Source organism: Falco rusticolus, chromosome 18, assembly GCF_015220075.1.
Source record: "Falco rusticolus isolate bFalRus1 chromosome 18, bFalRus1.pri, whole genome shotgun sequence".
Taxonomy (NCBI): Eukaryota; Metazoa; Chordata; class Aves; order Falconiformes; family Falconidae; genus Falco; species Falco rusticolus.
The window spans coordinates 5,927,688-5,995,412 of NC_051204.1; the positions used below are offsets into that span (position 1 = coordinate 5,927,688).

The following is a 67,725-nucleotide window of genomic DNA, read 5'->3' on the forward strand; positions in this document are numbered from 1 at the left end:
AGGTTTCCTTTTAATCTGCACCTCCTCTGTCACTGAACATCTTGTGAATTTCTTGTGGTTTGTTAGGTTAAGCTTCTCTAACAGTAAATAGAAAACTGTTCTGATGTCAGTATGTAGGACTAATTCCTTGAAAACTCAGATGAAGGAGAATCCACAGGTGGATTAAAGTGTTGGTTAATGTTGGTATAAAATGTGCAACTCTCATGTCTATGTATAATTGCATCTTTCTACCACTTTTTTCCTTGTATAGAATAAAGTTGCGTTCAGAGGTGGTGGTCTCTGCTGGAGTGGTGCAGATGCTGGCAGGAGGCAGAATGATGTATTCAGTACCGTAATGACAGGCTCTGGCTTGCTGAATGGTTGCTACAAATCACAGGTTCAGTTGATTGTAAATTATTTTTTTTATATCTGTGTAAGAGTTTGGGTTGCTTGTAAACAAAATGGTCAAAAAAAATTTCTAACACATTTGCTTATACTGGTGAACAGAACCCTGTTTGATTTATTCATAATAAATCTCCATCGTTGTAGTGTTCATCAGAGAGAGCAGTGACTTTTTTTAATACAGTTGCAGATGAAGCAATGTGGTGTTTTGTAAAATAGTATTTCACTATGTTCTTTGTTCTCCTGTTAGCGTAAACAATTGTAGACAAAGTGAGGAACAAACAACTATTTTCAGGAAAACTGGGAAGTCGGTAAGAAGGAGAAGCTTAAGTATTGCAACAGATATTTCTACAGCATACTACAGACATAGAGTCCAAACATTCATATAAACCAGCCTGTTGAGCAGGGGGTTCTTAGTCTGACCCATAGAAAATGCCATGACAGTTAAGTACCTCAGATCTCTCTTTTCATTTTTGCCTTTCATAGCCATAAACTTTCGCTGAAGCAGAAGACTCAAATGAAAACACATTCCCAATACCTTCAGGAATAGACCTGTTACTTTATCCAAGACTCTTGGGGCTTTGTTCTTCTGTGTCCTTCAGTCTGGCAACCGGGCATCTTTTTTTTCTTTTTTTTTTTTTTTTTTTTTTTTTTGCTTACAGAAGTATTTTACAGATGTGAGGAACTGAGGCATGAAGCAGAGACACCTGTCCATAGTGCGGCAGAAAGCCTTACTGGGAATAAAACCTGGTTTTGTGTGTCACTCTCTGTAGTTGCTAAACTACTTGGCTCCATAAAGGCGTGTATCATGTGTCTTTAACATGTGAAGACTATTGATTTTTTCACTTGCTGAGAAAGCATGTCATGTTTAAACCAAACTAGCAAATGCTCCTTTTACTTAAACTGAGTAAAAGACCTTTCCTCTAGGAAAGGACTGGCTCTAAGTTTTCTTCAGTAGCTGAAATACCTTGTAATGATTGGGAGGGAGGGGATGTCTCCTGACTCCTGTTGGTATCATCTACTAGAAACTGGTGTAGACGTTTTAGACTGACACGTGGCCTGAAATTTTTACTCCTACTCATATATGCACTGGGTAGTAATCACCAGCTTGAAGTTACCCATAGCATTGTGTCAGAAGTATGTGGCCAGCTTGCATCTCATGCTCTGGTTACTCTCTGAGTGAACTGGGTTACAACCACATAGAATGATGAAATAACAATTTGATGTGTTTAATATTAAAATGAATGCATTTATTGTACATAAAACACAGAATGAAGAAAATGTAGAGCTACCTCAGACCTACGATTCTTCCCTTTCAACATCAGAGTACTCTGCAGCTATGGACACTTCCCTTTTATATGCACCGTGGTCTGCGTGCGGAGATGATACCAAGCAGCCTGCTGCTTCTCAGATTAATATGAAGTCCAGGTAGTCATCTGTGAGAGAGAATGTGTGTGTTGATGGAGTAGATGGGTTATATTTTTAAAGTTAACTTACAAAATATTTTGATTGAAATAATTGTTCTAATTAACAATTAATTTTCAGGATTCAGCCTGAAAGGAATGATTATGGCAGTGAAACAGATTTATATGGACTTGTGTCTAACATCTTGGAAGAACAAGATAAATCGCAGCCATATTGTGTTGAGGGGTGAGTGTGTTCCCATTGCAGGCACTGCTGGTATTCTCTGACAAAAACTACCCTCGCTGGTCTTGGTATCTGTGTTCTGTTAGTCATCGTTGCATCTGCTGCTGGCAAGTCCTTGTGCTCTTTATGGTTTTCCTTCCTTCCTCCTAATCTTCTAATATTTCGCTTGTCATACTTCAAAGCTTTGACCTAGGTACTCACATTATGTGGTAGCTTCTGGCTTTCTGGTATTTACAGAACTTCTTAATTGGCATTTTTAAATAAGTCCTTAACAGGCATTGGGGAAATGCTATATTCAAATAAATCTCCTCGAATATATGCCTTGGCCTAGTTGGGGTTTTTTTTGTTTTGGTTTTTTTTTTTTAGATCAAGATTTAATTCAGACTTTAGGTTTCTTTCTTAATTAATTTCAATTCACAGAATGAATACACAAAATCATACTCTTTTCACACTTGCCTGAACTGGCAGGAGAGAAGAATTCCATGCAAAATTAATGTTTCTCAATGTTAATGCTACCTAAGCAATATTTGCATATCTAAATGTCAGGTTTAGTATGCCTATGTTCTGGCATCAGAGGAAGCTATTATATAGTTATAATAACTTGACATGGATTCAGATCCAGCATCCCCGAGGTACTTGGAGAGCTCACGGTCTTTTGCTTGGATCTGAGTATTCTAGTTCTAAGAAATAATAAAGGGAACCCAGTTCTCAAGGTTCCCAAGCTAGGCACCACTCTTCTGTCTTCCCAAACCACAGCAGTGATTTCTGTACGTGTGATGGGTTATGTGGCTAAGTGAGGCAGAACTTTAGAGATAGTCAGTCTTGATCAAGAGGTAGCTTACTTATGGCTTTGCTTCAGACAGTTAAGGTTGGATTTCTGTTTTCAGTGCTGCCAGATTTGGCAGTGACTGTAACGACTTCCAGGCGTAATTCCATTTTTCACTTAGTCTGTTTACAGTTTTCCTTGACAGTCAGTGATAGATTGTCCTGCGTTAGTTCATAGTAATTAGTGGAAGGAAAGGAAATGTGCCAAGATGCTTATTCTTGATTTACCTGCAGGAAGCAGTGTAAGCCAGCGTAAACACAGGCAATTCTGAAGCAACAAGCAAGATGATAGAAGTGTGTTCTCTGGAGTGCTAAGACATGGCTTTGAAAGGTTGTGGGTAGTATGGGAAGTATGGTTATCTTAACTCGTTGCTTAACCGGGAGTATTTTGATGGTGATGGGCAGTAAATCCCAACAGGGTTGACTGACCATAATTCGGTATGTACACATCACTTGCAGCTTGAAGGCATTGTATGTAGCTCCTAAGGTTATATGGGTGGGTTCAGACAAGACAGTGTTTTCTCATCTAGTTCAGGGAAACTGCAAAGGTGATAGCAGTGGATACAAGTTGGTATAAGACATCTTTGAATCAATTGAAAGAAATGATTAGGGAAGAACTGGGTTCTTAAACCTTTTTCTGCATTTGGGGGTGGAGGAGGAGCACCACAGATGAGAATCTTAAGTGTGTACTTCTTGTTTTTTCAAGGAGTTGCCCTTCCAACTTGAAGCCAGTATGGCCCATGAACGCAACCAGAATCGCAGACCACCACGACCTGTTGCCAGAAACTAAAAGACCAGTTGTTGGAGTTGTCTCACAGCCGGGCTTTTATAGCCACAACAACGAATCCATATCTGCTACTGAAAAACAGTACTTGCAAAGCAGTAATCTCGCATCACAGCAAAAAGTAGATGAACATTACCATGGTTTTACAGGCATAGACCTTGAAGAGCAGTGTTTATATCCTTCTAGAAATGAACATGCCAACTGTTGCAACATGCAGACTAGTGAGAATATTAAGATGACAGCCCTCTATCAGAACTACCCATATATAAAAAACACCTTTACACCCCAGTCTGGGTATTCAGAAGTAATCAAAGACTTGGGAGCCGATGCTTATCTGTACAGAAGGGAGGTGTGTCCCAAAGGAGCAGATGTGCAGTTGCACCAAAAGCAGGCAGAAATGTTTCTTCCACAGTTTCACAGATACAATGAAAACGCAGATTATAGTAGATACACTGAATATTCTCATGCCAGTAAAGTGAAGCCTAACAAGAGCACCAATTGTAGCCTCCAAGCAAATAAAAAATTAGTAAATGGAACCACTGAGGCTCTGGACACAGAACCCTATATTAAATTACTTCAAGTTAAATCAGGAACTCAGAAAAAAATAGAAGATACAATTTCAGATCAGCAGAACTTTGCATTTCCCAAGGCTGTAGGACTTCTACCAGAAAAACAATTTGCAAATGAAGCTTCATTCTGCACTGATTTTGGGCAAAAATCTGATTATGAATTAAAATCTTTTGCAGCGTGTCCAGGGAATAGTGACTATGCCAGTGGTGTAGAAAGGCAGCAGTTTTCCAAGTCTGATCGTCTGAATTCTGAGCGCTGTGTGTCACTTCCATTGTTACCAAACACAGCAAACCCTTCAGCAGGGACTAATTTAAGGCCAGCTTGGGTGAACATTAAAACCACTGCTTCTGTCCCATTTCAGAATCCAAGTCCTTTGTTGAAACTGAATAATTTACCTGCTTTTCCAAAAAGTTCCAGTCATTCTAATGATTTTCAGTTACCATCTTCAGATTTCCCTTTAAATAGTAATTTATTTCACAAGTATTGTCAAGGTAATCCTTCATTTTTTCCAAGTCTTGATTTTGGTTCTAACACTACAGAAAGAGCTCAGTCTGCTGCTTGCATGGAAGCACTAGTTAGGAGTGGTGAAGACAATCTCATGGAGTATTTAAGTGAAAAGAAATTCAAGCAGATGAATGGATTCTGTGACAATTACTCAGCTCAGCAGTTTGGGATCATTGGAAATACGAACAAACACCATTTCCAATTGAAGCCACAGAATGAACATTATGATCTGGAAGGACAAAAACACCCAGATGGGTTGTTGCAGAACATGTACCAAGATTTAATGGAGTCTCAGGGTCCATTTAATCTCAGGCAGGGGAGTGGAGATAGTAACACCATCAATCCTGTCACTTGCCTACAGGCTCAAAGCTTTTCCAACAATTATGCGATGGGTGACTTTAGACATAATCAGCACCTTGGCTCAAGTGCATTCCCCTTGAGATCAGCTCACCTATTTGGCCATTCCATTGTCCCTCAGATGGAGCCTCACAACTTGGTCTGCCACGATTTACAACGTTTCTACCCTTACCTTAATGATAAGATACATGGTGACAATTTGTTTTCTGCTTTTGTACCAACATTTAGATTTCAAAGACAGGTTAAATCCCGTAGTGGGCCTGCCAGTGAGCTTCATGTTAGACTAGAAGAATGTTATGAACAGTGGAGAGCATTGGAGAAAGAAAGAAAGAAGGTAAAAAAAAATAAATAAAATAAACCAAGTTAATATGCCATATCACAGATTTGATGTAGGTCTCATTGTACTTGGTACAGTTAGAGATTGTGGGTAATTCTCACTGTTACAAGTTGAAATGCTAAAGAGAGTTTGCTTCCCTGTATGTTTGGGACTGAAAAAAAGTTTTGAAGGTTTGTGGCCTAGTTGGGAGCATAACCAGTGTTGCACTTAATGCCTGAATTCAGTGACTTTTTCAGTCTCTTGTGTTGGGATTCAGGAAGGTGTTGTAGGACTAATAAAGCCATGTTACACTTTTTTAAAATTATTTTTTAAATACAATAAATGCAGTGCATCTGGAAACATTGAAAACAAATCCAGTAATTATATTTTGAATTGGGACCAAACTTCAATCATGTCAAGAATTAAATTTCTTAGGTCCTACACTTTTTAGTTCTTCCAATGAGTTCTTCTCACTTTGTTTCTCTGAAGTTTTAAACCTAAGATGTATTTGAAGGGGCTCTTCCCCACTCCCTGCCCCAAATCTGAGGCTGATATTGAAAGGAACTAAAAGATTCAGGTAGCTGTGTATGAAGCCCTAATTAAAGCAATTGCCCTTTCTCCACATGAGCAAAGTGTTTCAGACTACCCTTGCTGAATGTAAAAGCAGTCTTAATTTCACCAGTTCAGATAATTTTTGAATTTCAGTACCAGTTAGAGCCATGACTTTCTCTGAGGGAAGCTTGACAAAAAGTTACCTGGAAATAGCAGGGCTGGGCAGTTTGGCTGACAGCTCCTCTGTGGAAGCTCTGTTGAGCCAGTCCGCCGACAGAAACTTGGCTGTGAGGAGCTGTAACACAGGGAGGTTTGCCACAGTGTTCCCTGACAGAAGCTGGTGGCTGCTTTGAATAGAGAGGTCGGGGGGAAAATGAGCTTGGCTTGAGGAGGAGAGAGTAGTATCTAGGCTTGCATAGAAAAATGAAAAAGAGAAGGAGCTGGCACATGCGTGGCAGGGGGATGTAGGTGGAGAAAATTAAGCTGCAGCTTTATGTGGACCACCACAAAACAATCGAATAAATGTAATTTTGAAACATATTTAGCTAGCTATATATTGTTAACAGGTGTTCCAGAGTGACATAGCAATGGGGTGAGAGAGATGGAATTTGAAATCGTGCAGTCAGGTATCACAGTAATTTTCTGATGGCTAAATAAAGTGTGATTTCATTTTAACAAAACAAAAGCTTTCTGTAGTTCAACTAATCTATACAAAGTTTAGGTTAATTGCTGACTTAATTTAATTTTGTGGGTGAGGTCCACATCTGTTTGCTTATTCTTTTTTGCCCTGGAATTCTGACTTGCCTCTATTTTATTTACAGGCAAAATTGTTACAGGCTGTAGTCAGAGTGTGAGAAGACATAGCACTTCTGAAACACATTATGTTGGCATAATTACTTTAGCTGAACTGCTTTGAGTAAAGTGGTTGTTCACTTAGAACAGGTGATTGTCTTACCAAATGGTTAAATTCTAAATGCTTGAATCCTCATTATCTGCTTTAAAAATAAAATCCAAAACCCTAAGGGAAAGAAGTTGTATGTCTTGAGGCTTTTTCTTGTTTCTGTAATAAAGCGCACATTGCGGCTTACATTTTTAGGGAGTTACTCTTTTGTTTTCCTGCAGACTGAATCAACTCTTGCTAAGAATTTCCAAGGGAAAAAGGTTTCCAGTGCTAACAACACTCCGATTCCAAGGCTGACATCAAACCCATCAAGAGTTGATCGCTTAATTGTGGACCAGCTACGTGAACAAGCCAGAGTGAGTTGTAGGACTAAAAAAAAAAATAAAAATCTACTGAACTTAGCACACAAAACTTAGAGTACAGTATAAGATACATAAGATCAGAGCAGCTTTTCCCAAAATAGCTTTGTTCTTAAGTGCTATGCAGGGAATAATATTTCAGCAGTCCCTGCTAGAATCTCTACAGCTCCAGGTTCACTGCTGCTGTTACCAGGGAACCCACCGAGTGGCTGAGGCTCACATTTATATCCGCACATGCCAGGAGGATGTGATTTCTAGTACAAGAGTGTGCATGAGATGCCAGAATCCAGTCATCTAGCCTAACTGTGTGCACAGCTCTAAGGTGTGCCTGCATTTTGAGCTCTTCTGTTTTGAGCAGCTCAGCAGAGAAATGTTCGCTATAGATTTGTAGATGCTGTATTAGAGGAGGCATTTGTGGGGGAAAAGCAATTAATGTTTGTAAGACTTCGATATATGTTTGCTTGAGAGTCTTGTTTTTTTTTTTTAATGCAGAATGGTTATTTGATGCAACTTCAGCCTGATTTTTATATATTACTGGTTTGCTGCTTAAACGAAACAGCCATAACCTGTATGGCAACCATGACTGGTGTCTTTTGAGCTGCCTGTGGCTCTGTGGCCAAACGATGGTGCCAGCGTGCAGTATGGTGCTGCTTTGTCAAGCAGCAGCCTGCGCAGAATTCTGCAAGGGAGACTAGAGGGAGGAGGCGAGTGCAAGCAGAGCAGATCTGAGCTGCCAGCAGAATAGCAGGGGGCTGATCTGGCTCTGCTGAGGCTGAGAGGCCAGCGCCAGGATCCTTACGCTGCAGAAGGTGCAGAGATGGGGGCTGAAAGCGCAGAGCTGCAGCCAGCCCCTGCAGGGGGACGTGGGATTAAAGGCAGCAGCTGTTCTGAGAAATGCTGGTTCTTGGAGGAACTGGTACTGCTGAGCTCGGCCACTCCCAAGGCAGCGGTGGTGAGCAGCAGCCTTTCATGTTGGTCTCACACAGGTGAAATAAGCTGTGGAGCCGTGTCTGCTTATTGCCTGCTGAAACCTATCTTGTGCAGTGCCTGGTTTTGTTCATACAGCTGAGTAGAAAGTATAGTGAAAGATGTGTTGATGGGCTTAGTGTACACTTCTTAAACTACTATTTTATGAGCCCCAAAAGAACAGCATTAGCATGTTTTCACTTTCAGAAAGCTTGCCTGTCCTTGTCCTAGTACTTTTAAAACTGATTCTTAAAAAGGACTTAATATTCTCTAGCCATCTGAGGAACCAAATTTCAGAGTATATGTTGCAGCACTCTCCAAACAACCAGCTGCAACAAGGTCTTTTACCATCACAGACCAACATACTCTTCATGCCAGTCCCTCTGCTGCCTTCTCCTAGTCTCTGCTCATCCAGGGTGCCCTCACTCTTCTCTTTGCTTCTTCATTGGCTGTGCAACCACTTAACAGAACCAGCCACGGCTGCACCTTGTCTACATCAGCCAACCCGCTGCCCCTGAAGCCAGCCCACAGCTGTATGTTATCAATATTAATTAACCCAGCTTCATTCCTCTACAATTCCCCCCCTTTTTTTTTCTTTTTAACATTTCATACCTCATGTTTTTACCAATCATCACAAACTTTTTACAAATTAACTTTTTCATACAGTCCTCTATAATTCCTCTACAGGTATAGAACCTCACACACTTGTTAGGTAGCAACTGAAAAGTAGCTTAAGGATGCTCAAAAGCACAGTGGTGCTGCTGAATGTGGATTCTAGCATCAAAAAGCTCAGCAATGGCCAAAGAGAAACACTGGTGTGAAGTTTCAATGGAAATTGAGCTGGCACAAACTGGGATTGACTATTCATTGTGTGGAGCATCTAGTTAAGTCTTCTTCATGGTCATACACTTTTCTTGTTTGAGTCTTCCACTTGCGGTTGCTTTCAGTTCCAGAACAAAGCATAGCTGATGGAGAGGTGACAGTAGCTTCCTCCACTATGTCATCATCAGTAGCTATTAAAACCAGTTAGTCAAAGGACAAACTATAAGCCAGGATCTCCTCTCTACAGACTGCATCTCACCTCCCTTGTGTCTGGGGAGATGTAAATCCAGAGCTCTGCTGTAACTGGAGAATGCCATAGCCACCCCACTGTGGGCTACTCTGAGGCTGGATGTTCAGCTTGTCCTGTTGAAGCTCTTCTATTCTGGAGTGGTAATGATTTTTGCCAGAGAGAGGAAATAGAAGCTTATTTCTAGTAGTGAGGGTATCTGTGTGAGCCGGGGAGAGCTTTATAGTTCCTGCTCCAAATACAGCATTTTGTGAAGAACAGTCATCAAAGCTGGGGCTGAAACATCATCAGTCCTTGTCCCATGGTGTATGCTTACTTCCAGACTGCAGGGTCCATGTCTCTGCTGGCTGTTTCACTGGGAGCCTGCCATTCCAGCGTCAGCCTCAGTGTCACTGGTGGCTTGTTGCTTTTCCCAGTGAAGGGTCTGAATTACTTGGCAAGCCCTGTGACAGTCAAAAGGGACCGGTTGTGCTTTGAAAGAGAAGGGTGTCTTTAGTTAATGCCTCTGAGTTGTGAGTGGAAGGAAACGTCTCAGGAGCGCAGGAGGAACTTCTGAAAAACCTGAGGGGGTGGGAAGGCAAGCAGTTGAGCCTTCAGTGATCCCCATTGGGTTGCTGGGGCAGTCCAGCTTTGCTGACTTTAGTGGATTTTGCTTTTAGATACCTGGCACTTCTCCCAGGCTTAGTATAAAGAATGTAGGCATTTAACTGTCAGCTGTGGATCCCGCTAGTTGTGGTACCTGAAAACCAGGCCTTCAGAAAGCAAGTAATTTTGTGGACGTGGACATACTATTAAGTAAGACTGGAAATGACTGTCAGGTTCATCTTACTTTGTTTCACTTGCTTATGCAATCCTACTATGTCATTCTCTAAACTCTGGCTTTGTTTCCATTTGCTTGTGTAACCCTACTGTGTCACTCTCTAAAATCTGTCTTTTTCCTCAGAAACAAATCCAGTGATGTTCAGTCTTACCTACTTTAGTTTCACGTCCCAGTAACTGATTCCTCAGTTCTTCATGTGAACTTATCCCTTCACTTTTTTAAAAAAACTCTAGGCTTCCTTACCAATGTGAGATGTCCCTTTCTGAGCGTATTGGTTGTCGCTGCTGTCACAGCACCTTGCACAGTTCATCCCTGCCTGTTTCCTGCCCCCTGCCCCAGGCTTTTGCCAGGTCTAAGGGAAAGCAGGACAAGGCTGGCAGCGGGAGCTTGCTCCTTCCTGAATGCACCCTTCTGCAGACCGGGAACCAGCTTCATCAGTGGTCTGTGAATCATGGGTGAGGAGTTGCTCACCAAGGGGAAATTCATAGTAATGTGACTGGTTTTAAGATAAACAAGACAACAAAGATGCAGATTTTCAATTGACTAAGCAAACCTGTATTATTTCTGAATGCTTGTGCTCAATATTATCTGAGGAGCCTCTAGTGTTGAGTATCCATCCGGAAAGCCAGCCTACACAGGTGTTTCCACAGCAGCTTTAGCCAGTCCAGACTGAGACTGCTGCTCTCCCGCATTGCCTGTTGCTTTGCTCTGGCACAGCATGAGGAGATCATCTGGGTGAAAACTGGCCAGTTTCTGTGGGACCGGTTTTCACCCAGGTAATAGCAGCAGCACTGGTGGGAGGGAGGACCACAGTGGTCTTAGATCATGGATGTTGTCATGGAACTGCTTCCTGTTGCACAGTTGTCTCAGAGTTGTGTATATACTAACTAGTAAGCTGGGTGTCCTAATATTTGGGTGTTCTAGCTTCGCTGTTGTGCTGTGCACACCCAGGTATTCTACAGCTTCAGTTTTGGAGAAGAAGAAAGCCTAGGTAAGAATTTAAAACTACTTCAACTGTAACTTTATGAACTGTTCTCAAAAGAAAATAATGGTTATCATTAATCTCTTCTTCCTAATCTAGTTAATTTTCTTGAAGTCTAGATGAATATAGTTTGAACTGCTGTAACATGTAAAATATTCATTAGGTTGTGACTTTACTGGGAAAAATGGAGCGCCTTCGCAGTTCTCCCCTTCATGCTAACATTTCTACTGCTCTTGATAAACATCTGGAGGTAATTCATGTAGTGCAGTCACGTAGAAAAGATGAAATTGTAAATGCTTCAAATCGACAGAGGCAAGGAGCTCCCAGATGCCAAGATGACAGAGGTATAACTATGCTTACGTACTCTTATAAGGTAGCTGAAAAAGCCTACACATATTGCAAGTCTATTTAAAAAAAAAGTGTGTCGGGTTTTGTATTAAAGTTTCAATTTATTTTTCAGTGTCTAGAGCTTTGATTAAGGCAGACTGTATGGGGTTTAGATAACGGTTTTGAGAGGACACTAAAACTGGATTTTAGAGATAAATGAGTTAAATCGACTCAGAGTGCATTCAATTAATAAACTAGCAAGTAATGAAAAGGTAGTAGGGGTTTTACTTGTAATGCAGTTTGGGAATGGCGATGACACTTAGCTGTTGCATTACTTCTCCCTGTCCCTCATTCCTGTTCCCATCACCCCTCTAGCCGTGTCATTACTTTGGTGTAGAACTTCCATGGTGTCTCCATGCCCAGTCTGTGCAAAGAGATGAAGATGGCTTTGCCTTATGAGTGGATTTCCTCTTCCAGCATGTTCTGTCCTAGATTGACATAAATTATGAATCATATTTTGGATGGATACACAAAAATATATTGGTCAGAATGTTTTTATTCTTAATCGTATCCAAATACGAAGATCCAAGTGGAGCAAGTGTGCGCCTAGGCCAAAATTACATGCAGGTTCTGCCAGAGAACTCTGCTGCCTAGGAGAGGGTATTGAATTTCTTTCTTCACACACAGACTGGGATTAAAATCAAAGCATTATCTATGCATTAAGTCATTGCTGTTGAATAAATGCACTGCCTTACTCCTCAGTTTACAGTGGCAGGGTTTGACACAAGTTTGCAGGATGCGATCTGTACGCTTTAAAAAAATGCCATAAACGAGCTGTTCCTTCACCTGTCTTACTAATTTCTTAGGCAAGATGGGGAGATTATCCACTTTGTGGATGGGGGGGGCTGCTGTGAACGTTCAGCAGTGGGCTCACACAGGAAGGAGTGAGATGCCTTTAGAACGCGTGTACATGGCATACTTCCAAAACCAGAGCTGACTGTAAGGCTTTAGGTGCTACTGGCAGTAGGTGACGGCTAAGTAGGAGCTTTAATAAAGTAAGTACCTAAGTTCCATATAACTGCCTCTTTGGACAAGGGCATAAAAATCACTACTTTCTCAGATTTGACTTTTACAACCTTATAAAGAGACAGACAAAATCAGACAATAAAAGGGCCAACAAATTTTTGCGCTTTTTAGCATTGCTAGGGTGAATTAATCCCAAGTAGTGCTTGCTTATGACCTGTGTAATAAAGATTATAACACCATTTCCTCCCTGCAGCTGTGTTGGCTCTTGCTTTGGCAATTAAAGAGATGAGCGTAGTGACACGTAAAGCACGTACAACTCTTTGGTGCGCGCTGCAGATGACCTTACCAAAACCCTCAGCTGGAAAACCAGGTCGAGAGAAAGCTCTTCGGGAGACGGTGCCACCTGAAGAAAAAGCGTGCGAAAATACAAACAGTGGCAGGATCGTGAATCAGAGGGCTGAAGTAAGCAAGCATTAACCAAATAGCAGCTGCACGCAAAAATCTCTGTAGTGTGGATGTGTGAGGAATAATACGCTAATTCTTTTTAATTATTTGTAAAAGTTTGACCTATTAATATTCATATTTAAAGCTGTATCTTGACAAGTTGAATTTGCTTTAAGAGCTCTCGGGTTCTACTAAAACCGTTAACATGACAGGCAGCATCAGAATATCGTAAAGCCAAACTGGTGAATGTTAACTTAAAAAATAATCAGACTAATTAACAGCCAAGATACTATTTAACTTCTGCAGGTGAACCCTGGTATACAACTGTTCTGATAACTTATTTTAGTTTTGCTTTAGGAAGTAGGTTTTAAAATAATGATTCTTAAAGACAGCAGTCTTTAAGACCGGGTGTCCGGTCAGGATCCAGTAAGATTGTGATGTAAAATTGGTTTCCTTATCAAACTAAAACGTGGAAATGGGAGGAAAAAATGCTAAGACTACCCAATATTCATGTAAAATTAAATATTTAAAATATAAGTATTTATTAATTAGAGATTTTAGATTCAAAGTTTGTGAAAGGAGATGCACAGGGTTCTACTAAATTACTGGTATGACAAAATTGCTGTTGTGAAACTATGCAATTTAATAAGCATGTTCAAATCATTTGGGTGTGCTTTTGGGAAAAAAGAACCTCCGTTTTAAAGTATTTAAACGTAATCAAAATATGACATGCACACAGGATCATCCTTGGAAGAGCTGTGCAGCAGCTGAAATAATGAGTATTGTTTTTAATAACTTAGCTTTAAAATCGGAAGAGGCATCACAAAGTTTTGAAACTTAGGTTTTCTTAAAAGTTACTCTTTCACTAGTTTGGTTTGAAATTTCATTGTCATATTTTAGACTGATTAGTTTACCTCTGCATTTTTGACAGATATTAATACTTGATGTTCAGCTGTGTATCTTAATCTGTATGGAGTATACATAACTTATTCACTGATATGAAATGTTGTTATTATGTGGCTCAGGAGACGTGGGGTTTTAACACTTCTAGCATCACGTTTATAATGTGTGGATTAAATTTATTCAACCGTCCTTGCCTAGATACCCTGGTATTTTAAATGTCTCTGTTCTTCCTACTTCTGGAAATACATGCGAAAGGTGTGATTGCACCACAAATTGACATGAGATGATGTGAGAGAGAAACTGAATGAGAATGCAGCAGAAAGCGAGTAACTGTTTTGATCACTGAAATGACTAAAGTACTGCCAGAGTGGGTTTATCGGGGCAGGAGAGCAAAGCACATCATACCACAAGTCACTGCATTAAGATTTGTTGCGTTTAACCTAGGATATGTTGGTGTTAAAAGCAATACTGTACTGACTTTAGTCTGTCTGGTAAGAAATAAATCAGCTTTTATTGAAGAGCATTTGTTCTGCGATTGTCTTCATAGCCCCAGCTCCTACAACTCGATCTGTTAATGGGGACTGTAACTTTCAGTTAGTTACTGAAGTGTGTTACGAGGCGTAAAGCAGCGGTGATGCTGAAATTACTGACTTGTAGAGAGAAATGCCAGTAACAGACAAACTGAGAGAAAATTCTCTCAGTGCAGCAAAGCCAGAGTTCTTGGATTTGCAAGTATCTCGTTAGTTACGAGCACTGTACTGCCTGAGGAAGCTTACGCAGTAATTTCTCAGTATCTTAGGAGTCTGCTTCAAGCATTCTTACCCTGTAAATCCCCTGGTGCTGATGCCAGTAGTGCGTTCCTGAATACCGTATCAGCCTAGCCGCAGCGTTTACCTCTCCGGAGGCAGCATCTGCCGGGGCACCAAGGCAGCAGCAGGAATTACTGACAGTTTGACAGCAGACCTGCGCCCCGGAGGCTGAAAAGCATCAGCTGTGCTTAAACAGGCTCAGGGGCAGCGTAAACCCTTCGGGTGATGCTGATCCTCGTGCCTGCATGTTTGCACAAACCACAACACGCTTTTGCTTTCCAGCAGCCGAAGCCAGTGGAGCTGCCTGGGTTGGTGCTGCCGGGCAGCTGTGAGAGCTGGGGCTGGGCCTTGCTGCGCCCTGTCCCAGCCCTGGGGGAGCGCGCTCGGCTCGCGGGGCACAACACGGCACCTCGCTGCCGGGTGCAGCCGGTACCGGCAAAGGTGACCTGCCGCCGTGAGGGGGCTGCCGCTGCACGCGTGCGACCGTGCCCTTCTTAAACCCAAACGTACTTCTGCAGAATGTATACATTTTGGCACGTATACCATAGCCTCTTGTCCTCACCTGTGCCCAGCAGCGGTGTTCCATTCCTGTCAGGAGGCGGCAGATGCTGTTCTCCAGCCTGCAGCTCGCTTTCGCTTGGAAGTGGGGGTTCAGGGAAGTTCAGTACTGGGTCACAGAGCTTCAGAGTGTGGGAAAAACCCAAGGCGCTGCAAGCAAGGGAGGGCAGCTGCTGCCACCAGAGCCACTGAGGTCCCAGTGGAAGCCTCAGATTGCCCCGTGCAGCCGGCAGCTTCCTCAAACCCGGCCCGACCTGGGCTGCCTCAAGGGTGTACGAAGGGCTCCAGCTCCCAGGAGAAGGCAAGAGCCGGCCCGCAGTGCTGAGGACACGCGGCCCCTGTGTGCGGTGGTGCTGTGACACCCCTCTCCTCTGGTAGCTACCACATGCCGGTGCCACCCACCCGAGACGCTGTGCTGCAGCCAGGGGCCACCGCTGCAAGGCGACGGGAGGCACTGGCAGCCCCGGGAAACGCTGAGAATAAACGAGGACCAGCACCCTGGCAGCAACAGGTCAGCCCTCAGAAATACAGCAAGGAGAGCAGGGCAAACAGAAGGGGAGCCCCCCCCCACACCACCGGGCACCGCAGTCACTGTGACAGAGAGGAACCTGCTTCTTTGCCAACCAGTTTTATTGTTCAAGTCCAAAGATAAAGCAGTTAGATACTCACACTTGCAGCAGCTAGTTAAAACAGGAGGCATGAAACTTGGATCAGGTGGGTGCCGAAAGCAGGCGATGGGGACAGTCCTGCTGCCAGGAGCCGCCCCTCCCCACCTGACCCGGCACCCGGAGCACAAAGCAGCGCAGGGCCGAGGCGCGCCGGTTCCTCCCGCACCCCCAGCGCGCTGCAGCTCCTCCTTCACGCTCAGTTTACAGAAATTAAGTGTTCTCTCCAGAGGCAGGTGACAGTCACGAAAAAGGCTGGAAACAGCCAGCAAGAAGCCCTTCGGGGGCAAGAGAAGCATTCAGCCCCCACAGGTGGCTCCTGATTGCAGCTGCGCCCAGCAAGAGCAACCGGCACGTAAACCCAGCACATCCAGCTGGCTTACAGCTGCTCAGCACCGAGCGTGCGTTAAAGCATTCGCCCTGGCAACTGCCACAGAAATAACATTCAATGTTCACCCACACAAAACATCGGGGAGCACCATTTTCCAGCTACCAGCACGAAGTCTTAAAATAGCGTAAGGACTCTACCAATTTGCTGTGGCCAACGCTCACATCAGCGCAGCAGTTACCTTACCAAGGGCCTGCAGTGATACAGCCTTATAGCTGCAACTCATATTTATTTCATAACATCTTTCTCTTGCTACAGAACAGCACTTACCCTCGCTGAGGTCAGCTTGAAGCCCTGCGCTCCCAGCTCAGCCAGAACGAAGACGTAGCATTGTTCCTGGCAGCATAAATACATGTATTTGCAAATACATTTTTCAAGGCTAGCGTAAATAAATTCACATTTGCCCCGTAGGAGCAAGTCCTTAATTACAGATCAGAAAGGGGCTCTGCTCTGTTCTCAAATCGTAACATGCTGTTGCTGCAAACCAAGGCCGGCAGGAGGATGCAGCCAGCTGGGAAGCCCTCTCCTACATCTCGTTTTGCTTTGCTTGAAGTGGTGAGAAGTAGAAATCGATCAATTTAAAAACACGGACATAGTCACTTCACCATTCTTTGGTACGGACATTGGCCACAATAACCGACTGGGACATTTGACACCACAAGCACATGGCACACCGAGTTTAAGAGGTGCTTGATATTTGTTTTCTGCTATGTTAAAAAAAAAAAAAAAAAAAAAGGAAAAAGAAAAAGGGGGGGGTAAGGAAACGCTTCCAAAAAACCACTCACCAGCCACGTGCCCAGAATTTCTGCTGCTTTTTAAAACACACACCATATTCGTAATTAATTTTATCCCTGGAGAGTCCAACTGGAAAACCCCAGCTATCGTTTCCGCTCGCCTTTTTGTGTCCTTTTCTTCTCCTTTTCCTTCCGCTCCTGCTTGGCTAGCTTATCCTTCTCTCGCTGGAGCTTATCTTGCTCTTTTTTCTTCTGGAATTCATCTCGCAGCAGCTCCCGTTCCAGCTTCCTGGCATTCAAAACATCCTCCACATTTGTGTTTCGGAACAGCGCTGGCAGCATGTTAAGGGCAGACAATGCTCTGGCTGAAGCCGCACAGCTTTCCGCTCTGCAGCTGTATTTTGGAGCTCTAAACTAGACCGTGGCTTTTAGCATGTGGGCTGGTTTCTCCTCCCTCCCCCTTTACCTTCTGACTCCCACTTCTGCTTCCTCACCAAGCAGGTAAGGAATTTGGGAATGAGGAATGGAGAAAGAAAAAGGAACCTCTGCTTGTTTTTTGAAATAGAAAAGTCAGGCAGAGTAAATGCACGCTCCCTAGAAAGGGATTTTTTCCTAGAGAAATCAATTTGCCTACAGGTTCTTAAGACTGATACAGAAAAAAATACGTAAAACCTCTACAAACCTAAGAGGAAGAAAAATAACATATGGTACAGCTTCCTCAAGTGGCTTCTGTACAGCTGTGTACGACATGTATGTCTTTACATATATGCACATGTACATATGTGTACACATCGTCACGGTCTCATGTCCTCCCTCCCACAGCAACCAGTGGCAAATCCTTTGGGAGGAGCATTAGGAAAAGCAAGTGGGTGTCTCCTCTGCTGCCTCTTCCTCCTAAATATCAATAATGTAGGGACATGAATAATTTAGGTTTGACTTTTTAATTATGTGGTAAAATCTGCTTCCATCTTAAACCTGACAGCTGGTGAGCTCAAGGAACATCCCAAATTACCGTGTTGAACAAGGACCAAGTATCCTGTGTTTTATTCACCACTGAAGTTCAGCTGCACCACAGCCTTATGAGTTTCACAGTTTCTGGTGCACTTTTAATAAATCCTGACATGATTTACCTCTCTGGACACCAGTTAACACTACGCTGATATTCTGGGAGAATTATCCTTACTAATAGGCATGTTCCGTCAAGCTTCAGAGGGTGGAACAGGGAAGGAGGGAATAGAGGAGAGATAAGAGCACGGCAGGATCGATCTCAGCTGTGCACATGGGGCAGACAGACCTTTAACTCTGATTACAAGCAAGGTCAGGCTACATGAAAAGAAAAATGAAAAGGCTAAAGAAACAGGGAGTATCAACACAGATAAGGAAGGACAGGAAACTCACCACGGAAGCTGCCCTCCTCCCAAAAAGCCTGGGTGACTGAGAATTCAAAGGATACATTTTTCTGATGCAATATTTACAGCTGTCGCAATCGATCCATCCTGTTCATCCTCACCAGTGAGAGAATTAAGGAAATATGAGCATCAGTAATGAACGTGTGCCTCTATACAGTCACATGTAACTCAAAACACGTCAAATAACTTTATCAAGCCACAAGGAAGCAGCTACACGCTCACCCAGACAAAGACTGGGCAAGCAGAAACCCCCACGTTCAGCTCCCTCCTGCTGCTGGCGGGCCAGCTGCAGTTCCCCCCTGTTCAACTTTGCTCTTCAAGGAAGAACTGCTCTTCAGCACTGCGAAGAGTTTTTAAACTCCCCCACTCTCCACATACTCTCTCTTAAAAAGGATTTTTGCAGCAGATTTCTCATCAGAAAGCAAGAGATAAATTCAATACATTAACTACCACACACAGAGTTACCCGGAGTTGATTCACTCTTCTGCAACACACCTGGACTGGGCAAACCTCACCCAGCCAAGCACGTGTGGATGGGGAGCATGGAAACAGCAGAGAAACATCCTCAAAGGAGTGTCTGCTGGTGGCGCTCCACAAACTAGGAGCTTCCATTTTTTTTCCATGTAAGTTATTTTATCGTGGAGAAAGAAGATTGAAAAAATTCCCCAATTCTCCCCAGTAGACACTGCAAAGCTGGAAAGGCGTTGTTTCAGATTTTTAATAAACATTGTCCTTCAAAGCACCGAGTGTCAACTAGGTCAGGAAAAGGATATTCCTCCTCGTCCGTCACGTTGGCATACTGGGCCAGGAGGGCAGCTTTCCTCTGCTTCTCCTCCTGGGAGACCTCCTTTGGCTTCACCACAATCTTGGCCTGCTTCTCCATCATGCTGGCAATGGCTTGGATATCATCTGGCAAGGAGAAGAGTCAGAGCATCAGTCAGTCCCTGCAGACATGGCAGCGAAGTCCCAGCTGACAGATGCCACATGCAGCTGCTTCCTACATCATCAGTCCCCAAAGGGCACTGTCCTACTGTCACACGCTGTGTCCTGTCTGCAGGGAGGCAGCTGTCGCTGGGGGCAAATGCACCGAGCTAAAGGGAGAAGTCTCACCCAAAAATAGCCCCCACCCTCCTCCCACAAGCCCTCTCACAAGGTCACTGGTGATGCTGTCAACACAGAGAGCGCGCGAGCTGGCTGTTTTGGAGAACTCGGCAATCAGTAAGACTTGGCTAATGAAAATCCATTTTACTCCAAATTGCATTTCCCTTCTGGTTATGAGAAGCTAAATATATTTATTTAGCTACATACTTTAAACCACAAACAAACAAACTCTGAAAACTCAGTGACTGATGGGTTTTAATACTCTCTCTTTCCTGCCTACAGAGGGAAACACCAGCTGATTTACCTTTCAACACTAAAGTCCTGCTGCCCATTTCTTGAAGTGACATTTGGGTTTTGACACCATGTTTTGTTGTTGTTTTTTTTTTTAGTTTAATAACTTATCCTCAGCATTCTGTTATTCTAAGTAGATATTGACTTCTTTGGAGATTTACCCTTTAATGGAACCACAGTGAAATATTTAAATTCTTGCATTTGCAACAACCTAGACACACAGTGCTACCTTCTTTCTGTGACAAGTAACAGGTAACCAACAATATGAGCAAGAGGAGTCCAGTAGCAGCTCCAGCAATTCCAATCACTTGTCCCCAAAAGAGGAATTTTATTTTATTTAATGCACAGAATAGCATAAGTTTCCCCTGTCCCCACCCAAAGGCAACGTTAGGCCAAGGACAGGTTTCAGCAAATTTTCAGGGAAAGCCGCTGAACTGCTGCATAGTTCAGCCACCTCATCTATGAGAAGGAGATGAGAGATGTTTGTGAAATGCTGAGGTTTAGACAAGAAAAGCGCTATATGAGTACAGGCCTCATGATAGGGGCTCACTTGGAGAACTATTTCTAGAACATCATCAGCCAGTGACAATATTCTGATTGCAACCAGAACCAACAAAAAACCGCAAAGCAAACAAAAAGCAGGATTTACCCAAAAGGGCTGTTACATTGTCATGGGCTACAGTTAGGTCCCTGCCGTTGGACAGTTACTAATTGAACCGTGCAGTATGCTTAAACCAGCAAAATCTTTCCAGCATATGACTTCGTTGTACTCCAGACCTCTGCTCAATGACCAGAACAAGCCTCCCGCAAGGAACAAGACCAAGACTGAGGTCTTCACTCCCAAGCCAACAACTGAAGACAAGGGATGAATTCAGGGAGGGTACAAAGAAACGGTGGGACTATATACATGACTGGGAAAGGAGCAGCATTAGTATAGCAGCAGCCTCATAGAGCTTTCCCTGCTACACGTGTTTATGGAAAAAAAGGACAGTTTTAAGAGAAGATTTTGAATGAGGAAATTAAGGATGCTTCCCTGATGTGTGCTGGGGTGAGCAGCAGCAGAAGGAACAGCGCAACTCTCCACAGGTGCAGTTGTATAAAAAACCCTGCTCTCCAAACCAGCACATACTGAAGTAGCAAGGCATTTTATGCCATAACTGCATCTACCACCACAGTTCCGGCTGCCATCACTGCATTGTTAGTGTTGAACGGAGAGAAAGCCCTAGGGGTTTTGTGAAAGGAAACTGAAAAAATCCTTACAGGGAAAAAAAGGGGGCTTTTCCTCTTCAGGATTATGAACCTAAAAGCAGCAGAATGCTAGGGACAGCCAGAAGTGAAACTACTTATCCTCATTTCATATTTCAAGACAAAACAGTAAATAACAGCAATGGCAATGAGAAGCAAGTCAGATCAGCGACCATAGTGGCAGCATTGGTTTTAACTCCTAACAGGATGAACACACAGTTCTCATCTTGGTAAGGCCCTGCAAAGTACTCATACCAGGAGAAAGGCACACCGAGCAGCGACACTACCTTCTTTTTTCTCTTTGGCGTCAACAATCTGAGATTCAGACCACTTCTCGACTACTTCCCTGCAAACATCGTTTAAGAGATCTTCTTCCTAGTAAGGGAAAAGAGACTTCTCAGCCTTGGAATATAGTTGGTTTGCTTTAAACAAACATGAATCAGATACAAAAAGTACCAGCTGCAAAGAATCTGAACACCCAACAGTAAGTTCAATCATTACAGCTTTTCACACAAAATCCACTCGTTAAACGCACACATGGGACTTTGGTTAACCCAGGACAACACAGATTATGCAACACACTTACTTGTTGACACAGCTCAGGACTAGGGAACGCCTTGACCCGCTGTGCAAACAGGAGGTGTCAAGGCTGCGATCCAGCAGCCGCCCTGCACCACGCCAGGCGAGGCCGCATCACTGCGGCAGTTTACTTCCCACATGACAGCTCTAACAACATACGCTGGTTTCACAGCAGCTGCCTCTCTAGGTGCAACAGCCCTACAAACACCGGCGAAAGGCAATCAGAGTATCTTTGCTCTAGAAACCTACTGCCCAGCATCATCTCTCTTCTTGAGCAAGGCTGCGGAGAAGCTATGCAAAGGCCACCTCCAAGCCAATAAATTAGACTGGATAGCACATGGGTCAGGGCCAGCACCGAGCTGAAGCCACTTTAGTGGTACCGACAGACCATCTCCTCCCACCAGCAGGGATATTCTTGTCTCCATTGACCTGCCTGGAGCATCAAACACATCTAGAGGTGGCAGTGGAATGCACCCACGCTGTTGTTCACTACTGAGGAAGACTAAGCTGCAAGGAGAAAGGAAACACACCTAACCAGCAACAGGATGGTATTTCCATCACCAGATCTTCGCTTGTGGAGCTCCACCATGCCTAGCTCTCTCCCCGTGCCCAAGCACAGCTTCTCGCGGGACTGATCAACATCAAGCTCCAGCAGCAGACAGGCAACACCCTACTGTACCACATATCAGCGCAAACGGTCACAGCATTTCTGCAGGAATTGCCCAATATGTGAGTTCAGGTTAGGGAAGCTCAATCCAGGCAAGAAACACGATCCTGATAAAAAAGAAACATGTTTTGAAGAGTTACGGAGAATCCCTGCTCCGGCACCTGGAGCCCCTCCTGCCTCTTTCCGCACTGACCTGGGGGGCCGCAGAATTGTCTCTCCCACAGGTTCTCACTACTCTCTCTGGCTGTTGTTCTGCAGGGTTTCCCCACCCCCCCCCCTTAAATCCGTTATCCCAGAGGCGCTACCACCATCGCTGATGGGCTCAGCCTTGGCCAGCAGGTCCATCTTGGAGCTGGCTGGTGTTGGCTCCATTGGGCATGGGGGAAGCTTCTGGCAACTACAGAAGCCACCCCTTTAGCCCCCACTACCAAAATCTGGCCACACAAACCCAATAACCTGCCTATGCCAAAAGGTAGCTGTGAGAGGCAGAAAACCTGACAAACTGCCTAGAAAATTTCTTATATAGGTGTGCAGGAATATCTATTCCTCTACCGTCTGTCTCTTTCCCCTCACCTTTCACAGCCAGGTGTGCAGTAATTGGCATTTCAAAGAGGAACACACCAAACCCTTGCACACAGGCTTCCCACCAAGTTCATGATCCTCATCTTCAAAAATTGCGCACTAGGTACCTAAAAAAAAAAACACCTTCAAGTTCCAAGACAGGCTGCCACTGAAAACATTACTCATCCAGCACAGCAAAGCTCACCTGCACGAGGGACAGCAAAAAAAGTTGAATTCTCCACAACAATGGGACAGACCAGGAGATTAAAATATACACAAAAATCTCTCCACCTTTTGCTCCAATACTAGTAGAAACAGTAACTCAGAATAAAGTCCTCCCACAGCAAGCCTACCACCGCTAAGCACAAAATTCTGCACAGGCAGGTGGCAGGAGAACCAGCATGCAGCCATCACACAAAGTGGCCAAGCACCGAGCCCATGGGCACAGTTTGGGGCCGCACACGCAGCAGAACAAGGTCCCTGGGCTGGGTAGGTGATGCTGTAAGGACAAACACGTGGGACACTGGAGGCTGTGAGAGGAGGTGACGTGCAAACAGAGAAAGAGCAGAAGGATGAAGGGTTTACGACTCCCACGGATATCAGACTCCATTGAAGAATTCAACGTGCCTTTAATGAGAACAGATCCAGAGGACAAGGTGATGCCTAATCTGCTAAGATCGGGTATAAGAATGGGTGGTTTAGGACTGGGAGAACCCAGTGACCCTGCTCCCACTGGGAGATGACACTGAGATCCACGCAGGAACACCTACTGGATGAGCAGACCAGCAATGAGGATAACGTGCACAGAAACACCACGTCAAGTGCCAGTGACAGGGACCCTTCCAGACCTCAGACACACAGTAAGTCACAAAAAGATAACAAAGGTCAGCACAGTTCAAGGACACAGAAGACATGAAGGTTTTTAAATGCCAGAAACACCCATAGTAAAAGGATAGTCCTTGATGGATGGGCTCGCCCAGGTACAGGGAATACTAGCCCACTGGAATTAAGGCTGGCAAAATAATAAGCAACTTAATATTAAGCCAGGAGTGAAGGCTGGGAAAGACATATTCCCTGAGCACCTGGTTTCAGTGTGTGGGAGGAAGAAAAATCAGGCAAATGATGATAAAGAAATGGCAGCAAGTGGGAAGGAAAATCAACAGCAGAAGACTAACAATGATGGCAGAGACCTGAGCAACCTTCTAATGAGGGTTTGAGCAATAAGAAACAAATCGGGTATTTGTCTATCGCTGGAGGCAGGCCTATGAGGGGAGAACCCAAAAGCGAGACGCTCCAGCAATCCCAGAAATGGTGAAAAAACAGCCTTGGAGGTGGAGAAATGAAGAAACGAAAGACGAAGATGACCGCGTGCGAACGGATGCAAATGAAACATCAGTGAAACACGAACGATGGGGCAGCCTGGGCAAAACTAAACTGTCACAGAAGGAAGCAAAGAGAAGTTCTGCCACGCAGCGCGGGCCCTTCAGTCTCACTGCAGTCTGGACGGAGACCTCTAGCAGAGCACTGACCTCTGTGTCCCTCGGAGACTCACTCCCCACACATAAGAGCAAACATTACCAGAGAGCTGAGGGTGCAACTACCAAATATTTTCATCTAGTGTTCCCCAAACAAAACAGAAATTATGTTGGTTTAGAGGTTAGTAAAGTGAGATGGATTCTGTCTGGTTTAAAGAGAACTGAACAGAAATAGATCTCAGTTCTAAGTTTCTAGATTTGAAATGGTTACATCTGAATAAACTCGGGGAACTAATGCATGATGTTGTCATGCATGAGGCGCCATGGGCACGACTGCAGATGTTGACTGGAATTTATCCTCATGAGGGTTGTCAAAAACAAACAAAAAATTACCCGGAGTTTGTGTATAGAACAAAGACAAAAGACTTGGCAGGAAAGGCCCCAAATTAACTAAATGACTTTTGAAACAATCTTTTAATACAGAAGTAAGCACAGTCTACAAATAAATAATAAAAAAAATGCACCGACTAAAAAAAAAGTAATTAAGAAGTTTTGAGGTTCAAGAGACAAAAACATTTTTCAAGAAGTGCAGAAAAATCAAACTGGGCTTGAAATTGCAAACAAAGCAAGAGTCAGCTGTGACAGTGTCACAAAGAAGAAAACGAAGAGAACGAACCGGGCTGCGGTGCAACACATACGGGATAACGACAGCCCAGAAGTCAATGAACATGAAAACCCTGCACCAGTTCTCAAATCAGGCAGCAGTGCAAGAGGAGGGAAACAAAGAGAAAAGGGGAAACATCAGAACATAGCACAGCCCCCTGCGGGGCAAGGGCCGGCTGCCGCGCTACGTACCTCCAGGAAGAGCACGCACAGCAAAACACGAGGGCCAAGGTCTGCTGGAGGAACAATGACAACCTAACACAGCTATCGTTGAGCCACTCCAAAGCACTTGTTGTTAAACATCATGTTTTAAACCGCACTTGGGCACTACCAAAAAGCCACCTTGCTCCCCAGCTAAACCCTGTGCCCTCCGCAGAAATAATCCAGGACCCTTTTCTTCCTTTACACCAACAGCCACGGTCCACAGCAGCTGCCAAAGTTTCCAATCAGCCTCAAAACTGGCACAAACGCTCACCCCAACAAACAAAAAAATCCCAAATAAACTCTGGACACCTGAAGGGCCCCAAAAGACCCCCAGAGGTGCCGAGAGCCCCTGGGGAAGGTGGTTATCGGCCCCAGGGCTTCAGGGGAGCTACGCCCGCCTGCCCCCCGCCGCCGGTGCCACACGGGGGCTCTGGGCCCAACGAGGGCGCGGCCGCCCGTCGCCTCCTGGGGATGGGGGGTCCCGGCGGGGAAGCGGAAAGCTCAGCAGCGCCGACCGGGCGGCAGCACCGGCCGGACCCAGCCCCTCACCCCGGGAGGCTCCTCCCGCCCGGCCCTCACCAGGCAGGCAGCCAGGACGCCGCACAGCGCCTCCAGCCGCTCCTCGTCGCTCTCCTCTTCGCGGAGCAGCCCCTGGATATAAGCACCGTAAACGGCGCGGTCGAGGCCCAGCGCCTCCAACCGCGCCGCCAGCCAGGCCGCAAAGCCCTCCGCCTCCTCGCCGGGCGCCGCCATCTTGGAGCGCCGCCGCCGCCGCGCATGCGCCCGCGGCCGCCAGCGGGGGGCGCGGCGGGGGGCGCGGCGGGGGGCGCGACGGTGGCCACGAAGGACAAACTTGTGGCGGCGCCGGCGGGCGAGCGGCTGTGATCGAGGGGCTCAGCCCAGCGGTGTCTGAGGAGAGCGGCTCAGCGATGGCCGTGGCTGGGCCACGCTACCCTGAGCACCCCACTCCTTCCCCGCAGGAGCGGCGGAGGCGCCGCGGCGGTTGCGCGGCCAGCGGTGTGTCCCTGCGCGGCCGCCGTCAGGGGCGGGGCGGGGCGGGGCGGAGCGGGAGTTTCAACGGCGGCGGCGCGGCGCTGTGAGGGCGCCATGGTGGGCCCAGCCGCCCCCCGGCCTCTCCGCGGAAAGTCCTTCTACCTCGACCTGCCGAGCGGGCGGAGCGCACGGGAGCTGGCGGAGGTCATCGGGCACCTCGGCGGGGTGAGCGGCCGGGACACCCCCCACACCCTCACCGGGGCCCCAGGCCCGAGATCCTGAGGGCTTTCAAGTTACCTACTGCCCTGTTCTGTGCGGAGCTGTTTGTCCCACCTCTTCGCTTGCTACTGTATTTTGCTGAAATGTGTTCTGTTCTCTGGTGAATAGAGCTTTTCCATGCTGATGCATGATGTCCAGGGTCTTTTTCTCAGCTATTGTTGTTCGGTGGTTTTTGTTTTTTTTTTTTTCCTGAAACGCTTGAGAAGTAGATAATGGTAGACAAGAGTCATGGAAGTCTCAATCCGAAGGTGCTGGGGACTATTTGCAGTGTATCTCTAGGTTGTACGCTGTCAGTACATCATAGGTTCTCCTTTTGGGAGACAGCAGTAAGGAATGGAAGAAGGAACTGTTTGTAGAGATGAGTACTTTCAGCAGCCCCTTAAGTGTGTGTGGCCTTAAGCCAAAGGCAGTAGTTCTTCTGAGCTGAAACAGTCCTGCTAAAGAGTTGAACAGTTTCAGAGCTGCTCTAGTTTGTCTCTTGCTGCAGGTGACCGAAAGCTTCCTAAGCAAAGAAGTCAACTATGTAGTTTCCAGCAATAAAGAAGCTAAACGAGACAAAGCCAGGACTTGGACTGAGAAGCGGAGCAGCGTAACTTCAGAAGATGCAAAAGCCATGAGCCCAACACCTTCTGTCCCCAAAGGGAACCGTACCAGACCTCACCAGAAGCCACCAGACACTGTAAGAGCTATAAAGGTTTAGGCTACCTCAAAGTTTGGCCGAAGGGATCTGTAAAGTAGAACCAGAGAAGTGTTGGAAGGTAAATTTGTTCCTGCTCTGAGCGAATATGTTGCGTGTTTAGGGCTTTCTTTTCCCTCCTGGTCTGGCTGTCCGTATTTGTACCCATGTTCCTTGTGTTTGTGTATCACTGTCCATTCAAATGTGTGTGCCACAGCTTTGAGCTGGTAAACCAGCATATCTGCTCAAATGGCAGAGGAGATGGAGGGCTTGGCTGGCTTCCCAGCAGAATGGGGAATCGTCCCGCTGCAGAAATGTGTCTGGAAAAGCAGAGAAATGTAGACAAGATAAAGCTGTTGCAGGCTTTGGATGCATGCTCCCAGACACAGGCAGGGCAAGGCCACTGTAACTTGGGAGAAGATCTACGAGGGCAGCTTGCAAGAAGGGATTTCTCTATGTCCTATTCGCCCTGCCAGAGGTGGGCTTTCTGGTCAGTGGTGCTTGTGGCCAAAACTCTTAACATCCTGTGTTGAACGCTGGTGTCTGCTGGAAGCTGTGACTGGGGAGAGCCTACTACCCCAGTCTAGGCTGTGGGCACTTCTACTAGCTGGATCCTGACCACCTGCAGGTGGAAAGCCTGAGCTGATGCCAGGGGTTTCACTCAATCACTCATGATGTTTGTTCCCCTGCCCTTGCTCACAGCACTATCCGCTTGCCTTACAAATAATTTAACCTATTTGCTGAAATCACTGGCTTGCAAATAAGACTTTGTTCCCAGGAAGGACTAGCAAGAGTGTTCCTAACCCCTGCCAGCAGCTGGGATGTGGCAGGTAGAATTTCTGAGCTAAGCTGCTGTTTCCTCTTGGCTCTGGGGTATTCACTGCTGTTCAATAGAAGCCAAGCCTTGGCTGAATGGCTGCTTAGTGTAGATCTAATGGGCACCTCTGCAGTTTGCACTCCCTGGAGATGCTGCTGTCTTTGAGATAAAGTCTTGGTCAGCTTCTTGTCCCCGGCAGAGACCAGGTATCACTAGAAATCACTCTTACTGGACAGCCACACTGTCCTCAGCTTGCCACTGCCTGGTAGATTTTTGCTTGAATGTAGTACTTTGCTTCTTTTTCTGCAGGCACTGATCAGCAGGGGAAAGGAACTGCTGCAGAAGGCCATGAAGAATCAGGTGAGCGGCATGTGGATGGACTTTTCTCTAGCTGGGTATATTCAAAGTACTGCTGAGCAGTGCGGAACCAGTGCCAGCCACTTCTCTAGAGCCCCCGCCCTGCTGAAGGAAGCAGGTTCTTGGGCTGGTGAAGGTACAAAGCAGTTACTTGTGGCCCGCAGAATATTGTGCAGTGCTCCTGGTCACTGTTCTTCATGCAGCCATGTCATCCATCCATGTTAGTACTTCTAAGGCCTGCCCCAGGTATCTGGGTGCTCAACACAAGAGAATTATTAACACAAGACCCGTTGTTAAATGAATTTTTAGCCTAGAAAGAGCTAAAGCCGTACAGCTGGGGAAAAGGCCCCCCTGTGGTCCTTTCACTGGTAGCAAAAGTGGCCAAAAGAATCTCAGTGCCCACTTAGAAGCTTATGCTATAGCAGGAATTAAAAAATTGACCTAGAGGCTACTGTTAATTTGGGATAGATAAAGCATGAGTTCAAACCTTTTCAGCTGTGCCCTGATTTTAATAACAGCTACGCAACTGAGCAACAGGAAAATCTCTCTAAACTAGATTTAGAGCTGCATGTGCTCACACAGCCGTCTCTGCTTTGAGCTGTACCTTGCCAAACCTCTCTGTACAGGACACCTGCAGTGGCAGCAGTATCCTCGCCAACGCTCGCATGTGGGGAGTCCGGATCTTGCACGTGGATGGTATCCTTCCCTGTAAGCTGAAATCCCGCTGTTGGTAATTAGTGATTTTTGAGACAGGTGGAGCAGAAGCAATGTAGGCCAGCGTGGTATGGCAGAAGGAAGAAATTGCAAGCAATATTCAGTACTTGGCTGATGCCATCCTGGCCATGGCTACCTAGGTCTGCCCTTCGAAAACCAGATTAACTTGTATGTATAGAACCGGCTACTGTTGCATTTACAGTAGCAAGCACTGAGTATGTTGTAATATGCTGAAGCCGTAAGATTATAAAATGTTAATAGCTTGATCAGTGCATAGATTTGTTCCAAAAAGACCATTTTTGCTAATTGACTGGGAAGCACAGATCATGATAATGGCAGGATCTGGTTGTTTTTAATTAGGAAGTGCTGATGTTTGAGGGGCTATGCTGGAAGGCACTTCCTGTCTCAGTGATGAATGGGAAGGGGATGACAGGAAAGACAGATGGTGAAACTCTGATACTAATATTAGGTCTGGAGTAAAAGGTTCCTTAGTGTCCAGTGACAGTGGCACACAGCTGTGGCTGAGCTTGTCTGGGTGCATGATGGAGGCAGCCACAGCCCGTACGTGTTCCTAAGCAGCCAGCTCTGCTGAACCGCAGCGGTGTGGCAAGCCTGTCAGGGCTTGCAAATGTCAGGGTCTGGTCTGCATGCTGCAAAGTTCCTAACAGCATCTCATTTCTGCAGAGACATAAAGCCAGCCTTTGGCTGTGCTAAAGAGCAAAACCGGACGGCATCCCTCAAAGCACTCTTCCTTGGCTGCTTCTTGGGCAAATTAACCATGTAGTGGCGATGCTCTGCCGGGTGATGGTGGGCTTAGGCGCTGTGCTTTTCCCTGGTGCGGGTGAGTGGAGGTAGCTGCAGCTGGTGGAGGGGAAACAGCTCACCATCTCTTGTTGAGCTATGGCTCTTTGACATCTCTCCTGTGCAGAAATGTTGTCATATGCTCAACAGCTGCTGCGTGCCATCTCAGGAGCAAGGAAACAATGCCAGAAGACAGAGGTAACAGATTGAACTCCAGCCAATTTGAGGTGCTCGGGATTCCTCGGTAGCTCTAAGCAACGCTTTTAGCTCCTCTAGTGCTAATGGGCTAGTAAGTGGGGTGATCTCCTAGGTTTTCATGCAACACTGAGCAATCTGGTGCTTCTGTTTATTGATGGAGATGACAAAATGAAAAGAATTTTTCCTTTTATAAAGTGGGGGTAAAACCAGGTGAGAATGGGGCAGCTGTTATCAACACCTGTAGCACAACCGATACAGATTTTGACTTGTATGGGACTAAGGGTAAAGCAGATCATATGGGGCAAGTACACTGGCTTTTTGAAGGATTTCTTTTTAGTGCATTGGATGGTCAGTGAAAAGGTAGGGCATAAGATCAGAGAGTGGCAGCCTGTACATCGTATTTATACTAATTCTAGGTAACTTGGGAGGCAAAATATCAGGGGGAGGTGATAGTCTGTGATGTAGGAGCTCTGAAGTGGTGGGTGAGACTGCTGCAATCTTGCTTTGCTGCTCTGGGATCAGTAATTACAGTTCTGCCTGTGCTGGCTCCCATACTAAATATGTCACTTTTTCTTTTAGGCAAAATGCCTTGCATCTGCATCAAAAATTCACAAAGGTAGGCCTGAAAGTTGTGCTCCTATTTACACTTAGATGCAGAGCTGCTTGAAGAAGCCTCATTCAGAATTTGAAAATCTGTCTGAAACTTCAGCAATCCCAAAAGATGCCAACTGTTAAGGCAATTTCTCTTGAATGGGGTTTTGTAACTCCTTGTCCGAGTCTAGTTGCAGGCTGCCAATACAGCTGAGGATATTATGCATTTGGTTCAGACATGTTTTTTTAAAGTCCCATAAACCCTTTATAGCGCAGCTCCCAGATCCTGAGGCACCTGAGAACTGTGCTGCTGGCACCGCATGTCGAATCCACTGGCTGAAGTTTCAAAGAATAATGCATCCTACAGAGGAGAGCATGTTCCTCACAACCCACTCACTTCTGTTAGGCTGAAATGTACTGCTGAGACACCAATCTAGGGATAACACTTCCAAAGCAGGAGCGGGGGGAAACAGATTCTCATCTGCAATTAGACAAGAGCCAATTGTGGTACCAAGATTGGCACCAGTGACGTAAGTTAATTTGTGACTTGTTTGACTGCTTGTCGGAGAGTGAACGCTCAGTAATACCTCGGAGCAGACTTCAGCCTGGATTGTGTGTGTGACACTTGAAAGATCGTTTCCCAGTTTGGGGGGAAAGGTGGTAGAAAAAAAGGCTCGAAAAGCTGTCGGATAAGGCAGATAATCTGCTGCAAGCTCAGAGCTCTTTGTGTGGCACACTCTGAACCCTGCCTGGGGACTTGTGGTAACAGCTGAACCATTTGTCACTGTTCAGCACTCTGCCATAAGAGCTCAGGACCTGTGCACCAGTCTGAGTTTTATCTAGGGCCCTACACATGGCCTTGCTTTCAGAAGTGCTAAGCATTTGGCAGAATTTACATGGAAAAATTGATCCTGTACTTAAATAGCTACTTTAGCGACGTAACAGCACATTTGATGCAAGCTCAGGATGAGGCTTGAGCAGCTAACTGGCGAGGACAAATGGAATCAGCCTTTCTGGAGGTTGAGGTTAAAATTTCTTTGAAGAAAATAGCATTGCGTGCCAGGATCGCAAGAAAAACAAAACACCTCACCCTGCAGAGGCAGTAAGAGGCATTAAGAGGTTTGGTTTCAGGGTCAGGCAGATGCCCTGTGGGAATACCTTGATGTTTGTTTGTTTCTTAACTGGACCTGTACGCAGATTTCCAGGCTGAGTGTAATGTTATCACTTGTGAGCTGAACATACCTGTGAGACAGGAAGGACGTGGTAGCCTCTTCTCCAAGCCTGGCTCTGAAAACCTTTTCCCTGAATGCACTTCTGAGACTTTCTTCTGCTCCCTTAACATATATTATGCCTCTGTGGGAAGCATAGCTGCTGCTTGCCCTCCTCAGGGACCAAGCGAAGGCCAGATGCTGTTTTTTAGTAGTGTTCTCATGCCAGGCTTGGCTATGCAGCATGTTGGTTTGTCTCCAGCAGCTCTTACTGCTTTGACTTAACCGTCCTAGGCTAAGCCATTCTGAACTCCAAGCTGTTGTGTAAAGGTAAATGGAGAAAAAAAGGTGCTGGAAGGGTTGATAGGGAGCCCTGTGCTTGTGCAACTGCTGCTGCAGTCTTTCTTATGAGCGGCACGTTGCATTGAAGGGTGTGTGACAGTTCTCCAATTCTGACTCAGATCCTAAGGCTTGGGGTGAGGCTGCTGACTGGTAAGACTGAGTAGACATTAAGGATGCAAGAGGCTTAGCTGGATGTTCTTTCAAAGGTGGAAACGCTCCATGGTTGGGCTGCCTCTAGGGTTTGGTCACCCTACTGAATACTTTGGGGGCGAGGGCTGTTGTAGGTTACTCAAAGAGCTGTTTTGGCTACACTTGGCCATCATTTTGGGATTCACAGGTGTCAGAAGTACTGATGAGCTTGGTTCTGTAGCCCAGTTCTGTTGGGGAATGAATGAATAAATAGGGGAATTTGGCCAGGGCAACTTCTAACAAGCTTGCTTTCTAGCAGGAAAATTGAAGCCCCCTTTTCTGAAGGTTGAAGACCAGAGCAGGTAAATGAGGTCTTCCTAAATATCATACCTTAACCTCAGGGGCTCCCAGGGAGGGAATTCTTTACTAGTTTTATTTGCAGTGAATATTCTGGCCACAAGGCAGACTGTGGCTGCTTTGAAGACCCTGTTACACGCTGGGAAGCTGACACCCTCATAGAGGGAGGCAAATGGAGTTTAGAGAAACAGTCTAGGTGGCTCATATGTTGGGGGAGGGGAAGGTGTTAGATGAGACTTGACAACAGTTTACTTCCTTGCTTGGGTTCCATTTGTGATCCTGAGCAGGTCACTTAATCTGCTTGAGCCCTCTGAACTGAGGAAAGAGATTGAAACACATGAGGTCAGGGCCTGTAACTTGATTACAGCATTCAGCACAAGGGGATCTGATATATGTGGTGTTTCTAACAACTCTGTAACCCTAACAGTATCCAGAGTGCCAATTAATTATTCTGAAGGCAACATTTAAGTCGCCTGCAAAGTCAAACGTTAGGTTTTACGTGCTGCACGCAATAAAGCATGAAGGGAGATGTGGTCTGGGAACCAAAAGCTTTCTGTGCTGCTGTGTAGCTGAAAGTGCTGCACTGGTGGCTGCTACCATGTCTTGGGGGCAAAAGGTGGTTTTTTTGCTGAGAAGGCAAACCTTCCTTCTGTCCAAAACATGCCCCCCCATCAGTGTAGTTACTGAGGATCAGGTTTAGTACTTCCAGTGAGAAATGGAAAACCTCTGGGACAGCAATGGGCAGTATCTCATCATAAGTGAGATGGCACCTCGAGCTCCTCTGGGGGAGGGACAGTTCCCTAACCACACTATCATTGCCAGAAGTTTGATGTCCTGATCTGCTGCTTTCAGGCAATTCCGGCCCTTCCATCAACAGTTCAAAAGCTTTCCTGACCTGAACTTCCTAGCATCCAAAAGCTCCAGCCCATTTGAGACTCTGAAAAGCCTCTCCAATTCTTGCAGAGCCAGGTAGGTTGTAGCTCCTTCTGTGCAAGCTTTTAACCTGACTGCCCTGCTAACTGCTGACCTTGCTGGTTCCTGGGATCTAGAGAACCACTTGTCTTCTGGACAGGGGCAAAAGGAGCCCTGTTCTGGGTCAAACAGCTGTTGCTCAAAGGCAGCACGGCCTCCCTGGCCGTTATGCAGGCAGCTGAGCACCTGCTGATGCTGTCAAGTGAGGGCAGGGAAGATCTTTACTGTTACCTTGCAGGGGTGTGGAAGGCTGTCCCGTGCGCAGCGAAGGGGAGAAGAGCCCCCAGTCCACACCGGTCACTGTGCCAAAGAAAAAGAAGGGATTTTGTGAGTGCTGCCAAGAGACATTTGAAGAGCTGCAGAAGGTAAAGGTTCCCCTGGGACCTGTTTCCTTGCAAAAGTTATGGGGGCCACTCCACAGCATCATTAATCACGTCATGCCTGTTTTCAGTACTAACTCCTTTTGGAAGGAAGGCAGATTGCTGTATGTACAGCCCTTACGGTATCTAGACAGATCAGCCTCGTAGATGAAAGCCATGATATATCTGTGCTCTGACCTCCTGGTCTGGGCAAACAATGGTTTTGAAGGTTACAGCATGCCATGCACATCTCTGGGGCTAGGAGAGCCTCGAGGATCATCCTGTTACCTAATCTGTAGGGTGGGAAGCCCATTCCACAGCAGTCACGGGGCCACAGGATGATTAAAAAGGTGGGAAGAGGATTTTTGTCTTGTGGAAGATGTGGCTTGCAGAGCCCAGCCTTTTGTGACAGACAGTGCCGATTTGGAGTCAGCGTTTTTACTAGCTGCTGGGGAGAGCTGTAGGCTGTTGTTAGATAGAGACACAACCTCCTCATCAGCAGGTGTCTATGGGAACAGAATGCTCACTGTAAGCAACTGGGGGTAACGGCATTGCCTATGTTTCCCAAATCTGTTCCCAAACAACCTATCTGGTGAAAAGGCTGTTTGCCCTCTTGCCTGTTAGGCTGTGGGAACCAGCTCTAACTGCAGATTTCCCTCCTGTGAAAGGATAAGTGTTGCTAAAAAGGCTTCTGCCACCTTCCAGCATCTCCAGAGCCCCCAGCACAAGCGGTTTGCACTGGACGACTCGCAGTACACCCCTGTGGATCGTGTAATCTCGCAGCTCACTAACAACTTTGTGGAACAGTCAGCCAAGTAAGTCTTTGTGAATCTGATAATTCCTGGAGCTGAAAAGCAGCGTGGTGCCACGTGGCATGCTCGCAGGAGCAGGGTCTGGGTCCCCACGCTGCCGTGGTGCTTCTCCCTAGCTTGTGCCCTGTGCCAGGGAATTGGGCAGCAGGGAGCAGAGGGCCGCAGCTGACTGCAGGGCACACCTGGAACCTGCCAAGCAAAGTTTAGACAAGCCGTGGGATATCTCGTGTTTCTGTGGCTTCCCTGCTTCAGGAAACTCTCCGTGCACTTCTAGTGTCCCTTAAACTAGAAAGGGCAACTAAGCCCATCTCTTCTGTCCCCGTGCCTGATGCGAACCCCACTGCTCTGTAGCACTCCTGTGCCTGTGCCCTGGGCTGTTGAGAAGGCCAAGAGATCCCTTGTGCTGCCTGCCTTCTCTGCCAGCAGCAGTATCACTGTTTGCTGAGCCTCACCGGTCTAAAATTTCTTACTGCCTCCTGAGCAAGGACTTCAAACACCCTGCGCTGCAGAAAACACTTTGTCTCACTGGGGCGGGGGGAGGGGGGGGTGTTGCTAGGCCTAGAGTGAGCATTAACTGCTGGTTCTTCTCAGGGTGCCTTGGTCCTACCTGACAGATGAATGCTTAGTGCCTGAAGCACAGGTTACTGGAGGAATTGAGATGCTGACAGCAGAGCTGGGAAACGAAAGGGAGCAGCCCGAGCAGCGTGCTGTGGAACTGTTAATTGACATGGAACGCGGCCTGAAGACTGAGGGATGTTCCCCTTGCCTGCCTAGGGACAGGGCCAGTATTCCCAGAGAAGGAGAGGGTTTGTCAAGGAGCTGCTCTGTGGGGCTGCCTGTTGGAGCAGGACTCGCCCGAGGGGTCTGTGCTGCGTGTGGCTCTGCAGAGCAGCCTGTGGTGCAGGATATAGATTTGGGCTTGGCCCCTGACCTGGCCTGGGGGACTCTCGTAGCAGCCCCTCCTGTTGGAGAGGCAATTGCTTCTTCATCTGAACCTCAGGAACAGCGAGTGCATGAATCTGTTGGCCATCTCCCACAAGCGCTGCCTGTCTCCAGGAAACGCCAGCTTTCCTCTAGGCAGAGCACCCAGATGGGAAAGAAGCCCAGGCTGGAGCAGGGTGGTGGCCTCTCTCCATGTAAGCAGACAAACCCAGTGGTTGGTGGGACGGGTGGACAGGGTGCAGGACAGATGTCAGAGCCAGGCTTACCCAGTGTGATGGAGGCTGGCAGCTTGCCTCTCAGCACACAGCTCTCCAGCAGAGCTCGTAGCTCCCTTGGTTTGGACCTGTGCCTGTGCGAGAGCCCTGGGGACCCTGCATTGTGGCTAGGTTCCCTTGAAGCTGTGTCTGTGGGTTTTGATCCCACAGAGGCTGCTGCAGCCAGCACTGTCGGCAAGCATGGCTGGAGCGGAGTGAACGTGAATTCCCAAGGGAAGCATCTCAGAGGGAAGAATGAAAACGCACGCAGAAATGTGGATAGTCCTGATCTGGAGAACACAACGAACAAGACCGGGTGTCCTACTGGCTGGTTAACCTCCCCAAAACTGCCTGTGGCTGAAGCCAGATGTTGATGCTTGCTCTGTGTCAGAGCAGCAGAAAAAATAGCACATGAACCACCTGACCTCCCAGGCTACAGCAAAGAGCAGGTTCCATGCCCTGGATCCCTTCAGCCTTTTCTACATAATGCAGGGGCTGATCACCACTTCAGCAAAAGTTCTTCTGAGGCAGACTGGGATGTCCAGCTGCTCTCCACACTGACGGGTGTCCAGGACAGCAGGATTCAGTCTGTGGACAGGGACTTGCTCCAAAGGATGCATATCAATGTGAGGGACAGTGGGTACGAGTCTCAGCTCTGCTCAGTTCTGAAGCAGAAGTCAGAGCTTGCCTGAGCCGGCAAAGAGGACTGGAACTGCTGCACAGAGACCAAAGGAGCCTCTGTCCCTGTATTTCAGTCCTTTTTTGGCAGCTGGACTAGCTGAAACCACCTCCTGGCTGTTCTCTGGCCCCTTAGCGGGAGCTGTGAAATGTCTGGAAAGGGATTTACCAAGCCCCCCTCCCTGTCAGGGCCAGGAGGCCCAGCTGAAAGCTGGAGTGAGGACTGTCTGCAGGAGGTGGGCTCCGGACACTGCGGACAAACCCGGGCAGCTCTCCCGTTGGGAGCTGACGGGTGGTACGGTGGGTTCAGCATCCTTGGCTGGGATCTTCCCTCCTCTCTGCTGGCAATGTTTAGAGCTGGCGGCTTCCTTTAGCTCCTCACTGGGCTGATGACTGGACGGTCTCTCTGGAAATACCTCTTCAGCAGGAATATGCTCTTTGCCCTTCCAGACTGAGAGCATGGCCTGCTCTTCCCCTCACCCAGTTCTCAGAGGTGCAAAGACATAGCAGAGGAGGGCCGTGGGGGTGAGGTCTGTGTTATTCATGTCCATGTGGTTTGGGGTTTTGTGGGATGGATGTTTGTAACTGGTACTAAATTGTTTGGGGTTTTTTTTTAACAAACTTTGAAATAAAATGGAAGATGAGCTCCTACTCTGCTGTGCAGTGGGTAAAACGTGTCTGCTGGCCTAAGCACAGCTAACTTGAAGTTGCGTGAAATGTCCATCTACTGATCGGAGGTGGCTGGACAGAAACCTTGCTGGAAGGGATCTGGGGATGATGGTGGCCACCAGGCTGAATGCAGGGCAGCAGCGGTGCTGGTCATTTAAGATCACCCCATACGTAGCTTACCCTAGGAACACGGTCAGCAGGCTGCAGAAGCTGATGTAGCCAGCACAGGGGCAGCTGTGTGTGGGGTGGCCGCAGGAAAGAAGGATGCAGAGAAACTGGAGAGCAGTTGTTAGGAGACTATTGACATTTCCTGGGCACGCAGCCAGGGAGAGGCCGGAGCCGGGCTGGGCTTGTCTTGCCAAGAGGAGTTTCTGGAGTATGTAAAAGCAGCCTGTGACTTCTTGAAGGGCAGCTCCAAGTAGGATGGAGCCAACCTTTCAGTGATGCCCTAGCCCTGAGCTCGGGCTTCCAAGGTGCAGGTTGGGAAAAGGAAAGGCTCGCTGCCCAGGAAGGTCGGACAGCCCTGGGCCAGGCACCCAGAGGAGCGGGGTCTGCCTGTCCTTGGCGGTGTTCAAGCCCTGAGTGAAGGACAAACCACCCCGCCTTCACTGAAGCCTGAAGTGAAGCCCTGCTGAGCTGAATCATTTTCCAGTGCAACAGCCAAACTCCAGCTCTTCTTTACCTACTGAAGAAGCTCTACAGGGTATGAAGGGCTGAGCGAAGCCGCTGCAGGAGCTTAACCGCGCCAGGCACCGGCTCTGCCATGGGCATGTAGCTGCTTGCTGTCCCAGCTGGAGGGTAATCCCTGGAAGAGATAGAAATGGGCTTGGTGCACTGGTCGGCCAACATCTTGATGTGCGCAGTCTTCTGGAGGCAGAGACCAGCTCTGTGCCCCTTGGACAGCAAAGAGGGGTGACTTGGCTTGCAGGGTCCCTCCAGATCATTGTTGGATGTGACCAAAACTCAAGGGGGTCCGTTGTCCCCTGCAGAGACTGGGCTACCTTGCAGCAGCGTTGCTCAGCGGAGGAGGCAGTGAGCTTCCCTGGGGTGTTAGCAGAGGTGGCGTTGGGAGATCAGCTGCGAGGTGACAGTGGCGGTCCTTCACTGAGCACGGCCCTTCTGTGGAGGGGAGGGGGAGCCCTGGTTGCTGCCTACCCCCCTCCTAATGTTGACCAGTGACCTACATGATGGGGGTTCCTGGTCTCGGGGACTGTGGGAGCTGCTTTGTGGACCCTCAAGTTCCATTCAGGCCTTGGGTCAGATGTTCTTGCTGGAGATACACTTGCTGTCACCTGGTGTACACCCCCTTCCTGCAAAGCACCAGTCCCCTTTGTCACTGTGGTCCTGAGGAGGAGCAGAGTGCTGGGAGAGGCTGTCACCCATGGGCTGGCAACCTCACAGACCCCCCTGAGATACAATGCAGATGCTGGATCAGCTCCGTTGTGCTTGATGCCGCAGGTTCCTCACTTCAGTGTTGCGTTTGTGGCTAATTATTGCCCGGAGGAGGATGAAGGCCTGAGGGCAGCAGGTCACAGGGCTGAAGCCCTGCCCGCCCTCTAAGCTTGGGCTTCGTGGGAGCGAGCCGCGGGGCTGCTGTGCCGCTCGGCAGCGGGGAACTGCCACAGCGTGGCCAAGGAGACGATCAGTGTTTCCCGAAGCCTGTTCCCCTGCGCAGCTGTCTGACAAAACCAGCGTGGGAGACTCTTCCCCACACACGTGTGTGCCAGCCCCCGTGCACATGGGGTGCGGGGATGCTGCGGGGGTGGATGTGAGCCCCCCAACCTGAGTGTGACACCACAGCAGCATCTCTCTGCTAGAGCCTGCCGTGCTCCATCCCTGAGCTGCTGCAGGTTTCGGTTCGTTAAGGCTCTGCAAAGCGCTGATAATGACGAGGTGAGCTGCACAGCTGGGGGAGGGGAGAGGGCAGGGGCTTAGCCCCCTCCCTGCTCCCTGACCTCAGGAGTGTCCCTGTCCTGCCTTACCTTCCCCCTCTAAGTGCTTCTGCCCCCCACTTTTTCACAGAAGTGATGAAAACCAACGTGGCCACTGTTAATGAGGGTGTCAAGGTGGTTTTTGGCAGGGAGGGGGCCTGTTACACCGCTGTGACACCACTTTAAACAACCAACTTACTGGCAAGGCAAGCCTGGTGTGGTGCTTTCACCGGCAGCTTGGAGCTGCAGAGCTGGCACTGGGGGTACCCAAAGGCTTTTGTCACCAAGTGGGTATGTGAGTCCCCAGGGGAGAAGGGGGCGGGCACCCGGGTCCCAAGGAAGGCTCTTCCAAAAGAAGGGGGGGGTCCACGGGGAGGGACACACACAACCCCCCGCCGTGTTGCTCCCTGATGCCCCGTGGGGTTGGGAGGTGGCACACGAGGGAATCCTTTCCCTGGGTTCATCGAGGCTGTGGGAGGTGCTGGGAGGAGGAATCGGGTGCAATGATGCCCCTGGGAGGTGTAGGGAGCCCCCCTGGATGCTGGCTGCGCCAGGAACGGGGCTGGAACCTGATCACAGGTGGCACAGGAGAGGGTTTAGCTGGAGCAGTAGCGCAAAAATGCGTCCAAAAAGGTTTAAATGTGGGATGAGTTGTCCTGGGAAAGGATGAGGGATGCAACTGGGGGTTCAGGACCCTTGGTTTGGTGTTTCTGGGGGTCCAGGGCCTTCCTGGGGCAGTGGCCTCTGGGCTGAGCTGGGGGCACCGAAGTGCCTGAATTCCCCTGCCACTCTGGGGCACTCTGGTGGCTCAGCCATGCCCCTTGTCCGCCAGCTGAAGGTAGGCAGGGGCTGCCGCGAGACCCCCAGGGAGCAGGGGCTTGGGGCTGGTGATCTCCAGGCGTCCCTGTCCCACCCCGGCCACATCTCTGCGATGGAGGGATGAGTCCCTCCCATGCTGGTGGGAGCATCCGTTGCCTTGGGGCTCATAGCCCCCCTGTGCCCCCCAGGACAGTCCCTCCCATGGGTGCCTGTGGCTGTGCTGCATCCCTCCACGGGGCTGGCATCACCCTCCTGTGGTGCTGTACCCCCCCTATACCACAGCTGCAATAAACAGGAGTTTATTGGGGGTTTTCTCTCCCAAAAACTGTTGTTATCCCCTGGCGGGGAATGTGGCCTTGCAGCACCCCCCAAAACGGGGGCAGCGCTGGGGGGTCCTTGTTCCTGGTACTCCCTGAGGGTTATGCCCGGCTGTGGGTGGGGACCCCCCAGCACCCTCCCACTGGTGACAGACCAGGAACTGCTTCCACAGTGTTGGTGTCTTCCCCCAGCACCCAGAGCTGGGGTCCCGCAGCTGACACCAGCACCATCTGGGTACCGGGGCCCAGTTAGGGGACTCAGTACCAGCCGTGGGGAGCTTGCTACTGGTTGGGGGTCTTCAGTCCTACCTGGAGGCTCTGGTACTGGTTGGAGACATGGTACTGGTGAGAGCCTGGTACCAGCTGGGAGCACCAGTACTGGTTGGGCACCCCCGGAGTGGGCTGGGGGCTCTGGTGCTAGCAATGGACCAGTTAGGGCCTCGGGACCAGCCAGGGGGGCTTGGCACAGGCTGGGGAGCTTCAGTCCCGGCTGGGGGCCCAGTGCTGGTGTGGGAGGGTTTGGTACTGGCTGGGGGGTGATACCTGGGGGGGAGGGGTGGGGTGGTGTCTGGTACTGGCTGAGGAGTCCAGTCCTGGGGGAGGGGGGGTGTGTGTGTCCAGTACTGATGATCCTATACTGACTGGGGGGGGGGGTGTCTGGTACTGGCTGGGGGGGGGCAGTACTGGTGTGAGGGGTCCTGAACAGGCTGAGGGGGGCAGTACTGTTGGGGGTTCCTGTATGGGTTGGAGGGAGGGAGGGGGTGCTCTGGTACTGGTTTGGGGTGGGGGAGGCAGTGGTCTGGTACTGGCTGGCGGGTCCAGTCCTTGGCGGGGCATCCAGTACTGGTGGTCCTGTACTGACTGGGGGTGGTCTGGTACCGGCTGGGGCGGGGGGGGGGCAGTACCCAGTACTGGTGGGGGGGTGGTCTGGCGCGGTCCGGGGAGTCCCGTCCTCAGAAGGGGGGTCCAGTACTGGTGGCCCTCTGCTGACTTGGGGCGGGGGGGGCTCCGGTACCGCGTGGGGCCGGGGGTGATGCCGGCCGGGGGCTCCGGTACTGCAATGCCGCGGGGTGCCAGCGGCGCTGCGGCAGCCGGGGCGGGGGGGGCGGCGGGGCCCTGGCGGGGCGGGGCGGCCCCGGGGCGGGCGCTGCCGGTGCCGCTGCCGGTGCCGGGGCCGGGGGCGGCGGGGCCCGGTGCCGTGCGCGCGTGCAGGGGGCGGGGGCGGCGCTCCCGGCCCGGCGGCCGCTGCCTGCCCGGCCCGCGGCGGAGCGTCGGGCGGGACGGTCCCCGGCTCCGCGGGCCCGGCGCGGATTATGAGGGAGCCATGAGCCCGCTGCGGGGCTGGCTGCTGGCCGCGCTGCTCTCGCTCACCCCGCGGGCAGGTAGGTCCCGCTCCCCGGCCCCGCTCCCCGCACCGGGCCCCGCTCCCCGCACCGGGCCCCGCTCCCCGGCCCCGCTCCCCGCACCGGGCTCCGCACCCCGCACCCGCTCTCCGCTCCCCGCACCCGCTCTCCGCTCCCCGGCCCCGCTCCCCGGCCCCGCTCCGGCCCCGCCGCCGCTGCGGCTTTTTCGCTGCATCGACACATTTTTCCGCAGCGCCGCCCCGCAGCGCCCCGGGAGGGGCCGGGCCCTCCATCCCCCCCGGCCCCGCACCTGCCGCCCCGCAGCCCGGCCCCGGGGTGTCCCCGAGGGAGGTGTCCCCATGGCGGCCCCCCCCCCCCCCGTGTCCCCTGCGTGTCCCCGCGGGAGGTGTCCTCAGAGCGGCTCCTCTGTCCCCTGCGTGTCCCTCCAGGAGGTGTCCCCATCACGCCCCGACCCCTGTCCCCTGGGTGTCTCCTCCGAGGGCCCCCCCAGCCCTCCCGTCCCCTTGGTGTCCCCTCGGGGGTGCCACTGTAGAGGCCTTCCCTGTCCCCTGGACATACCCTTAGGAGGTGTCCCTAGCCCGGCCCCCCTGTCCCCTAGGCGTCCCCTCCAGGATGCGCACCTGTGCCCAGACACCCCCCGCCAGGTACAACGGCGTTGCTGGGGGTCCCCCACGTCCCCTGCCCCCCCCTCTGGGATGCATCACTTTACCACGACCCATGGGCGTCCCCTCTAGGACATGCCACTGCCCCGAGCTTCCCCTCCCGGGTACATCCCCATCCTGGTCCCCACATGTCCCCTGGGCACCCACCCCCCCAGCCCATGCTCCCTGGGTGTCCCTTCCTGGCCACAGCACCATGCCTGGGTGCCCCCCACCATGTCTGTCAGACTGGGACACATCCCATACCCACCCTCTGTGTCCCCTGGGCATCCCATCTAGGACACGCGTGGCCCCCTCGGGATGCAGTGCCACACTTTGTTCCACCCAGACCACATCCCAGCCCCCTGCCGTGTCCCCAGCCCTCCCTGGGCCACCGTGACCGGCTGCGCTGGCCCACAGGTCCCACCGCGCTGCAGCGGCGGCTGCCCCGGGCCGCATGGCCGGAGGGGCGGGTGGTTTCCCAGGTCACCCACCCCAGCAGGCTGGTGGGGCAGAGCGCGGGGGGAGAAGTCCAGAAGCATCAGCTGGACACCAGGGTCAGGAATGAGCCTAGAGGAGCAGGAGGAGGAGGAGGCCCTGTAAGTGAACTGCAGTTCCCCCATCCGCTCTCTTTCTGGGGTCCCTGGGCGGGTGGCAAGGTCCCTTGGTGGGTGGCAAGGTCCCTGGTGGGTGGTGGGATCCCCCAGCAGCTGCTGTCGCTGGCCTGGCTGCACCCTGGCACACGTGTGACCACCGGCATCATCCTCAGCTGGAGCCTTCATCCCTCCCTGGGGATCGCACCCGGCGTGTGCCGCCATGGCCGCGGGGTGTGGGTGCTGGGGGAGGTGAAATGGGAGCGGGCAGGCGGCGGCGGCGGCGGCAGTAGCGGCAGTACCGGCGGCAGTAGCGGCAGTACCGGCGGCAGTAGCGGCAGTACCGGCGGCAGTAGCGGCAGTACCGGCGGCAGCGGCAGCGGCCAGGGCTCCTGCAGAGTGAATGGGCTCATGGCTCCCGCTCCCGGCCACGTGGGAGCCGCCCCGCGCGTCTCACCCGGAGCCTCCCGGGGACCGGCACACGGGTCCCACCCGGGGCTGGGGGGGGCTTGGGGGGGGGGCGATGCCGTCGACCCCCGCCCCGGCCGGGAGGAAGGCGGAACGAATTGCCGCAGCCGCCGCAAAGCGGGTTTAAAACCGGTAAAGGCACCGGGCGCCAGGGGATTGGGGGTGTAAAGCCGGGGCGTGGCGGGGGGTATCATGAGGAGGAAGATGATGATGATGATGATGATGAGGAGGAGGAGGAGGAGGAGGAGGATGACGGAGCGGCTGCGCATCCTGGGGAATCTGGGTCTGAGTCCCGGCGGCAGCAGCAGAGCCCCGCTCCCGGGGAAGTTGCGCGGTGGCCAAGGGGCCGGCGGGGCCCCCAGGGAGGGGTGGGCTCCTCCGTGCACGCCCTGCGAAGCCCCCAGGGGATCCTCCCCCATGCCGGGGCTCGGCGGCTGCGCCTGCCGCGGAACTGGGTCAGCGCAGGGGGGAGGCACGGCCGGGGCCGAGGGGGGGCGGAGGGGGGGATGCTCCGGCAGCACTCACCCAAACGCGGCTCCGAGGTGGTGGGTGCGGGATGGGGGCCCTCCCCACGCTGCAGGAGCGATGATTTTGGGGCAAACCCCAGCGTTTCCCTTTATTTTTAACCCCCAAAAATTCCACATGAAATGCCCCTTTACAGGCTGCGTATTTGGCTTGGGGTTTTTAATTATTATATTAATTTTTTTCGGGGGGGGGGGGGGCGGGGGGCGGGGGGGGGGGTTGGCTCCGGCTGTCTTGCAGGGGCTGCACCTGGCACGAGTGAGCTTCGTGGTGCGTGCCTTCGGCTCGGCCTTCACCCTCGACCTCCAGCTGAACCAGTGAGCAGCCCCCAGGGGTCCTGGTGGGGCTGGGTGGCACCCGTTGTGGGGCTGGGGGCACCCGTTGTGGGGCTGGGGGCACCCGTTGTGGGGCTGGGGGCACCCACTGTGGGGCTGGGGGCACCCACTGTGGGGCTGCTGCTGCCGCCCAGCAGTAGGGAAGGGGTGGAGAGGCTGCGGGTGCTCGGGGACACGGGGCGGGCTGTGTGGAGCTGTCCCAGCTCCTGTGCCGGGGCGGCTGGTGGGGTGCCAGCACCCTCCCAGACTGGGGGGTCCCACACCAGGGTGATGCCGCATGGATGGGTGGTGAGCGGGTGCATGATGAGGGTACTGCCGGCAGGGCCACGGCTGCTGCCGTCTCCCTCCTTCTCCTACTCTTCCTCCCCACCGCCGCGGCCTCACCCCCCGCCTGCTCCTGGCAGCCACCTCCTCGCCTCCCACTACGTGGAGCGGCACATCGGCGCGGGCAGCAACGGCAGCCACAGCATGGTAAGCTGCGCGCCACGCCGGGCTGGGCCACACGGATCACACCGCGCCAATGCATGTCACGTCATGCCCAGGTCACACCATATCACACCAACCTGTGCCGTGCTGTGCCAGGTCACAACCGTATCACACCATGCCAATCCGTGCCGTGCTGTGTCACGCTGTATCACACCGCGCCAACCTGTCCCGTGCAGTACCAGGTCACGCTGTATCACACCGTGCCCATCCGTGCTGTGCTGTGCCGGGTCACGCTGGATCACACCGTGCTAACCTGTGCCGTGCCGTGCCAGGCCAGCTCTGGGGTCACAGTGGCAGATTTGTAAATCCAGCAGAGGCCCAGGAGCCGCCACCGGCCACTCAACATCTCCACCTGGGTGGTCTTGGGATGCCCCCCTGGCTCTGGGGTGCCCAGCCATGCATCGGGGTGCTGCCCCGGTGGGTGACGTGCACCTCACGTGGGTGCTGGTGCTGGGTGATGCCCAGGGTGCTTTGCCACGTGCTGCCAGCCTCACCTGGGGCAGCGGTGGGTGTCCCCGCGGGTGCCATGGGTGCCAGGTGTACCCTGGGATGCCAGGCAGCGAACCCCAGAGCCATCGGCCTGGAGATGCTGCCGAGGGGGGCAGCTGTCTGCACAGCACCGGGCAGGATGGGACCCAAGGGCAGGGGCAGGGTCTGGCCAGCTCCGACGCCTCTCCTGGCTCCGGCAGGGCACGGGGGAGCACTGCTACTACCAGGGCCGGATCCGGGGGCAGCCCCACTCCTTCGTGGCTCTCTCCAGCTGTCAGGGCCTGCAGTGAGTACCCCCCACCGCCGGGTGGGCCAAAAGGGGGGCTGGGGGGGGTCTGCACCCCTCTGCGCCCTGTCACCTCCCTCTTTCTTTACAGTGGGGTCTTCTATGACGGCAAAGCCACCTACCTGATCGAGCCCCAGGTGGGCGCCGAGCACGGGCAGGTGAGTGGTGGCAGCAGGACCAGCCACGTGCCTGCCTCAGTTTCTCCACTGCAGTGTTACGGGTCTGGCTACAGCCTAGGGGACACAGGGACGTGGCAGTCCCCCCTCCACACTGTCACAGCCCTATGTGGCCGTGACACTCGTCTCCCTGTGGCAGGGCCTTCGACCACACATTGTCCAGCGTGTACCCAGCTGCACGCGACCAGGTGAGCCTTTGCGCGGAGCTGGAGCTCATCCCCGAGGCCTGGTGATGGTGGCCACGGTGGCCATCATGGCTTCACGTCCTGTGCCCCACCAGCTCTGTCCCTTCCTTCCAGGCTGCCTCTTCCCTGTGCTGAACCCGCGCAGTGCAGGCGGGTTACCAAAGCTGCGGCAGCGGCGGCAGGTGAGCAGGGACAGTGGGGGACCTGGGGCAGGAGACAAGTGACATGGGGCAGGGGACAAGGATGCTTGACCCCAGCTGGTCCCCAGCTGGTGGCTCAGCCTCGCTGGGGTGGCCACTTGCCCATGGCATGGCTCTGCCACGGGTGCAGCCCAGCTCGCTCGTGGGGACAGGTGTTTGCAGGGTGCTGCTCCTCAGGGATGCCCTGGGGTCCCACTGGCAACACCAGAGGGGATCCCCAAGCTCCCCCAGGCAGCTTTTCCCTCTCCACGCACCCCAGACATCCCTTGTGGGCAGCCACTAAGGGGGACAACCCGCCTGTGGTGGGGCTCGGAGGGCAAATGCTGCCGGGGCCAGCTCAGCCGTGGGCTCCCGTGGCAGGTACGCCGAGCCCAGCACACCGTTCACAGCGAGACCAAGTACATCGAGCTGGCGGTGGTGAACGACCATCAGCTGGTGAGCCGGGGGGAGGGGGGGTCGGGGGCTGGTGGGGTGGGCTGGAGGGTTGAGGTGCCCCCCCCTGCCCAACCTGGCCCCTGGTGCCCCCCAGTTCCTGCAGCTCCGCAAGTCCGTGGTTCTCACCAGCAACTTTGCCAAGTCCGTGGTCAACCTGGCTGACATGGTGAGAGAGGGTCCGGGGGGGGGGGGGGGAGTGTCCCGGCCACCCGGTGGCTTTGTTGGGGGGGTGGTGGGTGGGGGGGGGGGGGGGTGTTGACCCCCAGGGGGTTTATCCCTGGAGGGTGTGGTTGTCCCCAGTGCCTGGTGGGTCTGTCCCCAGGGGTTTGTCCCTGGTGGCTTTGTCTCCTGGGGGTGGGTTTCATTCCCAGGGGGTTTGTCCCTGGTGGGTCAGTCCGGGGTCTGTCCCTGGGGAGTTGGTCCTCAGCACCTGGGAGGTTGGCTCCTCGGGGATTTGTCCCCAGGGGTTTCATCTACAGCATGTGGTGGGTTTGTCCTACTGGTGGTTTGTCCCTGGGTGAATTGTCCCAGGGGGGCTGTGCCCCGCTCTGGGGCTGGCTGGGTGGGTGGTGGTGGTGTAATTTGTCCCCAGGGAGTTTTTCGCCAGGGGTTCATCCCTGGTGGCTTTGTCCCTGGGAGGGTTGTCCCTGGCTGGGATTGTCCCTGACAGCTGATGGGTTTGTCCTAGCCAGGGCTTTCATCCCCAGTGCCATCCCCTCGTTGTCCCTTCATCCCCGCAGATCTACAAGGAGCAGCTCAACACGCGCATCGTGCTGGTGGCCATGGAGACATGGGCCTCGGAGGACCGGATCCGGATGGGGGAGGATTCCCTGGAGACCCTGAACGAGTTCGTGAAGTACCGGCGCGAGGGGCCGGCAGAGCAGAGTGACACCGTCCACCTCTTCTCGTGAGTGCCGCGTCCACGTCACCTCCCCGGGGCCAGGGGCTGCTGCTGCCTGTCCCCACCATCCTCACCGTCCTCTGCCTTGCAGGGGTCGCACATTTCAGAGCAGCCGCAGCGGCACCGCCTTCGTGGGGGGCATCTGCTCACCCGCCCGTGCGGGGGGGGTCAACGAGGTGAGTGCGGCGAGACCCCCATGAGAGCGGGCTGGGGGTCAGGGGGGTCCCTCTGGTGACTCCCCCATCCCTCCCGCGCAGTACGGCAACGTGGCCGCCATGGCAGTGACACTGGCGCAGACACTGGGGCAGAACGTGGGCATGATGTGGAATAAGCACCGCATGGCTGCAGGTACCCGCTGTCCCCCCGGGAGCGGGATGGGGACAGTGTGGGGGACACCCCCTGGTGCCACCAAGCTGGCGGTGGGACAGCCCACGCTCCCAGCCCCTCTCCTCTCCTCCCAGGGGACTGCCGGTGTCCGGACTCGTGGCTGGGCTGCATCATGGAGGACACAGGGTGGGTGCCTGCTCAGGGTGGCACTGCCACCATCCCCTGCATGCCCCGTGTCACTGCTCCCAGCGGGGGAGGGGGGGGGTCCTGCCCCATTTGGGTGCCAGGCGGGTGGCACGGGGGGGTGATGGTGGCCCCTGCCCTGCAGGTACTACCTCCCCCGCAAGTTCTCCCGCTGCAGCATCGACGAGTACAACCAGTTCCTGCAGGACGGCGGTGGCAGCTGCCTCTTCAACAAACCCCTGAAGGTAACGGGGCCCCCCAGCCCCCCCGACCCTGAGGCAGCTGTCGCAGGGGGGGCACAATGCTCTGGGGGCAGCTCCGAGGGTCCCCTGGGACTCACGGTCTCCCCCAGCCCCTGCCATGTCCAAGGTAACAGCACCAGCACTGACCCCTGTGTCCCCGGTGGGGGCCAGAGCCGGACCCTTGCGCTCGGCAGCAGCAAGCGAGCGGTCTGGGCGTCCTGCCGTTCCCTGGGGACACGATGCCCTTTTTGGGGGGCTCGTGGCAGCACCCAGCTGGGGGCTCCCCCAGCATCTCTCATGTGTGTGTCGTGTCCTTCTGCTTGGTCCTGGCAGCTCCTGGACCCTCCAGAGTGTGGCAATGGCTTCGTGGAGGCGGGCGAGGAGTGCGACTGCGGCTCGCTGGCGGTGAGCGGGGACCGGGCTCTGCTCGCCACGGTCGTGCTGGGGCCACCGGCATTGCCGGGTGGCTGATACGCTGTGGCTGTGGCTGCTGTCCCAGCAGGAGTGCGCCAAGAGCGGGGGAAACTGCTGCAAGAAGTGCACGCTGACCCACGACGCCATGTGCAGCGACGGGCTCTGCTGCAAAGGCTGCAAGGTCCGGGGCTGGGGGGTCTGGAGCTGGCGTCCCACGGGGCCGGATTCGGTGGGCTGCTGGGGGTCCCATGCCACAGGCTCCTGATGTGGCGGCTTCATCCCCTGGGTGCAGTACGAGCCACGTGGCGTGTCCTGCCGGGAGGCCGTGAACGAATGTGACATCCCTGAGAGCTGCACCGGGGACTCCAGCCAGGTGAGCCGGGCTGGGGTGGACACGGCGCGACATGTAGCGGGGCCACGCGGCATCACCCATCCTCTTCTCCGTGTACCCCCAGTGTCCGCCCAACCTCCACAAGCTGGATGGCTACTTCTGTGAAAACGAGCAGGTGAGTCCGGCGCAGCGGGACGTGGCCATGGTGTCAGGCATGTCCCCGTGGGCTCCAGCATCCTGGCGCTTGCGCAAGCTGGCGGCTGCGGCCGTGGCTGAGCCACGCAGCGGGGTGAGCCGGCTCCCGTGGCTCCCCTGCGAGCCAGGGCTGCGGTCCCTGTGCCGTGTGCCTTCCACGCGTGTGGCCGTGGACCCGTATCCCACAAGACTTCCCAAGCATCCACAGCTGCAGCCTGTGCTGACTCGCCCGTGGCGATGGGTCGTGCGAACCCTCCGTGCGCACACGTGCGGGGGTCCCTGTGCCCCAACACCGTCCCGTGGCTGCGTGCATGCACACGTGGCTCCCCGGACCCTGTGCCACGTGAACCTGCCCATGCAGGTGGTCCTGGGGCCAAGCACGCACGTGGGGGGGTGCCATCGTCCTTGCAGCACCCCCATGGCCGCCCACACGTGCATGAGCCCCCCCTGCAGCCCCGACCCCTCTCCCTGCTTCCCAGGGACGATGCTACGGTGGGCGCTGCAAGACAAGAGACCGGCAGTGCAACGCGTTGTGGGGCCATGGTAAGTGTCAGCCCTGGGGTGGCTTTGCTAGGGGCGGGGAGGGGGGACAGCAGGTGATGAGCGAGTGACATTTTTTCCCAGGCTCGGCTGAGCGCTTCTGCTATGAGAAGCTCAATGTGGAGGGGACGGAGAGGGGCAACTGCGGGCACGAGGGTCTGGGCTGGATGCAGTGCAACAAGCAGTGAGTGAGCCGTGTCCTGCGTCCCCTCACGGGTGCCACCTGCCCACACCAGTGATGCCACTGGTGCCTTGCAGGGATGTTCTCTGCGGCTTCCTCCTCTGCGCCAACATCTCGGGTGCGCCCCGGCTGGGTGAGCTCAGCGGCGAGATCACCACCACCACCTTCTTCCACCAAAACCGCTACGTGGACTGCAGGTGGGTGCCACCGCTGTGGGGACAGGGATGTCCGGGGGGGGGTCCCAGTGTCACCTGCTCTCGCCATCCTGGTGCAGGGGAGGCCACGTGCAGCTGGTGGACGGCTCGGACCTGAGCTACGTGGAGGACGGGACGCCCTGCGGCCCCGGCATGCTGTGTCTCGACCGCAAATGCCTTCCAGCCACCGCCTTTAACTTCAGCTCCTGCCCCGGCAGCTGGGATGGGAAGATCTGCTTCGACCACGGGGTGAGGGACATGGAGGGGGACAAATGGGACCTCAGGGGGGTGCCACAGCGGTGGGCAGGGTGACACTGTCCCCTCACAGGTTTGCAGCAATGAGGGCAAGTGCATCTGCCGGGCCGAGTGGACAGGGAAGGACTGCAGCGTCTACGACCCCATCCCTGAGCCAAAGCCAACGGGAGAGACTGAACGATACAAGGGTCCGTGCACCCCGCGGGGTGGGGGGGGTGTGGGGGTGCTCCCCACATCCCTGCCACCCCCCGTCCCCACCGGCGGGGGTGTCCTGCTTTGTTCCCAGCCACCCCCAGGGTGTCCCCCCCACCCTGGTGCCGCAGCTCAGCTGGGCACAGCTGGCTCTCGCCCCCTCCCCGGTCCCCAGGGCACTAGCGCTGCCCTGGGGCTGTGTCCCCTCCCCACTGATGTGTGTCGATGTCCCCTCCTCCCTGTCCCCTCTGTCACAGGTCCCAGTGGCACCAATATCATTATCGGCTCCATCGCGGGGGCCGTGCTGGTGGCTGCCATCGTCCTAGGGGGGACAGGCTGGGGATTTAAGTAAGCAGCCACTGCATGGCTCGTCCCCCCCCGCTGCTGTCACCAGCCACGTCCCCCCTGCTCACCATCACTGCGCCAGGGCCAGCCCCAACGCTCCTGGGGACACCCGTGGGTGGGGGCACTGCCAGTCTCCCCCCCGCTGGGCATCACTTGTGCTGTGGTCCCCTGCGGGCTGGGGCTGCCTGGTTCCTGTGTCCCTGCCTCGTCCCTTGTCCCCAGCCCCTGCCTGCTGTCCTGGCCCTGCCTGCCCTGCCTGCACGTGGCGCTGGGGGTTCACTGTCACCCTGGCCCCTCACTCAGTCCTGGCCATGTCCGTCCCTGAGCATGGGGTACTGGGGTGGGGGCTGTGTCGGTGGCCCCCGTGCGTGTGCTGCTGCCTGGCACTGGGACACGTCTGCTGCCTGTGGGACCAGGGACACTGCAGGCGGGTGACACTGGGGAGGACGGCAGGGACACAGGGGTGGCACTAACTCTCCTCTCTTCTCCCCCCTGCCACCCCCCAAGGAACATCCGCCGAGGAAGGTACGACCCGGCGCAGCAGGGAGTGTAACTGCCCCCCCCCCCCCCCTCGTCTCCTCCTCGTCACCGTTAATGTCACCATCACCGTCCGGCAGCCTGACAGCGTGGGAGCCCCCCGGCCGGGCCCGTCTGTCCATGTCGCTGTGTGTCCGGCCGTGCTGTCTCCATCTCTGTGCCCCTCACAGCTGAAAAGAGACAGCGGCTGGGGGGGGCCTGGCAGCAGCCCCCCCCGGTGCTAGCTCTATTCAGCTCAGTGTCCCCCCGTGTGTCCCCACCGTGTCACAGCCCCACACTAAACGCACCCCACTTCTGTGTTGCAGGTCCGGGGGGGCCTGAGCAGGGCTGCGCTGCCCCACACACCCTCCCCAGCACCTCATTAACAGCAATTCAATGGGGCACCGCTGCTGAGAGCCCGGCTGAGGAGGAAAGCTGGGGGGGGCACCCGGGACCACCCCCCCCGACCCCCACCGCACCACCACGAATGTACACAGCCCCCAGCCCCGACCCTGGGGCTGGCAGTACTCCCAGCACTGGGATGAATGTACCTGCAGGGGTGAGCGGGGACACCCCCCCCCTCAGCCCCACATCCCCCCCTCTGACCCCCATCAGCATCTTCCGGCTTGGGGGCCTGGGTCCTCCAAACAGCAAGCCAGTATAGCCCAGAATGAGGCCAGTACACCCCAGCACCAGGCCAGCACCCCTCCCCAGTGCAGGGCCTGGGAGCCATGTCCCCCCCAGCCCAGACGCCAGGTCTGGGATGGGGTCCATGGGGGCTGGGATGGCACCCCCAGACGTGCCCCCCCCCCCCCCCCAAGCAGCTCAGCATGTGAGGCATGTCCCCCCCAAACTCCCTCCTGCTCCCAAATCTCATGGCTGTGCCCACCCAGCTGTGGGAGACCAAGGTCCCCAGCACTGGGGACTGTCACCCATGGGTGAGCTCCAAACTGGTGGCACTGGGGTGAGGGGAGTGGGGGACAGGTGACAGCAGGGCCCACCTTGGGTGTCTGGGGTACAGGGTGAGCCCCGGGCTGGTGGCACATGGGGCTGCCTGGGGGGTGTCACCCCAGTTCCACAGCAGGCTGGTGGCACCTGTCCCCTGGTGTCCAGCACCTGCTGGGTGTCCTCATCCCCATGGCAGGTGGGTGGGATGTGTCACCCCATCCCCACGTCACCCTGCATGGGGTGGCTCCATGAGGCCACCCAACCCACAGCACCACAGAGCACCGGGAGCCCACACCAGTCCCTGCAACCACTGATGACGCTGCATCGTGTGGCAACACTCCTGGTGACACTTGGTGGGGGGACAGGGGGGAACAACACTCCATGTCCACAGCAGGTTGGGGGTGGCCCCTTAGTGCCCTCCCTTAACCACCTCTGGGCCCCTTTGCCAAGGGGGTAGAGGGTGACCAAGGATGTCCCCAAGCTCAGCCATGGCTGAGGCATGTGGTGGCCCCCAGCACTGTGTGACAGCCCAGCTGGGCACCCACAGCACCCATGGGTGCCTTGGCTGTGGTGGCACCAGCCAGGACTGGGAGGTGACAGCAGGACAGGGGGTGGGCAGATGTCCCCAGGCTTGGCTTTGGTGGCGGCTCGCCATGTGACCTATCAGCAATGGGCTGGAGAACACAGGACCTGGGGCCACCACCAGCACAGGGGGTCTGGCCCAACCCCCTCACCTCCAGCACTGTCACCACAATGTCCCCACAGCTGTCATGGCCACAGTGCTGGGGTGGTCCCCGCAGCGAGGGGATGCCCCTTGTTTCAGAGTAAGAAGCCGCCATTGTCACTGGGTTTGGGGACATTAATATATATATATATATATATATATAAAAAAAATATTGGGTTTTTTTTTCTTAATGATTTTAATGCTGTAAGGTCAGGCAGTACCACTGGTGCTGCCGCGGACGTGCCAGGGAGGGAGCGCGGCTGGGATGGGGGGTGCACCCAGTGCTTCCAGATCCAAGAGAGCAAACCTTCCCCCTCCCCGGACCCCCTCCCACCCCCAGCAGACCGAGCTGATGGGCCCCATCCCAGCACGTGGCAGCGGACAAGCACACTGGGGGGGTGGTAAACCCCCGCCCCGCCAACTCACCGCCGGCCTCACCGCCATCCTGCACCGCCTCGCTCTGCGCTACCGCCCACAGCTGGGATGGGGCCTGGGGTCATGGGGTGGGGGCTTTGCTGCCCACAGCCGAACACTCGCGCCTCATCTCGCACTCCTGCTTTGCACGCACCGGGGAGCTGCCATCGCCGCTGCCGGAGCTGCCGTTGCCGGAGCCGCCACGTGCTCCTCGCTCGGCCCTGGCTTCAGTCCCCGGGAAGCCTCCTGCAATGTTGCAGAATTTATTTACAATAAAGATTTGGAAAACAATGGGATTTCTGCTTTTCACCAGTGCTGGGGGTGGGAAGCACGGTGCCAGGGTGGCACAAGCCTCCCCAAATTTCATCCACGAGGATGCTCCAGCCCCTGGTCCCCTCCACCTCATCCCACCGATGGCCTCCCCATGTCCCACACTCCCCCCTGGCCCCTCTCCAGTTCATTTCTCAGTCGGGGTTCCCATCGTATGGAGACGATGGCATGTGTCGAGTGCTCCCCCTCTGCGCTTCTGCCCAGCTGGGGACCCTGCCCCACCGCAGGGACACGTGGCTCCCTGTCCCACCACAGAGACGCTCAGTCCTGCGCCTGTCCCAGAGTGAGGACACTGCTCCATCCCTGTCACCCCGTGCGCACCAGTCACTGTCCCAGCATGGGGACCGGTCCCTTGCTCATCTCTGGGACACAAAGGCTGCTCAGGGACACAGGGACAGGTTCCCACCCCCTCCCAGGGACATAGGCTGGGTTAGTGCCGTGCAGGATCCCGCCTGGCTCTGCAGCAGGGTGAGCAGCCCCTGGCAGATGGGGACTCGGGGATAGGGCCCCACAAGGATGGAGCATCTTCCCGTGAGACCGAGCGGGTGGTGCTCGGCACCGCCGCCTCCTGCTCGGCACATCAGCCACGAGAGGGCTCCCCCAGCCCAGCCGCGACGGAGCGGGGGATGCTCCGACTTCCCCGAGCTGCTCCAGGGCCACGCGCGCCCCCGCAGCGCCCAGCCCCGAGCTGGCCGGACGGAGCCCGAGGACAAAGGCACCGGCTGGGGAAGGGGCTGCAGCCCGCCCTCCCTGTTCAGCGCCCTTTGATGGCAAAGTCGGTGGCAGATGGGGGACACCACACGAGTGTTGCTGCCGCCCCCCTTGGCACTGGCAGCAGCAGGAGAGGCCCAGCAGCCCCCTGCCCACAGAACGTTACTTCCCGGGGGGGGTCCCTTCTCTGCCAGCCAGGGACAAGGGTGGGATTCAGGGCAACAACCCACCCCGGAGCGGCTGAGCCCCCAACCTGTGGGGCTGGGGGCGCCCCTTGCCCTGCAGAGCCCCCGAGGGACCCACTCTGGTGCGCGGCACAAAACCACACCTGGATTCAGTGCCGCGGAGACTCGCGTCCCAGTCTGCTGGGGTGCGTGACGACACGTGCTGCCAGCTCTGCCCCACTTGCAGTGCTGGGGGTGCCCGGGAGCACCTTGGGGTGCTGCCCGGGTGCTCCTCGGGGTGCTGCCTCCCGCAGGGGGACCCACCCCCAGGCAGGGTCTCTCTCCTCGTTTCAGAAGGGTCAAGTCCATCTTATTAAAGCAATCACCGTCACCCGCTCGCTCTGTCCCCTCCAGCCAAGGCCTCGCAGGAGGCAGTGAGGGGCGGGGAAGATGCCGGAGGAGCCTCCGGCCATGGCAGGGAGTGCGAGGCCAGCAGCCAGCTGAGCTGGGGGGGTCTGTGGCAGGAGCCACCCCCCATCCTCACTGCCTCCTCAGCCGCAGGGTCCTCCCCTGGCAGGGCAAGGCTCAGAGCAAACAGCCCGTTTCTCCCTGTGCTGTCGTGAGCCTGCTACAGCCGAGATGTCTTTATACCCCTTAAGGACTTCGGCTGCGGATTTGCTACCAGCCAGAACTGAGGTGCATCTTGGCAAGGAGCTATTTTGGGCTGGTGTCTAGATACCAGCATGATGAGTGAGCCAGAAATATTCCAGATGCACAGACTGTTTCTAAATCTCAAGTTATTCAGGGCCTTCAGGGTCAGGAGGGCAAAAAACATGAGTTAAAGTCGGCCCAGCTCCGTGCTGCGGCCCCGCAGGGTTAGGCAGCCCCTGCGCCCCTCGCTCAGCGCAGGGTCCTGCTCACCAGCACCGCTGCGGTGCCAGGGAGGCTCACGAGGACACCACGGCGAGGTCAGGCCTGCCCGGCACACAGGAGATGCTCCTTGGCAGGAGGGTCCAGTGCACAGAGGCACTCGGCGCCCCACGCTGCTGCTCCTTTCCACCACAACCTTTTCCAGCTCCTTTCTAGGTTCCTCCGTCACAGCACCCGGCTCCTCTGCCTTGAAAAGAGGCTGCCCCAAAAGGCAGAGCACAGGCTGGCCAGATGCTGCAGCATTTCTGCCTCTCGAGCTCCTTTCCCAGGTCCTAACCTGCCAGTTTTATGCTAGAGACCAGTCCCTGCGCTCAGCTCTGCTCCACGCTCCTCATCCACCACCGCCAGCCTTTAGCCACACTTGCTAAAGGCTAGCCACATCGCCCGAGGGAGAAGCCACAGTCTCCCATTTCCAGGCTGGGTGCCGAGATGCTCCTCCAACAACGGCTGCGAGGTCGGTAGCGGTTTGTCAGTTCCTCTGAGGTCACTTGCGGAGCTCTCCCCCCGGTCCCAGTGTGGTGCATCCCCCCGTAACGCACACCTGGAAGGATGCGCAGGGAGCGACGGTTTGGGCAGGCCTGGGGGATGCGCCTGGCTGAACAGCTGTCGCTTCACGGGGATAAACTCGGGGACTCATTTGCCCCTCTTTTTGCTGAAAGCAGCAATGGGTCTCTAAGATGGATCCAGCCAATCTCAAAAACCTGAAATGGGAAAAAAAAACCCCTAAAATCCTTCATTATATGTAAATCCAAAGAAATAAGAAACCAAGACAGCCACCTCTGTGTCTGTGCCATTACATAATGGGAAACCCTTGAACCTAAAATATCTCCGCTCCTTTGGTTGCCGAAGCTCACGATTGACCATCTGGCTGTGATTTTTCAGCTATAATCTAATGAGGCAGACGTTGCTTTTAGGGTGCACACAAGGAAGAAAGTCCTCAAGGACTCCCCAGGAACACGGTTGCGGCAGAGGCCGCAGCATGGGGGGCTGCCACGTGAGCGGCAGCTTATGCGGACAGAGGGAGGCTATGATTTTCCAGCTCTTGTGCTCCTAAAAAAGTGGAGACATTGGGTCAGCTTTTGAGAGCAGAGGGAGCCGTCAAGATGGTCAGGAGGCAACGCTGCTGTGTGAAGTGAAACGGGGAAATGTCATCCTGAAGGGAGTATTCTTGGGGGATAAATCACAGGCCAGAGAAAGTTAACACCCCAAATACTGGCTGCACAAGGAGGCTGAACAAAGTACGTCCTAATTTTCCACGCACATAAATGAAGAACCTGAACTGAACTCTGACCGCAAACCAGGACGCAGGTTTTCCAGCTGGGAAACGCTCCGAAGGCTGACACAATCGCACGGCACAGCGGCTGTCCGTCTGTCCCTCCCCTGTTTGAAGCACCCCAGTCACGCACCCACGCCCTCAAGCCACAGGGGCTTTCCACTCCAGTGACAATGCTGGAAGACAGCGCGACTTCTTTTGGCTGTGTCACCCCTCTATTCTGGGTGGGAAACTGAGGTCTGGAGAGGGAGAGAGAAGAGGACAGAGAGGATGGAAGCACAGAGCCTGCTCTAGCTCCCCGCAAAGTCCCCCAGCACACGGCACGGCCTGTGATGAAGCAGGACCAAAGCAAGCCCTTGCTGTGCCTCCCATCGAGGCTCTTACTTGGTACACGGAGGTTTCACAGAAATTCACCTTTTTGTCATCATGGAGAAACTCTGCAGGCAAAGAGCTGAGAGATGATCAGGAGGATCCCAGCTCTGCCTCACTCGCTACGGGAATTTCGCTAGGCTTCAGCTGGACACAAGAAACAAGTCAGTGCACAGTAAAGAGGCAGTTTAGGGGAAAGCTTTGGGTGTCTCTGAGCGGCCTCAGCTCCACACATTTTGTACAGCGCTGCCAGCCCAAATGGCACACCAGTGCACTGAGCAGACACCAGGCACGCCGCGGGAAAGGGGAGCATCAGATTGCTGCCAAGGGTTTGCTGAGCGCAACCCAGCTGCCGCGGTGGAGACTCGAGCTTCGGGTGGGCCAGGAGGAGCCGAGCCGGCTGAGATGAAACAGATTAGACCAAACGGTCACAGGAATTTTGGTAAATGCTTGTTGCAGCTTTGCAAACGCAGCAGGTCACGGCGACCGCACTCACCTCCCAGTCTTCTTCCTGCCAGTTGTGCTACTGAGCTCTTTTTGGGTAATAAACAGCCCCAGCCTTACAGGTGCTTGATGCAAACACGGGAATCCTGGGTATCTTTCTGCTTTTAGGTAAACACAAAGATACCAAAGCTGAAATCTTCTGCTGACCAATTTGAGACATTACTAACCCAATTTCTAATGGCAATGAGGATCCCACAATAGCAGAGACTAAGGACATGAGCAAAACCCCAGACTTTCCAAGCCTACACACAAACCAGACACATGGCAAATCCAAAATCACTTTTAAACACCCTTTGAGGGTTAATGAGTTCAGGTGGAGGGAGCTCCCACGGGCAGCTGGCCCTGGTCCCGCCTCGGGTGCACTGAATGCTGCTTCAGTATCCCTCCAGGACTGCAACAGCACTGAACCCTCAAAGTCGGGGGAGGAAGAAAAAAGAAAAGCGGAGCTGAGCCTTTTAAAGGCCAGCTTAGCAACTGGGGAGACAGGTCAGAGCAGCTCCACGGCACCAAAGGCAGCGGCCAAAGCCCAGCTAGGGGCTGCTGCCGGACACGCACCCGCTGGGGGCAAGGGGCAGCTTGCGAGCCAAAGCGTGGCTGCATCGGCAACTGCTTGCTTGCCTCCGTGGGCTGGAGGCGTGTGAACAGCTCCAGCCAACAAGAGGAAGGGCTTTTGCTAGCCCAGAAGACAGCCAGTGGCCTAAAAACATGACTGAAGGCTTTGGTGCGCTTTGACTTCAGCTGCGCAGCTGCCAGCTCTGGGGGGAGGGTGCAAATACCCTGGGGGACATGGGGGAAACCCAATTCCTTGAGTCTGTTATGACTAGACTGTACAAAAAAAATTTCCAAATGCCCTTTAAGAAGCAATCTCCTGCCGGCCAGGACGCTGACTGCATTGCCTTGTAGGTCTTTTCCAGCTCAAAGACTGTGTCATTTCAGGCATGGGCCGGCCTTTCCGCTGCTTTTTATTAGCAGTCCCCCCCAACGCTTGAGTTCACATTTCTGCCACTGGTGAGCTTTAACCCACAAGGAGCCAAGGCAGAGAGAGGCGTGACTCAAAACCGAGGGCTGACTGCTGCTGGAATTGCACGTGCAAGACAGGTGCAGCCTGTTTTACAGCTCAGCAGTTCAAATCCAGGTCAGCAGAATTTAATTGGGAATCCCCAGTGGGTCCATTTCACCTTGTCAGCGCAGTCAGCGCGGAGATGGATGCCAGCCGCTGAACCCTCCGTTCCACAGGCGCCGGCTGTCACCCGCCTCTGCGCAGGGTGCAGAGCATCAGGACCCGCGTCTCGCTGACCCCCGCCTGTAATTGCAAGCACAACGTTAAGCCCTCATTAGTTTATGTTAAACTGCAATCAGAGATTGTCGTGTTTAAATTGGTATCTGACAAAGAAGAGGTTCCGTTTTCCTATTTTCCTGTGCTTTTCTTCCGAGTCCTTCTTAAGAATTTAAATTCGTAACAGCAGCACGGCAATTTATTAAATTAGCTTTGAAGTCCCTCAAAATCTCGGCTCTGCTCTCCGGGATATCTGCAGTACCGTGGCACTCCAGGTCAGAGCAGTTTATGTAACGATCTCCTTATCCCTACACTGGCTACTCTCCTTCTGGGATCTCCCTTCTTAGCAGGGATCTCCCCTTCCCTTACTGGACATCAAAATACGCACACAAATACGGAATGCATAAAAGCCTAGCACCGCAGAGGATCATAACTAACTTTTTGGTTAACTTTTTTTGCAACGCTGCTGCTCCAACCAGCCAGCCACCAAGAAAAGGCAACAGGCGATAAGAAACCAGATTCTGGAGCCACTGATGAAACCAGAATTTCATTTCACAGCCTGGTGGCATACTCCCAAGCTCATCCCCTCCCGTGACGGTCCAGCAACGAACTGCCCTCCCTCCCCCAGCATACAGGGGAGAAATATGCAGGGGCAGCACAATCTAATAGACATGCTGACGAAGGAAACTTCAGGGCAGCTTTTTTCTTGGAAATCCCATGTTCTCGGTGACCCAAGGTGGAAAGCCTTCCTGCTTGCCCTCTGGGCTCGCTACATACTTCTAACATTTAGCAGGGTGGCTGTTTTAATACCCACAGAGCATCATGGTCTTCAGTCTGCTCTGCAGCATCTAGGTGCAGCAGCAGCGGAGACTGTCATCAGACCCCGCACGACATCGGACTGTGCCAGCTGGATCACACTCACGCTCTGCACAGAGGCAACACATCTATCTGTGCCTGCGTTCCATTTAATAAACTGACTTTCTATTCAATACGATTGGATCTCTTTTCTTAATTCAGCATTTTCCTACTGCTGCAAGGCTCCTGGCCATGTGTCCCCCAGCGTGCCACCCCCTGGCAGGCTGCATGTGCTGTGGGGTGATCTGGCCACAGAATCCCTCACCAATACCTGCTCTTACCTGTCTTCCAACAGCAGCACTTCTGGCCACCGCCTTTTCATGGGATTGGAGGTGTCCCAAGCTTCCCTTTGATTTGCTTGAAGTCAGCCAGCACCTGCAGAAAGCTGAAGAGACGTGTTAATAAATGGGGCAACGCTGCTCATGCTTCCAGGCTGAAGAGCAGTTTTGCTCTAGGGGGAGGAACATAGGACATCCAGGTGATGCCGGGTCCAAAACCAGCAGTGCCTGTCTCCAAACCTTCACCGGCTTTACAGAACACCTCTCAGATCCACGCTACCTGTAGATTCCATTAGTTTGATATCCGAGAGGCAGGGAATCAATGAAAATATGAAAAATTTAGACCAAGATATCAAACTATCTTGGTCTAAAGGCCAACAGCACAGCTCCTTCCACCCTCTAGACCAGCAATTCCCTGCTCTTCTTCCTGTGCTCCCACCACCAAGGACACTGCCCTTGTGCACTTCACCTGGCTTGTGAAAATAACCCATCATAGCTAGCCAAGCAATGTCTTACTCGACACCGTAACAAGGCAGGGACTGATGACCAGAACACTCACATTTAGCACTTTCCTTCTCTGACTCATGCATCTCATTGCAAAATTCACCACATCAATCCAGCCCGGATTTTCAGAGATCCTTGCTGCACATTTCCATGTTTCTCTTTCCGCCTCGTTTTAGGAGAATTTACCATGGCATGTTTATATGAGAATTTACTGTGATATGAGCAGTTATCTATTTTCTCACGGAGAATATGGCAAACACACTGCCAGGGAACCTATGTGTTAATCTCTCACAACAAGTGCGTTCCAGCTTCAAGCCCATAGAAATTCAGCATGCAGCTGATGTAATCAAACTGACTTTTCAACAGCTCCCTCAAAGACCTTTTGAAACGTTAACGAGTTTATTACCAAATATGGTTGACTAATCAGCCACATTTTCTGATTCATGCATTACATGTCAGATAAAGGGCTCTGTCTGGGCTGGAGGGTCACCCTCAGCTCAGCAGAAACCAGCTCCTTCCAAAGCCTTACGGAACCTATAGTTTATAAAGAATCCAACATACCTGTGAACAGACCACCAGTCTTCAATTAGCGCTGGAGCCAATTAATGAAACATGGTGCTTTTCTGAGCAAGCTCCATGGAAGTTGATGCCAGTCCTGCTGCCCCTTGTCCTCCAGCGGGCAGGTACTCCAGGGGATGCTGACCTGAGCAGCCGGGGCAGCACTCTCAGGGGTCTCTCTTCTCTCCATTAAAAACCGCAGACAATCCGCAGACTTCTCTTTGTGACTTGGCACTTTCACCGAACTTTTCACCACTGCACGCCTGTAGGACTCATTGTGGTCTCTGGAGTAATTTCAATTGATGCAAACACTCAATGGATCTCTATGAGGCATTCAATCTGAATGGTTTTGCGTATGACATAAGAATACATGCAGAGATGAATTGCTCAATATTGTAACACCAGCTTCGGAGGGAAAAAAGAGCAATATTGCTATCAGCAATATAAAGCAAGACAGGAAATTTGTTTCGGAGCTTCATCATCACATTTAAATTCAGCTGTCGTGGGTCAAATCCCCTCACCTTCTTCCCTGCACAAAAAGTCAGGGGGAATAACAGCCAAAGGTAATAAGGTAGCTCCAACACTGCTGACAGACACATCCATACTGACACCTGCTAATACCAACGTGCTACCAGAAATGTGTTACAAAACAGGCTTTTAAAAAAGTTTTCCGATAGTGGATTTTCAGGTGACTTCAGGTTTACGGAAAAAGATACAAAAAGCCTGGCAAACATTCATAAATCGGAATATTGATTTTCTAGGGATAAGAAGCACTCAGAGGGGAACAAACCTAAAAGGAACTCAAGTCCCAGTATGTCTTTAAATAAGGGTAAGATGAAAGCTGAGAAGTCGGCACGATGCTTTCCAATACTCACGACAAAGCTAAAACGTACCACCGCTTGTTTGCTGACTTAAGAAGATTCATTCATCGCCAGAGACCGGCACTCTCACTGCCATGTGAACGCCGAGACTGACCTCCTGGCCAAGCCCGCCACAGACGGCACACAGCTCTGCACCAGCCAGAGGCTCGGCCCCACGCCGGCGCTGGGGCTCAGGCACACGCCGCGGCCGCCTCTGCAGACAAAGCGGGTTTGCAGCTCCTGCTTCTGCTCGGCCAGGCTTTGTCTCCACACCGAGGAAATCCAGGCCACAAGGCAGCAGAAGTCACAGCTCAGTCACAGACATGAACAAGGGTCATGTGTAAAACCCCAGGGCACGCGCAAGTCGGTTTGGACACAGTCGCAGGGGCCGCAGTTCTGCTCCCGGGGAAGCAGCAGCTTGGGTCCCCAGACGGGTGACGCATCCTTTGCCAACGAGTAACCAGAACATCCTGTTCAACGAAAAAAATAAAAGGGAGGACAGCAAAATCTGAACTGCAGAGAAACCATTCCACAGAACGGATGAGCATTGATCAGATGCCTTTAAATCCCCCTTCTAAGGCATTTTTCCCCAGCTATCAACAATAATGTCATGCTATAGAAAACGAAATGTCATTTTCCAGGAAATGATGAACTGATATTTGAAGTTTCCTCTGATACAGAGAAAACAAATGGCAAGCCCTGAAGGAGCAAAAGCCCCTGAGCTCCCTTCCATGCTCCTGCGGAAAGGTGGGTTACATCTAGTCACACCACCAACAGCCAACCCCAATTTAACTCACGTAAACAGATCCATCTTTCAGGAACTGTTGCATGGCAGCCGTGCAACATGCAACGCACAGCATGTTGGATTGACAGCAATCGGGCATGGCCCAACCACCCCAACAGCAACCGTGCCTGTCTCGAAAAACAGCTCCTTTTGAAAGTAACCTCCTAGCTGGCAAGTTGTGCGCCTGTTTTTAAGAATTCTTGAATTATTAACAAATCGAGCTACAAGAATGGCATAGTTGCTACAAGATTGTAGCTCAACTACAAGCAGGAACACCTAATGCTAACGACATTCAATGCCTAACTTTTGCTTCCAACAGGAAAATTATCACACAGAGAGGATCTAATTTATACTTGCAATACCCTGTATGAAGTAAGTTGTGTTATCCTCACTTTGCAACAGAGGAAAACAAGGTGGGGCCGGCAGCTGGCCTGCCCCGTGACGCAGAGGATCAGTTGGGATCACATCCAGGCACATGGTGCTGTTGGAGCGGTCCTCAAGCACCCGAGGCATATGCGCGGGGCTCGCAGATGTGACACGGGGCCCCTGGGAGACTCTCCCTCTCGGAGCAGCAGCTGGAGGCCACAGAAATACCCAGGGGCATCTCGAGCAGCACTGTACATCTGCACAGAACAACTGAACCAAGCCTGGGGTGGCTGCATACCATCCCGGCTTTGACCTCTGGGTTTCCTGCTCCCGGCCTGTTTCTGAGCACAAGCCGCCATCACACGATGGCTTCTATTCGACCAATTCCCAAGAAATGTATTGCGAACGAAGAGCGCTGCAACTACAGCCTTCTTTTTCAGTTATGGTTAAATGCCTGAGGCATTTCAGAATTTCTTGCTGCAAATCCATTGTTAAATGAAGGCTTCTGCACTTTAAAACACTTAAGCACACGCTGAGCTGGATGCCTGTAGCTGGCTGTGTTGGCTCACACGGAGATAATCACACACTTAAAGATAAGGGTGAGGTTAAGTGTCCTGGAGCAGGAGAGGCAAGGCAGCAGGAGCCCTGGCCCTGCTGTACCTCCTCAGTTATCTGTGCACTTGAACCTGTGCCGCACGGCTCGCGCCGGGGTTAACCTGCCTCCGGGCTGCTCCCTGCTCCGCACCCGTCTCCCAGTCTGCGGAGACTGCAGGATGCTCAGGTAACCTTGTCAGTTGAAAAAAACGCGCAACAATTATTACTGCTGGATCCTGCCTCGGTTACCATCACTGGTTTCTGCCACGACAGCCCTCACCGAGGCTCAGGACACAACATGCTCTGTGAGCAGGAGCAGCACTGTCCCGTATGGCCACTTTTTTCTTTAATGCTGAACAAGCTGCTTTTTAGGCCAAGGCCACAGCACCAAATCCATCTCACTTCTAGCCTTCTCACAGCTGCGCGACACAGCAAACCACTTAACGCCTCCATAGACATACTTCCAATTTTGAGGCCAAATTTGCAGCGAGGGGAAAGCATGGGACACTTACAAAAGCCATCTTTTGTGACAGCAAAACAGACAGGCATTCAGCTGCAATTTTTAAAAGGAGCTGGGCAGCCAGCTCCCGTATGTTCCTTCGAAAATCGCAGCTAAATTAGGCCAGCTAATGCTGCACAGTTCACTGGACAATATCAGCATGCTCATTCATATGCATAAACACAGATTTTCATGTTTTCATAAGTGCTACCCTTTTCAAGGTCTGACTTCCAAAGTTGGCAGATTTTTCTTTCTTAAATGCAACTGTTCTTGTCACTGAAGAGCAATTCACATGCAGAAAGGCAGCTGGTTTCTAACCAACTCTTTGTTATGCTAAACAAGGTCAAATATATAAAAATTCCAAGTTGTGGCTCTAAGACAAATCATTAAAATATCCCTCTCCTTCCCTCACATGTTCAGAGCATATTCTATTGCTGAGAAAAAAGAAGCCGTCTCACTCAGACTGGAGTAATCCACTGGATTTAATAGAATATTTTTTTTGCCAAACTGCATCCAAAACCAGAGAATGACAACACAAACCCATGTTACGTTCAGTATTTTTTGTCCAAAAGTCTCTTCTGAACGGTTATTTTGGAATGGCCTACATTAAGCCAAAGCAAGAGAGCATTTTAAAGTAATGCATGTATCATTTCTTCAAAAGGAAAAATCAAGCCTGATACTTTGAAACTGAATACAGTCACAGACATGAACATTTAGAGCTTAACAGACATCCTCTACTAATAACAAACACTCAGTTTCAAAGAAAATGTGCACTTTATACACAATTAAAATGAAAACAAAAAAACAGTAATAGAAACAGCTCCATTACTTTGCATTTTCGGAATGAATTCAGTGCTGGGATTGGAATATTCTATACACTCTGCTCACTAACGGGAACATCTACTGGTGTGGACAAAAGCTCACAGGACTGACCTGAGACGGTAGCTTTAAGCGGAAATGGTTTAGATCATTAATTGGGAAATGGCTAATACAAACAACAGGGGAAGCAGCTGCCATGAACCAGTTTTGTTTTAAGCCGCTAACAAGAAACTGCTGTAGTTTGTGTAGAGAGCAGCAACAGGAAAGGATTTTCACTTCTTGACATTTGGTGGTGAAAGGCTGTTCCGAAACCACTGCAAGGGGTTAAGAGCAACGTAACCCTTTTGGCAAGCTGAAAAGAACAACCCCAGTGTCGGGAGGAGTGGATTGTAGCCATGTATCCGTGTTTATCTCCAGGCTCCAAATGTCTTTCCCTAGCACTTTCAGACAACACGTTTTCCACCCAGCTTCTCCATCACACTCACGGCTTTCTGCTAGCAAACCCTCTCTGCCCATCTTCAGGCAGCGTGCTTCTCTTCAGACTCCTGTTTAATTAGAGGAGTGCTATTAATAAACTCCCTCTCATCCCACAGAGCTAGTCCCACCTCACGGCTAGCTGTCCCTGCCTGCAAGTCCACTTAAGCTTTTAAAAACTGCTCTGTACTTACTGTGTTACTTACTTACACTCGCTTACAGACATCACCCTGAAACTTTCCTGCATAAAATTCAGAGGTTGCTCCTTCCCCGGAGCAGTGGCCAGGAGTTGCTGCTAAGCAAAAAGCCAGAAAGGTCTCTGCTGGAGGTGAACCAGAGAAGCTCTCGCTGGCAGAGGGTGGCACTGGCTCTGGGCACCCTTATGTCCCCCAAAGCAGAGCTGGGATCCACGCCTGGACAGTGAAACCAGACCAAAAATCAATTCAGCAAAATGCCTATTTTCAGCAAGTGCTTGGGTAGAGGACAACTGCGAGCATATGCTCATATCCCCTTAGCTCAACTTTAACAGAAAGCCTATGCTCAGCTGTTCTACGGGACAGGAAGCGAGTATGGGTTTACCGGTGTCCTCCACGGAGCCTTGCTTCCCAACCCTGCTCCTGACTAGGCTGTAACGAGGGCACTAACGACTGAGTTAGCCTCAAAATACCACAGTCCTGCTTGAAACAAGCCCCCCAAATATATTAAAGCACACAAAAACCTAACCAAAAAAAAAAAAAAAAAAGAGAGCAGAGCAAGGTCCTGAATACATTATAAATAGTAGCAAAAAGCATACACTTTTATCAGCATCTCTCAAACATGAATGCGCATCCTTGCCAAAAAGACACCGCCAAAGGCAGCGAATACCGCATTCTCCTTTTTCTAATTATAAATTCAAGTTTAATGCCAAAACCACAAAACGCCAAATCTGACTGGTCTCTCAAGCAGAAATCTAAATTATACGTATTGCTCTGTCTGAACTAAATTCCTCTGACATAACGGAAAGAAGAGGGGTCTGGGATAAGGCAGTATCATTGATATTCGGAAAGAGCTTTATAAAACTCTTACAGACAGCTCATGTGTCCTGGCTGCAGGGAGAGGAAGGTTATTCCTCGAGTGTAATGCACGGAGAAACAAAATTACCGTGACTCCATCTAACCAGATTACCTTGGAAAAGACAGAAATCTTATCCAAAAGGTATCATAACAACTTCATGCCCTTGGGGAGCAGGGCATTACGTAACAGCAGATCTCAAAAGCATCTCTTTCCATAGATACCACGTGAAGATACAGAATTACTGAATCCAGCAACTTCTATTTACTTTTTTTTTTTTTTTTTTTTTCTAAATTGTTTTACAGGAGTTTGAAGTCTCCCTTCCCTCCTGTTGCATACAGCTTGCAGGGAGGTCTGAGCCCTCTCTGCATTACAGCTGGCACTCTCACTCTGAATGCAAGCACTCTCACACACACACATTTTTCCTGTAAGTAATTTTCCATGGAGGGACAGGAGGGAAACTGTAGTACATCGTGGCTATAGTATGACACTTTACAAGTAGCACATCGTTTTTGTAAAAGACAAGAGTCAAGAGCACCGTTAACAGATGTTTTCCAAATTTTTCACTGCTCTGCTGCTCAGTGACTGGCACCTATGGGCTGCCTGGATAACCGGAGACTCCTCTGTGCTGTCTGCATGCTCAAGGCACTTTTGAAATGCAGCATAGAAAGTTTTACGTTTAAAACAAGGAAGAACAACGACGAAACTGCGGACCACAGTAATAAAACTAGCAAAATGCTAACAGCTACCCATTGCTTTCTCCTCATTAATATAAAAAAGCGCAACATCAGAGATCCAGTGTACAAATACAAAAAATTGTGCATAATAAATGTACTATAATACTGTACATACAGCATAAACCGTTCAATGAGAATGATTTAAATATGCCTATGTGTCTCCTGACTTGGAAGACAGAAGAATAAAGTTCTATAATCCCAGAATATGCATACAAACCCTTTCTGAGAGGTTGAATCACTAGCCAACGGTATCCCTGAAAATAAGCAGAGTCAAATATTTACTTAATGGAAGCCATTATTCAAGGGGTTGCTGGTTATGATAAACTAGGAGAAAAAACACAATATATGAACTCAGCCAACATTAAATCCAGACAGAGTTCTTCCCATCTCCTGACTTGCTACTGGCACTGCTTT

General features: G+C 52.2%; 5 protein-coding genes across 19 annotated transcripts in view; 3 read left to right on the top strand and 2 right to left on the bottom strand.

The window, feature by feature from the left end:
* Positions 1-319: 319 nt before the first annotated feature.
* MEIOC (meiosis specific with coiled-coil domain) lies at positions 320-13,318 on the top strand. Its single transcript, XM_037411254.1, has 7 exons — positions 320-376; positions 1,652-1,809; positions 1,927-2,031; positions 3,560-5,402; positions 7,059-7,193; positions 11,197-11,377; positions 12,640-13,318. Exons 1-7 carry the CDS (start codon positions 335-337, stop codon positions 12,861-12,863), a joined length of 2,688 nt encoding a protein of 895 aa, XP_037267151.1. The 5' UTR covers positions 320-334; the 3' UTR covers positions 12,864-13,318.
* Positions 13,319-15,712: 2,394 nt separating this feature from the next.
* CCDC43 (coiled-coil domain containing 43) lies at positions 15,713-25,861 on the bottom strand. Of its 2 annotated transcripts, XR_005107996.1 has the most exons (6): positions 25,662-25,861; positions 21,221-21,308; positions 19,070-19,205; positions 18,341-18,399; positions 16,939-17,219; positions 15,713-16,489 (listed from the first exon to the last, which is right to left on the bottom strand). XR_005107996.1 is itself a non-coding variant. In XM_037411255.1 (5 exons), exons 1-5 carry the CDS (start codon positions 25,833-25,835, stop codon positions 17,032-17,034), a joined length of 645 nt encoding a protein of 214 aa, XP_037267152.1. In that variant the 5' UTR covers positions 25,836-25,861; the 3' UTR covers positions 15,713-17,031. The 2 variants fall into 2 exon arrangements, 1 of the variants encoding a protein (XP_037267152.1); XM_037411255.1 differs by having other exon boundaries at positions 15,713-17,219.
* Positions 25,862-26,155: 294 nt separating this feature from the next.
* On the top strand, positions 26,156-37,212 carry DBF4B (DBF4 zinc finger B). 6 transcript variants are annotated; one of them, XM_037411324.1, is made up of 11 exons: positions 26,156-26,300; positions 26,842-27,033; positions 28,157-28,207; positions 28,831-28,900; positions 29,847-29,917; positions 30,497-30,533; positions 32,504-32,549; positions 33,397-33,513; positions 33,755-33,881; positions 34,581-34,690; positions 35,279-37,212. In XM_037411324.1, the coding sequence occupies exons 1-11, from the start codon at positions 26,190-26,192 to the stop codon at positions 36,255-36,257; spliced, it is 1,911 nt and encodes a 636-aa protein (XP_037267221.1). In that variant the 5' UTR covers positions 26,156-26,189; the 3' UTR covers positions 36,258-37,212. The 6 variants fall into 6 exon arrangements, with proteins under 6 accessions (XP_037267221.1, XP_037267223.1, XP_037267227.1 ...); XM_037411326.1 differs by having other exon boundaries at positions 32,507-32,549; XM_037411330.1 differs by having other exon boundaries at positions 36,055-36,181.
* A 4,300-nt stretch (positions 37,213-41,512) lies between these two features.
* Positions 41,513-53,667, top strand: ADAM11 (ADAM metallopeptidase domain 11). 4 transcript variants are annotated; one of them, XM_037411465.1, is made up of 27 exons: positions 41,513-41,679; positions 42,720-42,898; positions 44,123-44,199; positions 44,622-44,688; positions 45,393-45,478; positions 45,570-45,636; positions 45,794-45,842; positions 45,954-46,021; positions 46,400-46,474; positions 46,569-46,640; positions 47,215-47,381; positions 47,467-47,551; positions 47,633-47,723; positions 47,837-47,888; positions 48,031-48,130; positions 48,461-48,532; positions 48,630-48,722; positions 48,834-48,914; positions 48,997-49,047; positions 49,547-49,610; positions 49,692-49,791; positions 49,866-49,985; positions 50,063-50,231; positions 50,311-50,425; positions 50,687-50,777; positions 51,282-51,299; positions 51,617-51,752. In XM_037411465.1, exons 1-27 carry the CDS (start codon positions 41,622-41,624, stop codon positions 51,630-51,632), a joined length of 2,283 nt encoding a protein of 760 aa, XP_037267362.1. In that variant the 5' UTR covers positions 41,513-41,621; the 3' UTR covers positions 51,633-51,752. The 4 variants fall into 4 exon arrangements, with proteins under 4 accessions (XP_037267362.1, XP_037267360.1, XP_037267361.1 ...); XM_037411463.1 differs by lacking the exon at positions 50,687-50,777 and having other exon boundaries at positions 51,617-53,667; XM_037411464.1 differs by lacking the exon at positions 51,617-51,752 and having other exon boundaries at positions 51,282-51,445.
* Positions 53,668-64,695: 11,028 nt separating this feature from the next.
* Positions 64,696-67,725, bottom strand: part of GJC1 (gap junction protein gamma 1) — a 26,521-nt gene continuing 23,491 nt past the window's right edge. For all 6 annotated transcript variants that reach the window (XM_037411265.1, XM_037411263.1, XM_037411264.1 and 3 more), the window contains one exon: positions 64,696-67,725. This exon is cut by the window's right edge and continues 1,148 nt beyond it. In XM_037411265.1, coding sequence (XP_037267162.1) covers positions 67,673-67,725 — 53 coding nt within the window. In that variant the 3' untranslated portion in view covers positions 64,696-67,672.

Bases quoted from the DNA above. Each gene is read 5' to 3' on its own strand.
- ADAM11 (XM_037411463.1), top strand. From the start codon at position 41,622: ATGAGCCCGCTGCGGGGCTGGCTGCTGGCCGCGCTGCTCTCGCTCACC. The intron at 48,915-48,996 runs GTGAGCCGGGCT...GTGTACCCCCAG, and splicing joins GCACCGGGGACTCCAGCCAG to TGTCCGCCCAACCTCCACAA. The intron at 49,611-49,691 runs GTAAGTGTCAGC...ATTTTTTCCCAG, and splicing joins CAACGCGTTGTGGGGCCATG to GCTCGGCTGAGCGCTTCTGC.
- DBF4B (XM_037411324.1), top strand. From the start codon at position 26,190: ATGGTGGGCCCAGCCGCCCCCCGGCCTCTCCGCGGAAAGTCCTTCTAC. The intron at 26,301-26,841 runs GTGAGCGGCCGG...CTCTTGCTGCAG, and splicing joins TCATCGGGCACCTCGGCGGG to GTGACCGAAAGCTTCCTAAG. The intron at 29,918-30,496 runs GTAACAGATTGA...TTTTTCTTTTAG, and splicing joins AACAATGCCAGAAGACAGAG to GCAAAATGCCTTGCATCTGC.
- MEIOC (XM_037411254.1), top strand. From the start codon at position 335: ATGACAGGCTCTGGCTTGCTGAATGGTTGCTACAAATCACAG. The intron at 5,403-7,058 runs GTAAAAAAAAAT...GTTTTCCTGCAG, and splicing joins TGGAGAAAGAAAGAAAGAAG to ACTGAATCAACTCTTGCTAA. The intron at 7,194-11,196 runs GTGAGTTGTAGG...AATATTCATTAG, and splicing joins AGCTACGTGAACAAGCCAGA to GTTGTGACTTTACTGGGAAA.
- CCDC43 (XM_037411255.1), bottom strand. From the start codon at position 25,835: ATGGCGGCGCCCGGCGAGGAGGCGGAGGGCTTTGCGGCCTGGCTGGCG. The intron at 19,206-21,220 runs GTAGTGTCGCTG...TCTCCTTGCCAG, and splicing joins CGCCAAAGAGAAAAAAGAAG to ATGATATCCAAGCCATTGCC. The intron at 17,220-18,340 runs GTATCCTTTGAA...ACATGCTGCCAG, and splicing joins AAATATTGCATCAGAAAAAT to CGCTGTTCCGAAACACAAAT.